This window comes from Somniosus microcephalus, chromosome 13 (genome assembly GCF_052327205.1).
Source record: "Somniosus microcephalus isolate GS21.2 chromosome 13, FLI_Smic_1.0, whole genome shotgun sequence".
Lineage (NCBI taxonomy): Eukaryota > Metazoa > Chordata > Chondrichthyes > Squaliformes > Somniosidae > Somniosus > Somniosus microcephalus.
In genome coordinates, this window is record NC_140999.1 from 60,568,468 (window position 1) to 60,640,556 (window position 72,089).

The 72,089-nt window shown below is 46.8% G+C and overlaps 1 protein-coding gene across 1 annotated transcript; it reads left to right on the top strand.

Annotated features, from left to right (window-relative positions):
* Positions 1-12,180: 12,180 nt before the first annotated feature.
* LOC147108355 (procathepsin L-like) lies at positions 12,181-44,367 on the top strand. The gene is made up of 8 exons (XM_086004952.1): positions 12,181-12,309; positions 21,332-21,473; positions 25,350-25,472; positions 27,158-27,316; positions 29,839-30,063; positions 38,686-38,851; positions 41,168-41,273; positions 42,321-44,367. The coding sequence occupies exons 2-8, from the start codon at positions 21,342-21,344 to the stop codon at positions 42,418-42,420; spliced, it is 1,011 nt and encodes a 336-aa protein (XP_085861078.1). The 5' UTR covers positions 12,181-12,309; positions 21,332-21,341; the 3' UTR covers positions 42,421-44,367.
* The last annotated feature ends 27,722 nt before the right edge of the window (positions 44,368-72,089 follow it).

Here is a 72,089-nt window from a genome sequence, read left to right on the forward strand (position 1 = left end):
ACGATAAACACTCACAAAGGCCTTTACCAGTACAATCGACTGGTATTCGGGGTAGCATCAGCCCCGGCTATTTGGCAGAGGGCGATGGAACAAGTCCTGCAAGAGATCCCGGGGACCCAGTGTTATTTGGACGACATCCTGGTTACGGGCGAAAATGACAGTGAACACCTTGCCAACCTGGAGCAGGTGCTCACGAGATTACAGGAATATGGGCTACGAGCCAACCGCCCCAAATGCGAGTTCTTCAGGAGACAAATCTCGTATTGTGGCCACATGATTGATGAGGAAGGGTTGCATAAGTCGCCGGACAAGATTGAGGCTGTAGTCAAGGCTCCAGCACCGGAAAATGTGTCGCAACTGAGGTCGTTCCTCGGGTTGGTGAACTACTACCATAAGTTCTTGCCGAATTTATCTACAATTCTGCACCCACTGAATGCCCTGCTGCCAACTGGAGTAACATGGAAATGGAGTGATGAGTGTAAGCGTGCCTTTCAGGAATGTAAATGCCTAATCACTTCAAAAGAAGTATTGGCCCACTACAACCCAACACTACCGATTCGGTTGGCATGTGATGCGTCACCCTACGGCATTGGAGCAGTGCTGTCACACAAATTCCTTGACGGTTCAGAGAGGCCAATAGCCTTTGTGTCGCGCTCGCTAACCTCAGCCGAGCGTAACTACGCCCAGATTGACAGGGAGGCCCTCAGCCTGGTGTGGGGGGTGAAGAAGTTCAATCACTATCTGCACGGGCAGAAATTCACCTTACTGACTGATCATCAGCCCCTGGTCTCCATTTTTAACCCAAAGAAGGGCGTTCCGGTGATGACGGCGCAACGGCTGCAAAGATGGTCACTTTTTCTAGGGGCACATCAGTACGACATAGAGTACAAGGGTACGAAACAGCATGGAAACACTGATGGGCTGTCGCGCCTACCATTGCCTATGGTAGAAGAAGCACCTGCAGTGGACCCTGTTGAGATATTCCATGCGACCATAGTCGAATGTTTGCCTGTTACAAACTCAAGTATAGAGAAGGAAACCCGAAAATACCCGACACTCTCTCGGGTCTATGATTTGACGGTGAAGGGATGGCCAGCATATGGCGACTCACTGTTGCCCGCATTCTCACCAAGGAGAGAACAGCTGTCAGTGTGCCGGGGGACCTTGATGTGTGGATCCCGAGTGGTAATTCCACCTAAGTTGAGAGATAGAGTGCTCAATGAGCTTCATGAGGGTCATCTGGGAGGGGTAAAAATGAAGAGCCTAGCCAGGACGTTTGTGTGGTGGCCGGGAATTGATAAAGAAATCGATGATATGACCAAGAGATGCACAGGATGCCAGAAAGTCCAAAATGCTCCACCACAGGCCCCGCTACATCCATGGGAGTGGCCCTCATCTCCATGGCAACGGGTACACATTGATTTTGCTGGTCCATTTATGGACTCAATGTTTCTAATCGCTGTGGATGCCCATTCGAAATGGCCAGAGGTCATTAAAATGTCCTCCACCACCACGGAGATAACTATTGCAGTCCTAAGGACCATCTTCGCCAGGAATGGGTTGCCAGAACAGATTTGCTCCGACAATGGGCCACAGTTTGTGTCTGAGGATTTCCGGAGGTTTCTGAGGAATAATGGGGTGAAACATTACACATCTGCCCCATATCATCCAGCCACAAATGGATTGGCTGAGAGGTTTGTTTAGACCTTTAAAAAGGCCATAAAGGCAATGTATAATGATGACATACCACTACAACACAAGGTGGATAATTTCTTGTTTGCTTACCGGAATGCGACACATGCAGTCACCAACCAAGCTCCAGCCGTACTGTTCTTCAACCGAAGGCTAAGATGTCGCCTGGATTTGCTCAAACCAAACATAAGACGAGATGTTGAGGATAAGCAATTCCAGCACATAAATGAGAAGCCAACCAGGAGCTTCAAGATAGGGCAACCAGTCTTGGCCCGCGACTACCGAACAGAAAAATGGCAGCCAGGAACGATATGCACACAGCAGGGACCACTAATGTACACAGTGGACGTTGGAGAGAGCATCATGAGGCGCCATGCTGACCAGATTCTAGAGTCACAGGAACAAGCCAAACCCATACCACGAGAAGGTGCACCTGGTAATCAACCCAAAGTACAGATTGCGTCTACCACAGAAGCTGTGGTATTGGAAGCTGACGAACCAACCAATGACAATGAACCAGAATCAACTCCACCGCAAGAACAGGATACTCGAGAAAGGCGATATCCAGTCAGGATCAGGAAGCCTCCTCAAAGACTGAACTTCTAAATGATTATTTCAGTTGATGTATATAGTATCCAGAAAATTGTAATTAGTTATTATTTAGTTGTTAAATGAATGTTATGTACTGTTTATCTAAAAGGGGAGGAATTGTTGTGTATGTACCTTTAAGGGAAGAACTGGTTTTAGACTGCAGTACCGGCAGTGACCACCCCTGTATAAAAGGCCCTAGCAGGCTTCTGTATTTCAGTCTGACGTTGCCCTCCTGTTCAGTAAAGTACCTGTTAAACTGTTCTCCTGAAGTCCGTGTATTATTGAGGCGCGGACTTTACAATTTGTGTCCTCCTTTGTGAAGACAGAACCAAAGTATATATTTAGTTGGTTTTCCATTTCCTTGTTTCCCATTATAAATTCCCCTGATTCTGACTGTAAGGGACCTACGCTTGACTTCACCAATCTTTTTCTCTTCACATATCTATAAAAGCTTTTACAGTCAGTTTTTATGTTCCCTGAAAGCTTACTCTCATATTCTATTTTCCCTTTCTTAATTAATCCCTTTGTCCTCCTTTGTTGACTCCGAAACTGCACCCAATCCTCAGGATTATTGCTTTTTCTAGCCAATTTATATGTCCTCTCCTTGGATCTTATGCTATCCCTAATTTCCCTTGTTAGCCACGATTGAGTCACCTTCTTTGTTTTATTTTTATGCCAAACTGGGATGAACAAATTCTGTAGCTCATCCATTCGGTCTTTGAATGTTTGCCATTGCCTATCCACCGTCAACCCTTTGAGTGACATTCCCCAATCAATCCTACCCAACTTGCTCCTCAGACCATCGTAGTTTCCTTTATTTAAATTGAGGACCCTTGTCTCTGAGTCAAATACTTCATTCTCCATCTTAATGAAGAATTCGATCATATTATGATCACGCCGACCCAAGGGGCCTCGTACAACAAGATTGCTAATTAATCCTTTCTCGTTATATAATACCCAGTCTAAGAAGGCCTGATCTCTGGTTGGTTCCTCGACATATTGGTCCAGGAAACCATCCCGTAAACACTCCAGGAATTCCTCCTCCACAGTATTGTTACTAATTTGGTTGGCCCAATCTATATGTAGATTAAAGTCACCCATGATGACTGCTGTGCCCTTATTGCACACTTCTTTAATTTCCCTTTTAATGCCATCCCCAACCTCCGCCTTACTGTTTGGAGGTCTATATACCACTCCCACTAATGTTTTTTTCCCCTTAGTATTTCTCAATTCTGTAAGGGGTTTTCCTTGAGAGATTTCCCTGAGGTTTCTCTCTCCAGAGGCCTCTCTCTCTTGCACAGTAAAACCTTGAGTGGTTCGACCCACTCGCCCCTTAGATTCTATACTCTGGACTTAGGTGCAGGAACTACAATGTAGAGAAAACTCTTGTAGACCAAGTTTGATGAAACAAAATGAAATTTTATTGCATAAGGAAAAAAAATATCAAATCAAATGCAAGCAGATAAGAGAGTACATGGGAGGGAAAAACACAAAATAAATCATAACGACACAGTACTAACTAAGGCAAATACAGGCATCTTATACTCTACAAAGATCATCATGAAATAAGGAAACACACGGAACATCGAGGGACAACAACTCATGTTAATTGTACCCTTAAATCCACCCCCCCTTATTAAACCTATCTAGATCTGATTGTGAAGGGCCAGAAACATGCTCACCAATCCCACTAAGAAGTGCAAGGTTTTGAAATCGAGTCTGTGTTTGGTCCTTTCAGGCGTTTCGTCTCCACGTGGATCATGGAGCCCCTGCGAGCTGCGCCACACCTCTCTCCTGAGGTGGGGGTCGGGGGCGGCTGGACACCGGCGGGCCTGGATGTCGGCGGGGTCGAGGATCGTCGGCTCGACCCTGGTTAGAGGAGCCTTGGGCTGGCTCCCATCGCTTCTTCAGTTTCCTTTTCTCTCTTCTCCCGAGCCGGGGTGGCTGGAAGGTTTCTTCTCTTGGAACCTTTATTTTTTGTCTCTTCTCCCAAGTTGGGTCGATGGCCTCTCATTCCGGCAACGGCCCGGGGATGGTCGATGACCTCCCGATGTGTTTCCTCGGGGCGGGATGCCGGCTTCGAGATGGCCTTCTCGATGTTGGCTTTCTTCTTCCTCCTGCGAGTGCCTCTTTCTTCTTCTGGCTGTCCGGATTCAAACTCGACACAAGCTGCAACTGTCTCCAAGCTTGCAACTGTGTTCCAGCTCGCAACTGTAACCCCCTCCAACTGTAACTCCAGTTATACCTTTTCTTCAGAGGCTTCACTTCCTGCCCAAAATCAGGTTAGTCTTTGTTTTATTTTTGGCTGGTTGGGAGCACAGCGGAGTAGTTATTATATTTTAAAATGTCTTAAACGGCTGGTAAAGGCCCATCTCTGGTCTGGAATTACCTTCATTGTTTTTAATGTCCTGCTGATCTCATTATCTAGTCCTGGGTGCTGTTCTCATGAATATGAAATTGTCCCCTTTTGTCTGGGTCAACATTTTGATGTCCTCTGTCTCCAGGCCGATCTCGACTAGATCTGCATCTAATCCATATGCATACCTGTGGGTCTGGTTTCATTCTCTCAGAAATGGCTTCCAGAGCTTGCTGTAGGTTGAATCCACAAAGCTGTCTGAGGTTGCGCAGGAACCATTTTAAAGTGTCCCAATAAGCTGGTCACATGGTATGGTGGCCATTTTGTATGCCCCTTTTTCTGGGCTTCTTTTAAAACAGTCTTTAAAATCATGACCTCTTCTGCCATTTGACCCTTATTAATACAAAGTCCAATTTTGCGAATCCTACAATTCTACCCATACAAATTCCACATCATCAGAGCTAATATCCTTCATTACAATTGTATTAATCCCTTCTTTAACCAGTAATGCTACCCCACCTCCCTTTCCTTTTTGCCTATCTTTCCTGAATATCGAATACCCCTGGAAGTTGAGTTCCCAGTCTTGGCCATCCTTGAGCCACGTTTCCGTAATCCCACCAAATCATATTCGTTTACCTCTATTTGCGCAGCCAATTCATCCACCTTATTACAAATGCTCCTCGCATTAAGACACAAAGCCTTCAGGCTTGTTTTTTTAACGCTCTTAGACCTATTAGAATTATTATTTATTGTGGCCACGTTTGATTTAAACCGTTGATTTCTCTGACTGCCACTTTTGTTTTTCTCCTTCCTATCTTTTGCTTTTATCCCTGTTTTCCTTTCCTCTGTCTCCCTGCTCAGGTTCCCAACCCCCTGCCATTTTAGTTTAAACCCCCCCGAACAGTGCTAGCAAACCTCCCCGCAAGGATATTTGTCCCGCTCTGGTTCAGGTGCAACCCGTCCGACTTGTACAAGTCCCACCTTCCCCAGAAGCAGGCCCAGTGATCCAGGAAACTAAAGCCCTCCCTCCTGCACCAACTCTTTAGCCACGCATTCATCTGCTCTATCCTCCTATTCCTATACTCACTAGCACGTGGCACCGGGAGTAATCCAGAGATTACAACCTTTGAGGTCCTACTCTTTAATCTGCTACCTAGCTCCCTAAATTCTTGCTGCAGGACCTCATCCCTCTTCCTACCTATGTCGTTGGTCCCAATGTGAACCACGACCTCTGCCTGTTCACCCTCCCCCTTCAGAATGCCCTGCAGCCGTTCAGTGACATCCTTGACCCTGACACCAGGGAGGCAACAAACCATCCTGGAGTCACATCTACGGCCACAGAAACGCCTATCTGTTCCCCTTACGATAGAATCCCCTACCACTATTGCTCTCCCACTCTTTTTCCTCCCTTCCTGAGCAGCAGAAGCACCCCTGGTGCCAGGAAGTTGGCTGCTGCTGCCTTCCCCTGGTGAGTCATCCCCCTCAACAGTATCCAAATTGGTATACCTGTTTGAAAGGGGGATGGCCACAGGGGTCCCCTGCACTACCTGCCTGCTTCTATTGCTCCACCTGGTGGTCACCCATTTCCCTTCTGCCTGTGCAGCCCTACCCTGCAGCGTGACCAACTCATCAAACGTGTAATCCACGACCCTCTCAGCATCATGAATGCTCCACAACCCATCCATCCGCAACTCCAGCGCCTCAATACGGCCCGTTAGTAGCTGCAGCTGGATGCATTTCTGGCACATGTGGTCGTCAGGGACACTGGCAGCGTCCCTGAATTCCCACATAGAGCAAGAGGAGCATAACACGGGGCTGGGCTCTCCTGGCATGACTTACCCCTTTAATTAATTTAAATTAATTCAATACCACCAGTTAAAGATATACTCTAGGGCGCTTATTTACCAACTGTCCCCACTACACCACAGAGACCCAAGAAAATATAAACTGCAGAATTTAAGCTTGTAATGAAAAGGAGAAAGAAATACTCACCAACCAATCACTTACCTGCTTCCTGGTGACGTCACACTTGGATTACTTTTTGCTTCCCTCTCCCGGAACCTGGATTGGTACGCCTCTGGTGCTCCCTCGCAGGTCCGCCGACTCTCCGCTTTCTTGGGGCTCTGGGCCTCGCTGCTCGCCGCCTCTGGTGCTCTTTATGTGCCACCTCTGGTGCTCCCTCGCAGGTCCGCTGACTCTCCGCTTTCTCGGGGCTCTGGGCCTCGCTGCTCGCCGCCTCTGGTGCTCTTTATGTGCCACCTCTGGTGCTCCCTCGCAGGTCCGCCGACTCTCCGCTTTCTCGGGGCTCTGGGCCTCGCTGCTCTCTACCTCTGGTGCTCTTTATGTGCCGCCTCTGGTGCTCCCTCGCAGGACCGCCGACTCTCCGCTCTCTTGGGGCTCTGGGCCTCGCTGCTCTCTACCTCTGGTGCTCTTTATGTGCCGCCTCTGGTGCTCCCTCGCAGGTCTGCCGACTCTCCGCTCTCTCGGTTCTCTGGGCCTCACTGCTCGCCGCCTCTGGTGCTCTTTATGTGCCGCCTCTGGTGCTCCCTCGCAGGTCCGCCGACTCTCCGCTCTCTCGGGGCTCTTCGCCTCGCTGCTCGCCGCCTCTGGTGCTCTTTATGTGCTGCCTCTGGTGCTCCCTCGCAGGTCCGCCGACTCTCCGCTCTCTCGGGGCTCTTCGCCTCGCTGCTCGCCGCCTCTGGTGCTCTTTATGTGCTGCCTCTGGTGCTCCCTCGCAGGTCCGCCGACTCTCCGCTCTCTCGGGGCTCTTCGCCTCGCTGCTCGCCGCCTCTGGTGCTCTTTATGTGCTGCCTCTGGTGCTCCCTCGCAGGTCCGCCGACTCTCTGCTCTCTCGGTTCTCTGGGCCTCGCTGCTCGCCGCCTCTGGTGCTCTTTATGTGCTGCCTCTGGTGCTCCCTCGCAGGTCCGCCGACTCTCCGCTCTCTCGGGGCTCTTCGCCTCGCTGCTCGCCGCCTCTGGTGCTCTTTATGTGCTGCCTCTGGTGCTCCCTCGCAGGTCCGCCGACTCTCTGCTCTCTTGGTTCTCTGGGCCTCGCTGCTCGCCGCCTCTGGTGCTCTTTATGTGCTGCCTCTGGTGCTCCCTTGCAGGTCCGCCGACTCACCGTTCTTCACTTTACCTGCCCCCCATAGGCAATGATTTCTCAAATCTACTAGGATCCCGTGGCCCACAATAAAGTTGGCCCCTAGGACCCCTCTTCCATCCTCCACTTCCCATTTCATCAGGACACAGGTCCACTTGGAGCGGAGTGGTCCTAACCGAATGGCGAGCGGGATGGAAAACGAGCCAGCCTGTTCTTTGCCTGTGAACCCTGACAGACTGTATGGGACCCCGTTAGATAGAGGCGAGGTGGTGGGGTTATCTGAGTAGACCACAGTGCATGATGCCCCCGTGTCCAACAGATAGGTCCCCGTCACCTTTTCTACCTCCATCTCCAAGTGGGGTCTTTTCCATTCATCATACCGGAGAGAACACAGGTAAACAGGCTACGCTGGCTCTAGTCAGGGCTGTTGGTTGGGTGGGGCTGACAGGGTCAGAGCGCCGGTAGCGGCTGCTACTCTCCCCTGGCCAGTCAGTAAGGACCTCATGGTGTCCGAAAGTGACTCGACCTCTGCGGGAGGGATTCCTGCCCCCACCTTTTGGGCTGGGGCTGTGGAATTCTTTCCCTTGTTGTCTTTCCAAGGGTTTTTGCACTCCTTCCGCCAGTGACCATACTTCCCACACCCGTAACAATTCGTCTTTGTGTTGGGGGGGTTATTCCCTTCCTGGTGCCACTCTTTCCTACCCGGTCCGGGTTTTACCTCATGCACCTTCCCCTTAGGTGGGTGTGCATCGGTTCCCCTACCGTTCTTATAGGCTAGAGTCAACTGTCTGATCACCGTAAGTTCGGTGGTCTGGGGGTTCTTGGGGTCGAACCTGTGGCAAGCTGTTCGCCACCAGGCAGCGGAGCCAATGGGCCAGGGGATTCCCATTCAGGAACACCCGGTTCGGCGTCCCCGGACAGGCCCTCCGGTACACCGGCCATAACCGGTCCGCGAAAGCCTGCGGGGTTTCCCCTGCTAGCTGGACCATCTTCTCCACATGGGAGAAAGGACTTCCCTCATTCATCCCCATGGTCTCCAGAACCGCATCTCTGAGCTCCTCATACCCGCTCTGCCACCTCTTACACTCATCAGAGAGGGATTGGAGGAGACTACACTCCAGGGAGAATAGCAGCATCTTGGCCTGCTCAGCGCCATCGCAGTCGTTGACGCTGGCTGCCTGCTCTATCTCCCTGAAGTGGATCGAGGGGTCTCCCTTTTCGGACAGCTTTGGGATATGGTTGACCATAGCCCTGAGCTGTTGGGTGCTATAGGGTAATACGAACTGGTTTTGGAGGGGTCCCTCATCGTTGCCATTGACAGGTGGGCCGAACCTCCGATGCCGTGCTGGGCACATCAGTCCCGGCTCCGACCTCCCTGGCGGGGGTTGCTCCACCTCCGCTCCCACCTCTGGTTCCACCCCCCCTTGCTGCCAGACCTCGCTAAAACCTGGCGCTACGGGTGGTGGTCGTGAGACCTCCTGTCCCTCAACCGGGTCGTCCCTGGGCACTACCGATGATGTTGGAACTGTCCTCCCCTCGTTCCCCATAATATCCGCCTGACCTGCCTTTGGGCTTATGAGGCATACCATGCCTTTTGCCTTCCTGAGGGCCAGGCTCAGACTTTCTATCCTCTCTTTACAGGGGCCATGGACTGCCTCCTCAAACCCCTGCTTGCTCGCTAGCTTGTAAGCTGCCTTTACCTCCTGCACTTTCTCTTCCTGTTCCCTAACCTGCCTTGCCAAGCGGGCGTTCTTTTCCCACAACCTTAACTCATTTCCCTTGGCTTCGGTGACTTGGCACCATAGGTATTCCAACTGGGCCTTGTGTTCTCCCATTAAATACGCTCTCTCCTGATTCAAAGCCTGCAATGCTACCAATAACTTCTCCCCTGCTAGAGCCTTATCCTGGATCTCCAGGGCTGACTCCTTTAACTCGGCTGCCTGTGCTGCAACGAGCCTGTCCAAAAGCTGGACCTGCTTTTTGAAACACATCAGCCAGACTGCCTTCTCTAAGGACTTCTTGTGTTCCTTTCCCTCTGTCCACTTAGCTGCTGCATCTACTGGACGCCGAGCCCTTAACAAACTGGTGATCCACTTCTTAGTGATATTCATCTTGCTAAACACATAATCAAAAATCTTTTCCTCCATCATGGTTTGCTCATCTGAACCATTGTCTACTGTATCGCAACCCTGTTGCCGGTGTCCTGCCACGGTCGCCATTTTCTGTAGGGGGTGGTGTGTGCCCAGTCAGTTATGCCCCTGACTGCCTGTGAGTGGTTCGAATCACTCCCACACCCCTGGGTTCTCGACACTGGACTTAGGTACAGGCGGCGATACAGAAAAACGAGTAGACAAGTGGTTTGGGTGTGAGAAAACCAAGATAGATTTTATTAAAAACAGAAGTAAGAATTACAAATACTGGAAAAAGTCACTAGGTAGTTACAAGCTTATCAAAAGAATATACTCAAATGGGAATGGGGAACACACGGCACATCGAGGGAACAACATACATTAACAAAATCCCTTAACCCTTATCCCACCTATAGTGCCTAACTAGATTAAGCTATGAGGGGGCCAGGAATTCATGCTCACCAAGTCAAAATCTGCTGAGTTATAACAGTTGTGGGGTTTTGGGGTTCACTCTTTGTGCTCTCTGGAGCTTGCCATCATCATGTGGTCTCAGGGCGCGGCAAGGGCGTTGTCCCGGTAAAGTACCCCGAGATTAAAGTCTTTGCTTGGGTACTTTACCTCACAGGGATGATGGTTCTTCTTCTTCGGGTGGCAGTTGAATATTGCATGAAGATAGTCGGATGTAAGCTGGATTGAAGGCCCGATTATTCGAAGCGTTCTTCAATCTTCTTCGAAATCATTTTGTCTGGTTTCATCTCATCTCATCTCGTCTCGTCTCATCGCCTGGCCCGGCCTGGCCTGGTCTGCCCGCGTTCGTCTGGTGCTGTGCCGGTATCCCTGATGGATTTGGGGAAAAGCCACGGGCAGTGGCTAGGTGGCAAGCGCAGGAGCGCTAGCAAGCCAGCAAGCAAGACGAAACGGCAGAAGAAGCGCCAAAAGCGAAGAGCAACGTGTCTACCAATGGGCCTATACTTATACTCCCATAGGAAAACCCTTATCTGCGTGCCAAATCAGGTCAGTCTGTTGTTTGACTTTTGGCGGGCTGTTTAAATGATTATACCAATCTAAACTAACTGGCTTTAGATGGCCGTTTATCGCACCTAATGGCCCCGATGGCTGTATTGTCATTAATGCATTTTAATCAGCCTGTGCAGCTTTGGTGGCTTCTTTAAGCTGTTTCCGATTATTTATGCGGACAAACTAATGACCTTATGCTTAGGCCTAACTGGGTTGATCTGTTTCGATCTGACAAAAATGCATATTCAATGTTTGTCTAGCTGTCTGGCTTTTCAAACACAAAGTCCTTTTCACAGAAATGCATTTTAAGTTTCGATTTCCCAAAACTGCCTGCTTGTGCTGCAGAGTCCAAGCTTATAAAATCTTACAGGCTTTTGGTCACGAGGTTTGGACGCCATCTTTTAGGTACCCTTTTTAAATTGTCCATACAGGGTCCCTTTTATTAATAACCTTCAGGGAATGTGGGAATTTTGAGAACCTTACACTGTCCACTGTCACTCATTCTATTTAATGCCTTCATCTGCCATCTGTTTGATCGCAAACAGCAACTAGACAGCTTTAGATTTCTCATTTGTTTGGCTTAGAAGACCTTGAAGATGTGGATGGGTTTCCATTAATGTCAGATACCCAGCTGAGCAAAAGTAAATTAATGGCTAGGTTATTTTTAAATTAAAGTTTTGACTTACGTGCAGAAATATAATCCTCTAATTTCTACAGGTTTAACGGTGTCATAGTTTTCTCAGTGCCTCGCCTATCTAACAATCCTTACACATTCTAAAGGGAAGCCTAAGTTACTGCAGTGTACCAGCCCAGGCTCCAGCTGCCCCCAGTGTACCAGCCCAGGCTCCAGCTGCCCCCAGTGTGCCAGCCCAGGCTCCAGTTGGCCCCAGTGTACCAGCCCAGGCTCCAGTTGGCCCCAGTGTACCAGCCCAGGCTCCAGTTGGCCCCAGTGTACCAGCCCAGGCTCCAGTTGGCCCCAGTGTACCAGCCCAGGCTCCAGTTGGCCCCAGTGTACCAGCCCAGGCTCCAGTTGGCCCCAGTGTACCAGCCCAGGCTCCTGTTGGCCCCAGTGTACCAGCCCAGGCTCCAGATGCCCCCAGTGCACCAGAGAAGGAAAAAAATCTTAACCGTTCCTCTAAGACTGTGTTCCAAGATTAAACAGTCCTTGGCCCTGAGGGAGCCAACTAGGTTGGGCAATGAGATTTCATCACAGTACAATAGGGAAACATTCAATCGCAAAGAGGAAGTTTAGCAACAAAACCCTTCACTGTGGAGACCGAACATTACGCAAAGAAAAGCGACAGCAGTCACATGAAGCTGTGTCACCCAGGGAGGAGTCTCAGAGCACTGATAAGAACCGAAAACAGTTCGATTTTATCAGTCTCTCCAGCAGCTTCGTGTTACAAGGAGGGGAATCGTTGAAAGGTAAGGGGTTGGGAGGGGGAACTGGTCCTTGAAATATATTTTTGGTGTGAATTGGAAGATTTGGGTTAGATCTAAGGGAGAGGTGAGTTAAACATCTCTGGATTTCCTGGGATCAGCAAGGCATTTTCACGATTCCGAAAACTCCCGCTGCAACTTGATGTTAAGTCAGAATTGGGACTTCAATGGAAAGTACAGGAGCGCTGAGTGGGATCGTTATCCCAAAGAACGCTCCCCCCGCCCCCCCCCCCCCAAGGGCTTGGCTTAAATCCCCATCTCTTACTGAACCTGTAGAAACGGAGAATTAAAACAAATATGTTTCTTGGTCGTTCTTCAAACAGAAAATTAGTTAAGAAACGATATTAAAGTAAGGGTTGGAGCCTCCGGTCGGGGTTTGTGGGACGTAAGAAACAGTTTCGGTTTGATGTGGACATGGGTTCAAGTGTAAATTCTTAATTCCCTTTAATTGTTTCTCATTTTTCTCCCCGAACCCTTATCGTGTCTCTGGGGTTTTATCTTATTTTTATCGGCGTTTTAAAAAAGTTATTTTAGTGACCGTCGTAATGGGAATAAACAGATCACCGGAAAAATCGCAAAGTGGCGCACGTTCTCTCCCTCCTCCACTGCCTCTTCCAGGGAGGGCGCAATAGGACTTCACTGGAGACATCTGGAGCCTGGGCTGGTACACTGGGGGCATCTGGAGCCTGGGCTGGTACACTGGGGGCATCTGGAGCCTGGGCTGGTACACGGGGAGCATCTGAAGCCTGGGCTGGTACACTGGGGGCATCTGGAGCCTGGGCTGGTACACTGGGGGCATCTGGGCCTGGGCTGGTACACTGGGGGCATCTGGAGCCTGGCCTGGTACACTGGGGGCATCTGGGCCTGGGCTGGTACACTGGGGGCATCTGGAGCCTGGGTTGGTACACTGGGGGCATCTGCAGCCTGGGCTGGTACACTGGGGGCATCTGGGCCTGGGCTGGTACACTGGGGGCATCTGGAGCCTGGGCTGGTACACTGGGGGCATCTGGGCCTGGGCTGGTACACTGGGGGCATCTGGAGCCTGGGCTGGTACACTGGGGGCATCTGGAGCCTGGGCTGGTACACCGGGGGCATCTGGAGCCTGTGCTGGTACACTGGGGGCATCTGGAGCCTGGGCTGGTACACTGGGGGCATCTGGGCCTGGACTGGTACACTGGGGGCATCTGGAGCCTGGGCTGGTACACTGGGGGCATCTGGAGCCTGGGCTGGTACACGGGGAGCATCTGAAGCCTGGGCTGGTACACTGGGGGCATCTGGAGCCTGGGCTGGTACACTGGGGGCATCTGGGCCTGGGCTGGTACACTGGGGGCATCTGGAGCCTGGGCTGGTACACTGGGGGCATCTGGGCCTGGGCTGGTACACTGGGGGCATCTGGAGCCTGGGTTGGTACACTGGGGGCATCTGCAGCCTGGGCTGGTACACTGGGGGCATCTAGGCCTGGGCTGGTACACTGGGGGCATCTGGAGCCTGGGCTGGTACACTGGGGGCATCTGGGCCTGGGCTGGTACACTGGGGGCATCTGGAGCCTGGGCTGGTACACTGGGGGCATCTGGAGCCTGGGCTGGTACACCGGGGGCATCTGGAGCCTGGGCTGGTACACTGGGGGCATCTGGAGCCTGGGCTGGTACACTGGGGGCATCTGGGCCTGGGCTGGTACACTGGGGGCAGCTGGAGCCTGGGCTGGTACACTGGGGGCATCTGGAGCCTGGGCTGGTACACTGGGGGCACCTGGAGCCTGGGCTGGTACACTGGGGACATCTGGAGCCTGGGCTGGTACACTGGGGGCATCTGGAGCCTGGGCTGGTACACCGGGGGCATCTGGAGCCTGGACTGGTACACTGGAGACATCTGGAGCCTGGGCTGGTACACTGGGGGCATCTGAAGCCTGGGCTGGTACACAGGGGGCATCTGGAGCCTGGGCTGGTACACTGGGGGAATCTGGAGCCTGGGCAGGTACGCTGGGGGCATCTGGAGCCTGGGCTGGTACACTGGGGGCATCTGGAGCCTGGGCTGGTACACTGGGGGCATCTGGAGCCTGGGCTGGTACACCGGGGGCATCCGTGCCTGGGCTGGTACACCGGAGGCATCTGGAGCCTGGGCTGGTACACTGGGGGCATCTGGAGCCTGGGCTGGTACACTGGGAGCATCTGGAGCCTGGGCTGGTACACCGGGGGCATCTGGAGCCTGGGCTGGTACACTGGGGGCATCTGGAGCCTGGGCTGGTACACTGGGGGCATCTGGAGCCTGGGCTGGTACACTGGGGGCATCTGGAGCCTGGGCTGGTACACTGGGCCATTGGATTTACTGTCAATGTTCTAAAGCCTGTGGGGCGATAGACTCATTGTCAGGGGTACGTTTGAGAGTTTTACCTTTCTAATTTGCTTCCCTATTCTAAAAGCATTAGTCTGATTCACGCTGGGGCACCATGGGCACTGGCAACCCTCTGGAAGTGACCATTCATCGGGTGTGAGTACCAATGGGTCATTTTGCCATCGTGTAGCCTGATCCTCTCCTCACCCACATACTTTCAGTCGGCGGGTGGTCACTGGGTGGCAATGAGATGCAGGAACCCTGAGCTCTGCTTATTCAGCACAGAGCAGTCAGGATCTAATTGAATGGCGGAACAGGCGAGGGGGGCTGAATGGTCTACTCCTGTTCCTATAGCAGGGATTGAACCCAGGACTTCCCTCAGGCTCAGTTATGGTGTAGTTTATCACTGAGCCCTCAGGGTAGAGTATCACATTGTATCACATCACAATGTATTAAAATATTTTTTTTAATTAACAAAGTACTGGTGAAAAAAAGTAGGCCAGTGATGTAATTGATTTCATCATCATTTGTACGTAGTCCATTGATTGTAATGCAACTGCTGAAACCTGGGAACTGGGGCTGCTCTGGATGATGAGGCCATTTGCCTAAAGGGACACATCTGGGGAGATACCTCTAGCAGCTTTCTAGCAGTCCTAGGCAATATATAGGAATAAGATTGTTACCTATGTAATTATGTTACCTAATAGACTGTATAGTCCTTTGCTCTATCAGTCGTTGCTACAGTCTCTGATAGAAGCTCGATAGTGAACATCCCTACTGACTGCAGCATCCTGCCAGGTCAACCATTTTGTAATGGATACAGATTTTATAGGAACATAGGCCATTTAGCCCCTCTAGCTTGTTCCGCCATTCAATATGATCATGGCTAATCTGTGACCTAACTCCACATACCTGCCTTTGTCCCATATCCCTTAATACCTTTGGTTAACAAAAATGTATCAATCTCAGATTTGTGGAAGAGAGTTCCAAACTTCTATCACCCTTTGTGTGTAGAAGTGTTTCTTAACTTCACTCCTGAAAGGTCTGCCTCTAACTTTCCTAGATTCCCCAACCAGCGGAAATAGTTTCTCTCAATTTACCCTATCAGTTCCCCTAAATATCTTGAAAACTTCAATCAAATCACCCCTTAATCTTCTAAATTCCAGGGAATACAACTCTAGTTTGTGTAATCTCTCCTCGTAATTTATTCCTTGGAGCCCAGGTATCCTTCTAGTAAATCTACGCTGCACTCCCTCCAAGGCCAATATATCCTTCCTAAGGTGTGGTGCCCAGAACTGAGCACAGTACTCCAGGTGTGGTCTAACCAGGGCTTTGTATAACTGCAGCATGACTTCTAACCCCTTGTATTCTAGTCCACTAGATATAAAGGCTGGCATTACATTAGCCTTTTTGATTATCTTGTTGCACTAACTTGACCTATTCCGTTATTCAGGAAGTTGCCATTTGCTTTTGTCCCAGCCTCTATTTTAACCGTTCTAAGTGAATCACTTGCCAGGTAAACAGGTATTGAAAATTGAACATTAGTAGAAATGCAACCAGCCATGAGGATCAAGTGATTGCACACTATAGCAGGTTGTGACTTCCATAAACTTGAGATCATCCAAAACGCTGCTGCCCATATCCTAATTCGCACCAAATCCTGTTCACCCATCATCCCTTTGCTTTCTGACCTACACTGGCTCCCGGTCCACCAATGCCTTATAGAATTATAGAATCATACAATGGTTACAGCACAGAAGGAGGCCATTCGGCCCATCAAGCCCATGCCGGCTCTCTACAAGAGCCTCAATTTAAAAATTCACATCCTTGTGTTCATATCCCCTCATGGCCTCGCCCCTCCCTATCTCTGTAACCTCCTTCAACCCTACAACCCTCTGAGAACTCTGTATTGTTCCAACTCAACTTGTGCATTCCCGACTTCACTCATTCCACCATTGGCAGCCGTGCCTTCAGCTCGCTAGGCCCTAAGCTCTGGAATTCCCTCCCCAAGCCTCTTTGGCTCTCCACCTCTCTCTCCTCCTTCTCCCTCTCTTTGAGACGCTGCTTACAATTTACCTGTTTGACCAACCTGTCTTAATGTCTCCTTATTTGACTCGGTGTCAATTTTTTTCTAATTACACTCCTCTGAAGCGCATTGGGATCATTTTTTATATTAAAGGCGCTATACAAATGCAAATTGTTATTGTTGCAAGAAATGCATTTTATTCAGCAATTGGAAAGACTTTAAACTCAGGAGAATAGTATTTAAGTCTATATTTCAATATCCAGAGGAACAAAGTGTCTGACTTATGCATATAAGTTCTCAATTTTTACTTGTTAGATCAAGCAGACACACTACAGCCCTGAACCTGCATACCAGAATCTGATCTATTAGTTGTAAAGCATTGGGAACGTCAACTATACCTGGTTTCCTGATGTAACAATACACAGACTAGCTTCTATGCACTGTTACACCACACAGTATAACTTGTAATCAGTGAGTTCTGAGATTTTCTGTACAGATAACAATGTGTGAGCAGCTTCTGACATTGGTTTGTTCTGTACCAAACCTTTATTGAGAAACAACAGATTTTGTTTGAGAGGTTTCCTTGATCGCTATCTGGTGCTAAACTCACCATCAGTTTATCCGCTCTCACATACTGTTGCTAATGGTCGTACGGTATGTTAAAAAATCAGCAGCAGTGGGTAACCAGGACTTAATTTTCTAAAGTCTTGGTTTTTGAATGACCACAGTGGTTAAATTGAAGCAACAACAGAAAATGCTGGAAAAACTCAGCAAGTCAGGCAACATCCGTGGAGAGAAATTTGAGTTGACGTTTCGGGTTTGACCCTTCTTCAAAACTGGAGAGAAAAGGAACTAGATCGAAGGCAGGGCTGCGATCGGACAAAAGAATAAAAGAACCAAAAGAAGTAAAAGAGATTAGAAGCTAGACGAGATGACAGGCGACCGGAAGCTCGGGGTCACCCTTACGGACTGAACGGAGGTGTTCCGCAAAGCGGTCACCCAATTGGGGAGACCAAACGCAGATTGGGTGACCGCTTTGCGGAACACCTCCGTTCAGTCCGTAAGGGTGACCCCGAGCTTCCGGTCGCCTGTCATTTCAATTCACCGCTCCATTCCCACTCGGACCTCACCGTCCTTGGCCTCTTGTACTGTTCCACGGAAGCTCAACGTAAACTCGAGGAACAGCACCTCATCTTCCGATTAGGCAGTCTGCAGCCTTCCGGTCTCAATATCGAGTTCAACAATTTCAGATCATAACCTTGGCCCCTATTTCATTTTCACTTATATTTTTCCACTCCTTTCCTTTCCCCCCCCCCCCCCCCTTTCCTTTTGTTTCTCTCTCACACCTGGCAGCTATCTTTTGCCCTGCCAGTACACTTTACACCTAATCACAGCCTATTACCATCTCATCTAGCTTCTAATCTCTTTTACTTCTTTTGGTTCTTTTATTCTTTTGTCCGATCGCAGCCCTGCCTTCGATCTAGTTCCTTTTCTCTCCAGTTTTGAAGAAGGGTCAAACCCGAAACGTCAACTCAAATTTCTCTCCACGGATGTTGCCTGACTTGCTGAGTTTTTCCAGCATTTTCTGTTGTTATTTCGGATTTCCAACATCTGCAGTATTTTGCTATCGTACTAGGGTTAAATTGAAGCTGTTGACTCAATTTTAAAGGTGGCTCAACTGCTTTGTACTAATTAACACCATTTTTGAAGGTGCCAAATTGTCTTTGGCAGTCTTAGATCTTGCACTCGGTAACTGCCAACAAATATCTGCACCTACAATTTCGCTGAAAAGAAGTTATGGCTTGATGCCAATCTGGAATGTGGCAAATATTGGAATCTGCCTTGGTAACTAGCTCTAAGGTGGATTCCACTCATTTTCTCAAACCTAAAATGGCTTTTCTGAAATGCTTTGCCTATTTTACAGCTGCTTAAGAAAGAAGGAGCTTCATAGAATCCTATAGCGCAGAAGGAGGCCATTTGGCCCATCGTTCCTATGCCTGCTCTTTGAAAACTATCCAATTAGTCCCACTCCCCTGCCGTTTCCCCAAAGCCCTGCAAATTGCAACTTTAAATGATATCCTGCCTTTCACATCAAATAAGCTTCACAGCGAATGACTTACTTTTTGAAGCATAGCCAGTGTTGTTGTTGTGTGGGCAAATGTGGCAGCCAACGTGCAAACAGCAAATATTTAGCTTGTTGCTCTGTGTGAATTGGATTCTGTATCGTTAGTTGCAGCCACTGAGGTGTTAAGCCAGCTGTGGTTCTACACAGCAGGGGTGAATTTCCTCAGGACTTTGCACCATCATACACTGGAACATCAGCGGGCATCCGCGGAAACCCCAGAGAAACGGCGTGTGCCATTTATACTTCTCCTCCGGAGTTTCCGCAGATCTGTTGCTGAAGTTACAGCAGACAATCAGGAGAACCCTCTTGGAAATTCACACCCAATGTGTAATTACATCCTCATTAGCATTCTTCGGGCTCTTCATGATAGTGTTGTCTGACCTTAGAGAAACATTTGGAGTATCTGTGCTATCTTCCACATGCTAAAATAGTACTCTTGGACCTTCAAAGGAATTTAGGGGTTATCTGAAACTTAGACCTGGATAAGCCAAACCTTTCTCCAGCTTAATGTAAAATCAAAGCACTCAGTTTGGGTCCCTCGAATACATATGTGGCTCCAGCCTTGATTCCATCTCCTGGTTGCCACAACAAGCCAAACCCAGAGGTGCAGAACCTTGGTGGACTGCTCAACCCTGAGCTCAGATTCTTCCCCAATTACAATCCACCACCAAGATTGCTTTCTTTCACCTCATTGATTGCCTCAACCCCTGTCTCTCCTCTTCTACTCCCAAAACCCTAATCCATACTTTTATCGACTTTCCCAAAATTGTCCTTCCTGTCCTTGCTGTTTTCACCATCCAGAAACTACAAGTCATCCAGAATGCCAATGTCCTCACCCCCACTGAAGATCATGTCCCCATCATCCCTTTCCTCATCAAGCTCTGCTGACTTTCCATATCCCAGAGAATAAACATCATGATTCTTGGCCTCATCTTCAAGTCTCTTCATGACACCTTCCTTCCTTTGTGATTTCCTCTAGCCCTACGTCCCTGTGTGGCCCTCCCAGTTCTCCCAGAACCTAGAGCACAGAAACAGGCCATTCTCCCAATCTGGTCTATGCTGATGTCAATCTGATGAGAGATTGTGTAGAATGGGCCTATACTCTCTGGAGTTTAGAAGAATGAGAGGTGATCTCATTGAAACATACAAGATTCTGAAGGGGGTTGACAGGGTAGATGCTGAGAGGTTGTTTCCCCTGGCTGGAGTGTCTAGAACCAGGGGTCATAGTCTCAGGATAAGGGCTCGGCCATTTAAGACAGAGATGAGGAGGAATTTCTTCACTCACGGAGGGTTGTAAATCTTTGGAATTCTCTGCCCCAGAGGGCTGTGAATGCTGAGTCTTTGAGTATATTCAAGGCTGAGGTAGATGGATTTTTGGATTCTAGGGGAATCAAGGGATATGGAGATCGGGCGGGAAGATGGAGTTGAGGTCGATGATCAGCCATGATCTTATTGAATGGTGGAGCAGGCTCGAGGGGCCGTATGGCCTACTCCTGCTCTTATTTCTTATGTCCTTGTGTTCTTATGTTTATACTCCATTTAAGCCTCCTCCCACACTAATTACCTCTTCCCACCCTGTCCCCATATCCCTATATTCCCTTCTCCCTGAAATCGCCCATGGCCAGAACTCCATGGTGCAAAGCGCCATCTAGCACTGACCGCCATCTAGCGCCCGTCTATGGTTGCCACCAGTGGTGCTGTGCCTTGGGTGGCACAAGGAGAAGCCACCTGTAGTGCCATCTCTTTGATATTGCACTGGAACCAGCTCTTTAATACAACCGCACCATAAAGGGCTGTGTCGGTGCTCTCTGCACCAACCACTCCACAATCTCACCACTCTCTGTGTAAAGAAGTTCCTCCTAAATTCTTTATTTGATCTGTTACAGGATATGCTATTTTTATGTCTGCTTGTTCTGGACTCACCCACAAGTGTAAGCAGTTTCTCCACATCCACCCTTGCGTTAAGGCTGCTGATGCTCTGAATTTACATTACAGAATGGAAATGAAGAACTGACTATGCACTAGATCGGCCTGACACTGTTGTTCAAAAGTCCCAAACACCACCTTAAAACAAATGGGACTTGTTTGATATGATGAGTTGTTTCCCAGTGTCACGTGTAACTATAAACTCTCCAGCCATAGATTTACCCAACATCAGTTGAAGGTGCACACAGCCAACACTGTGAAAGGGGCAGAGTTCAGCCCCCCCATGGCCAGAACTCCATGGTGGAATGCACCATCTCACGCCGGTGGCAGCTCCTGTCTATGGTTGTCACCAGTGGTGCTGTGCCTCGGGTGGCACAAGAAGAAGTCACCTCATTGATATTACACTGGAACCAGCTCTTTAAAACAAATGCACCATAAAGGGCTCAAGTTTCTTTACCTTGGGAGTTAGAAAGGCTCAGAATGAAATAGGTAGACATTGGACATAAGCTACAAACTATCACAAGCTTGTAATTCCAGTTGATTGTACATGAATGGTTGTTCATTGCCTGTCATTGACCGTAGAATGTTCATTTTATTAGGTAATCCATTATGAAGGCCTCCTTCCTTTCCATTTGCTTGGTGTTGTCCTTTCTAGCTGTTACCTTCACGCACACACTTGATCCTGCATTGAACGAAGCCTGGCTGAACTGGAAGTCATTTCACAATAAGCAGTATGCGGAGGTAAGTGGCTAAAACAAGTGAACTTCAGTCAAATCCAAATATCTGAATATCCACGGCAATGCCCATAACCACAAATTGTGCCCAACTCCCATGGTTTATTCTTGTACAGCCAATTATGATGAGATGAGTACAGATGTTATAATGAGAGGTCACATTGTTGGGTCTTTTCTGCTCTTATTCTATATATTCTGGCTTCTGTATTTTAGACTATTCTCTTAAGTAAATCCTAGCTTCCTATGGCCAGGAGAGTATCTTCACTGGCTCAAATATCCTGTTGGGCCAGATCAGCCCTCTACACTGCAGGTACAGGAGATCTTGCACAGCTCAACACCATTACTCCCATAATCAGAGAATCGGGGCTCCTGTACGTCCTCTTTCCAAGATCTTCTTTTGTTACTCACCTGGTGAGGTTCTGTACACTGGGCAGTCGAAGCCAGGAAAGGAGACATAGCTCCTATCACTTACTTCATGTATGATGGGAAAACCTGTCTCCTGATAGCATTTGTTGTCTTCACTCATGGGCAGCAAGGGAAGGAAAGCGAGGGAAGCAAATCCCAGGCAGCATTAGCCCACAACAATAAATGTTGGCCTAGAAACACATAAAGCAGTGTCTCTACTTAGAGCCACAGGGGAGGTGGAGCAAGTGAATGCCATGTCATAATAATGTATATGTCCTACTACTGTCTTGTTACCTGCAGCATTAATGTCTGGTCTTCATTATTTGTTAATTCTCAGGGTGTGGGTGTCACTGGCAAGGCTGGCATTTATTGCCCATCCCTAGTTGCCCTGAGTTTGACACAACTGAGTGGCTTATTAGGTCACTTCAGAGAGCAGTTCAGAGTCAACCTCATTGGACTGGAGCCATATGTAGGAAACTCTCGTTTAAACAGCACCTAAATATCCAGAATTCTCTATTAACCGGCAAAATTCATACTCCGAAACCAACACCTCAATAACTGGAAATGTTGCCAAGTCCGAGTCTCCTGCGGTGGCCGAGTTAGTCAGTGGGAGTAGTTCTCCAAACCGCCACTACTCGGCTTCTTGGCGCTGTCGGAAGTCCGAACACCTCAATAACAGGAGCCTGACTCTCCCGCGCTGCCGGTAGTCTCTTCCGATCCGCCATTTTTCTGTTTACTGTATAAGTTTTGTTTTACTGTTAAGTAATTAAAGAGTTATGGATTACCCTCAACTGGCAGTACTGTACTTAATCAAGCATCTTCCACCATCCATTTAACACAACATTTTGTAGATGAGTACCTAATTACTGTATACTGCACATTTCTTGATTTTTTTTATTTTTGTTTGTTAAAAATAGCCTCAGTAGATAACCCTCTCCGTCATCCGGAATTTTTAATCAACCGGCGCCATCGCGGTCCCGTATACCAAAGAGTTTCCTGTATAGGTCAGCAGGTTTCCTTCCTCAAAGGGCATTAGTGAACCAGTGGGGTTTTTATGACAATCTGACAGCTTCACGGTACCAAACTGATTTTGTAAACTGAATTCAAATTCTCAAACTGCCATGGTGGGATTTGAGCACACATTCTCTCGGTCATTACTCGAGGCCACTGGATTACTAGCCCAGTAACATAACCGCTACACTACCGTATCCATAGTGCATATCTAGAGAACTATAGGCCCCAGAAACTGGTAATGTTGGATCCATTCATATGGCCAAGTGTTCAACATACATTTGAGAATGTGGGGGGAGGGGGGATTTTCTTCTTCAAGTGTAGGGATTAGGAAAAGGGGGCGGAGACTCGTTACATGAGGTCGCTGCCCCATTACACGGCCCCGGGACTTCCTGGGTTGACACAGAGCGCTGTTACTGGGCCTGGACCTGAGTAGGTGCAGACCCAGCGTAATAATGTAAGTGAGGTGGGAGGGGCACCCGAAGAAATCTGGCGGAGGGACTTATGTCGGAACCATCTAAAGACGGCTGATCGCCCCAGGTTTTATGCTCCCCTTCCCCACTCTAGGACCCCTCAGGACCTTCTTGCTTCACTGGGCAAAAGCAGCCAATAGGTCACAGTCGCCAGGGGTGTAGTTGTGGGCCAGGCCAGGACAATTTTTAGGCACCTCTCACCTCACAGGCGCAGCACACCTCAGGTAGGCTGCACCTGTCAAGTGCCCAGCGGGGGCCCAGAGAGAACAATCGGTCTTAGTAACCAGACACCATCAAAGCTCCTACCCGCTGATCAGTCTTTTATCAAAATGCTCCTGTGTAACTTTAAGCATTTTCTTTCTTCTTTATCTAACAAACCACAAACCCCTCTCCAAAAATCCTTGCAATAGTGGCACTACTTTGATAAACAATTACTGACCCTCACTACCTACCATTGTTTGTCCTGTATGGTCCAAATGTACTAAATGAAAATGTTTTAGTAGATACTTCCTTCGGTGACAAACTACTTGTTCCCATTTGCAAGTGGCTGAAGACATCTGAACCGCAAAAACAAGATGGCTTCAGGGCAGTTTCACTTCCCTATTTCCAACTGCTTTTGCACTCATAGAACTTGTGTGAGATTTTCAGTCTCTACGTACTTAGGGCACACAAACAAACAAACATGCCTTCGTGTGTTCCAAATACAGGGAAGTGTTTTTTTTTTTAATTGTTTTTAACTCCTCTGCTGTTGAAAGCCCTGACTGGCTCATGCTAAGCTGCAAGTGCTGATAGCACTGGAATTCCTTAAGTGACCATTTTTCAAAGCGCGTGTCAATGAGCTAATCCACTGTGGGACACCTCAGTCGAGCCTAGTTCTGTCCTCAACCACGGTCCACACACATGCATTTTTCCAGCTGTAGTTGCTGTATATAAGCCAGGAACGGGCCCCTGGCCCAGCGCTGGCCCATGCCTGGGACCAGCCTATCAGCCCACTCTCTGAGCAGGGGGTGATGTATGTCAAGGGGGGTTGGCAGGGGGAGAAATGGGAAGAAGGAAATGGTAAGAAAGAAATATATAAAATAAACACAGTAAAAATAAATTAATTTGAGGGAGAGCTGAGCAAATGCAGGTTGTTGCTGTTCAGCAGTGACCTCAAACACCTTTGTTTTAGGTGTTTGAGGTCACTGCTGAACAGGGGTCGGTTATTTAAGACTGAGATGAGGAGACATTTCTTCACTCAAGAAGGTTGTGAATCTTTGGAATTCTCTACCCCAGAGGGCTGTGGATGCTCAGTAGTTGAGTATATTCAAGACAGAGATCGATAGATTTTTGGATATTAAGGGAATAAAGGGGCATGGGGATAGTGCAGGAAGATGGATTTGAGGTAGAAGATCAGCCATGATCTTATTGAATGGTGGAGCAGGCTCGAAAGGCTGAATGGTCTACTCCTGCTCCTATTTCTTATGTTTAGTCTGTCAAATCACAGGAGTAAACGGCCAGAGTGATAACAATTGTACCACCCAGTCCCTTCCTAACGCAAGAAAAACAATTGCAATCAAACAATATTGATCACTTTCTACAGTTTTGTAAGAGCGAGCCTTTTGTCTTACTGGTGGCATTCCTGCCTCTGAGTTGAAAGGTGCAGGGTTCAAACCCCGCTCCACAGATCGGAATTCTGGGTTGACATCCAGCTGGTTGCTCGGTCTGATTTGTATGGGCTGTGGGAGCCCATAAAACCCTGTCATCATACAGGACTAACCATCCTACCGGCTGGTGTAAAGACGGTTATGGCCATGGACGGAGCGTGAATGTTGCGGCCTATCAGACTGTTAATCAGCATGCGAATCCTTCCACTGTTTCACTCTATTCTCAGAGGGAGGAGTGCAAAGATACAACAGCAACTACACTTTGAATTGTAAAGGCGTGTTTATTTAAATATAAAGTTACCATTTACCTTGTCATGTGACCAATTCGTTTTCCTTTTTTTCTCCAAGAATGAAGGTAATTACAGGAGGATGGTGTGGGAGAAAAACTTACAATTAATCCAGCTTCATAATCTGGAGCACTCGATGGGGAAACACTCGTTCCAGCTGGGAATGAACCACTTTGGAGACTTTGTGAGTGGGAATACAACTGTTGTGTCACAATAAGGGACTTGGCTTCTAAGATACAGACCAGAGTATGTGGAATTGAGTTATACAGACCAAGAAGGCACAAGGCCCTAATCTATACTGTGTTAGCCGATCTCAGCCAGGGGCGTAATAGAGGTAGTACAATTAGCCTCAGTGCCCCTGGGACCAGGAAGCTCGATCACTACTCAGTGATCTCTGTTAGGAGGTCCATTCGGTGAATGTTCATCCCTGGTGCCTATCCGGTGGGGAGATTGCTCTGCCCACCTGATGGTGTTGGCAGGAGAACCGATCGATTTTAGTGGTCGGGCCTCATTTAAATACAACAGGCCAGCTGCCAGTACGAATCGTGCTGCTGATGCGGAGCTCAGCGTTTGGGAGGGCGGGAAATCCAGCCGGGCAGGCGTCCATCATGGGCCTGCAGCAGCCCTTTAAAGATGGAAGCGTCGGGAGTGAAACGGAGCAGCAGATTGCAGCGGCAGGGAAATTTTAGCAGCACCCGCAGCAGCAAGGAGATTAACTTATAGAAGCCTTTAAGGCTCAAAATACTCAAGGGACTGAAGGAAGACTGAGCGCCGGACCTGCCTCCAGCATTCCCTGACTGCAGCTAAGAATCCCTTTAAATACATCTGGAAATTTGCGGCTTCCTGATCTCTACCACCCATGGGCAGGTTAAGTAGTTAACGGTGGCACTGGGAATACTGATCGCTCCAGTTGACCCCTATTTGCTTCTTTCCAGTGGGAGCATGGACTCCTGTCAAGATCTGCCCAAAAATTAAAACAGCTAGATCTCCAACGGTAAATTGGCAGATTTTTTTCTTCCAGGCTTCCCTTCCACTACTGCCCCGTTTATGCCTAAAAACAGACAGTAGAGAGACGAAAATCGCCCCCCATGTGTGCGGATATCAAGTGAGGAAAGGATCGAGCTTGGCTATAGTGCTCGATTCGTCTGCTGACATTAACTGCCTAGGGTTCTCAAAAGACCCACCCTCCAATCACACTCTCTACTCCAACCTCCCTTTCCTCTCTAATGTCCATGAACATGTTGTCACTTCCCAGCTCCATGCCCATCAATGTATGGAGATGTGTGATAATGTCAAGTTTACCAAGCCTGGCCAGGGGTATCTCCAACCAGGGTTCTTGCTCCTGATCTCCATTGAGTAATCCTGAGTGGAAAGTGTGCCTGTGTGGACATTAGTTAAGAATAGGAATGGCCCCAGCTGTGATGCCAACATGGTAAAATAACCTTCTGACATTCACTGTTTAAGCTTACATCTAAAGAATGGTACTGAAGGACTAAAACTAGCAATGCTAATAGGCTTCAACACCAGTCATGATCTTTGGAAGAGAAGAAAAGTGGGGAAAACCCCAGGGCCGGGAAGAATTCCCGCCTCATTACTCATTCCAACCAGCCTTAATTGTGTATATAGGAAAGAATCTGCATACTTAATAGTGGAATGCAGGTTAACTGGTCTTGGGCTTTATTCAGCCTGAAGTTCCTGTTCCATACTGGAATAGCTGTGGTTGCCAGCAGTAGATTGGACCAATCACAAGCTTTTCATGGCTGAAAAGTCACAGTGAGAGCTGACGCTTCTGATCTGCTTATTTGCTTTGTGGTTTTAAGGATTTTTTTGGCGCCGGTCCTAACTGTACCAATCTGTTGATTATTACAGACAGTTGAGGAGTTCCATCAATTTATGAATCGACTCCATCTACTTGAAGTCAAGAACTCAACCAGGAAAGAGCCTGCTCCAACTGGGCCCAAACCTTTCAGACTTCCTCAGAGCGTTGACTGGAGGACCAAAGGTTACGTGACTCCAGTGAAAAACCAGGTAAAAATGACAAGAAGAATGATGGCTAAGGTATCTGAAAAAAATGTAACTGTCTAGAAAAGGAGGGATCAAACTATTTTTGTGACTTTTGGTGATTTGTTTTTCCTCATCAATGTGAGGGATGTTAGTGCTGGAGAATTCTGAAATTGTTGAACTGTCCCTCAGGTTTGAGTCTGTGCCTTCTGGAGGGGAGGGGAGGGGAGAAAATAGGAGGTGACAATTATTAAAAAATCTATACACTAAGTTAAACGCATTTTGTCCTTTAATTTCCACCTGGTCTGTACCCTCAATATTGTACTGGCCTTATATATAGATTCCTATAGCCTCGGATTTTTCCGCATACAATGCTACACAGCGTTAATTTCACAGCTACTATAGGCTCAGAATTTGCATGGCAATTGATGCTAGATCAATTGTTAATTTTAAATCTGAGACTGATAGCTTTTTCTTAAGTAAAGGTATTAAGGGATATGGGCCAAAGGCAGGCATATGGGGTTAGATCGCAGATCAGCCATGATCTCATCGAATGGCAGAACAGGCTTGAGGGGCTGAATGGCCTCCTCCTATTCCTATGTTCCCAGCCATTCCGCTGACTTGGTGCCCGCTGATGGCCTCCAGTGCTGACTTTGCCAAAGTATGTGGTGCCAGGGAGAGGGTGTGTAATTTGCATAGACCCATTGTTTGTTCCCCAACTCTATGGAAACATCTCGAGTGCCCACACAGGTTGGCAACTCTGGCGTTCTGCTGCCGTCTTGAGTGGGGGTGGTGGGCTTCTCAGTTCCCCCTCCTCTGAGAAAAACAATTCCCCAATTTCTTCAACCTCCTTACAAAGTATGTTATCGCCAGAGTCCAGGCTGCTTTCCTAACCTAGATCCCCCGCACTCTGGTGGGTCCACTTGTGCCCTTCAGGAGGCTGGTACACCTCATTTAACTGGGCACACTATGCTGGGTCCCACAGGCTGGGGAAGGGAGCGCTCCTAGTGTTGGGAAACCCCGCTCAGCCCCCTCTGACCCAGGGGAACATGTTTGGGATGGACAAAGGTTCCGCCCCAGACAGGGTCCCCCTGGAAACTCCCAGAGAAGGCTGGAGTTATGACATCAGTTTGCCATTCTGCCCCCGAATCTTGGCTGCCCTGCTGCCTCACCCAGGGGAATTAGTCCTGTCCTGTGTTTAGACTTTTTATGCACTGGTTAGTTTGAACTTTTGTGCCTCAGATGCCGTTGGGTAAATGGCACCTCCTGGGCCGTAATCTGGCGGAATGGATCACACACCTCTTGTAGGACCCGCCCAATTTTCACCCCATTGTTTAAAACTATATATCCATGGTCATCCCTTGTACCATAGTGTCATCTTACAACTTCACCCCAGAGCGCCACAAAGTATCCTGGAATTAATCTAGATATGAAAGTAGGGATTTTAACTCCCAGTGGGAGTAAGTGCGGGCGGGGGCCAAGACAGACGGGAAATCGTCTGGCCCTCTGCAGTGTCAGGCTCTGGGGATTTTAATTACCGGGCTTCATCTGGACTGTGCCCGTCAGTCTCCCACCCAAATCTGGTGGGAAGCACTAGCTGGTTGGCTGGGGACTGCAAGATTTCAGGCAACAGGAGGCTGCTACCAGGAACATGAAGGAACTGTCCACAGCAGTCAGGTAAGTGCTTAGCAAGGGTTTTCAGGAGGGCATCGCGGTCAAGGGGACGAGGTCAGGGAAGGCCCAAGGTTTCCTTCTTGGGGCCCAGAGGAGCAGATGGGCAGGTTTCAATTCAGGGCTTAAGTCCTCAGAAACCTACAATGGTGCAGTGACACCCATCTTTCTGCTGGCTGGTCATTTTATCCATGGTAATGTCTTGTAAAGGGAGATTTGCCTTAGGCCTTGCATCATTCTCAGATTGACGTGCTGGAAGGGGACCACAAGCCTCTGACTGGGAGATTCATGAGCCAAAAGTTGTATAAGCAAGGCCTAAGGTGACTCCTCATTCCTCCCTCTGGATATCTGCCTGATATCTGCCCAGTGCCTCCCTTGTTAAAGCACAGTTTAGATATTGAGAACATGCCAAATGGAGAATCAGAAACATAGTGCTGGAGATATTTGTTTTATTTTTCGCTCCAAATTGGATCTCCCTAGAATATGCAACATCCTAGGCCTTGAAGCTATTCGATTGACTTGCACTAAGGCTTCCATCAATGCTGCATTGAGACTGATTACTTGGTGGAGGCACCGGGATATCATTATCTCTAATCTTCCCTCAATCACAGAGGAGAAGCACCTGACTGACTAGATGCTTCTCTGCACCAATTTAACCAAGATTGGAGGATCGTGGGTACGAATGGATGTCTGACCAATTCTTGCTGACACTTGCTGGACCTCTGATATGCTACCACCTTGGAGCTCTTTCTATTGCATACAGTTTTAAACTATGGTTGTTGTGTGTCATCTTCAAGCCATAATATATCTAAAAGTTGCACTTGAGATATCACAATTATTACTGTATTAATATCAATTATTGTTATCATTGCTTCCAGGGTCACTGTGGCTCATGCTGGGCTTTTAGTGCAGTTGGTGCTCTTGAGGGACAGGCGTACAAGAAAACAGGAAAACTCATCTCATTGAGCGAGCAGAACCTGGTTGATTGCTCCAATTCAGAGGGCAACCATGGGTGCAATGGTGGGCTGATGAATCATGCCTTCAGCTACGTAAAATCGAATGGTGGGATTGACACAGAGAAATATTATCCATACACTGCATCTGTAAGTTTTTTTTTCTCCAAATTTTCTCCCATTGCTCACCTCCTTTTCTGAATGTACTGCTTCACGCTGGAGTACAATTCCACAGTTGTCTGTTGATCACTCGTATGTCACACAAGTAACTCTTCTTCATCTCTGAGCCTTGACATTGGGTCCACTCAACCATGGTGGCGTCAGAGTCATGTTCGGTCCTGTTCTCGCTCAACTTTCATATGTATACTTTACAACATGGATTGTTGGATAGGAATTAGGAGCAGGACATCCAGCTGATTTACTTTCCTTATCCAAGACATTGAGGCCAACTGTAGCACCCCCCCATCACTTTGCCAGTTGGGATCAGTCAACTCTGCATAGATAAGAGATCATACCTGGGTCCTTCCTATTCTATGTGGATCAGTAACACACCATATGACGCATTTACTAACTCAGTCATCAAGGGGTGTGAATTATGTTTTTCATAAATTTTTTTTGCATTTGATGTATGTAATTTATAAGTTTAAAGCCCTGAAATACAAATACTTAACGAGTTTGAAATGATGGTATCCCATCTCCACTAAAATAGCAGAGAAAGGAATTGCAACTGAACTCCATGTTAAGAGTTCATACACTAGGATCCCATGGCATGATTTTGGGGGCCTTAGTGTGGTTCCATCTCAAATGGAGAATTTTGTCAAGAAAAAGAAGAGCATAATAAAACATTCTTGTCAGAAATATTTCCCAGAAATCAACAGCAAATGATTTCTTGATAACTTGTGTTGTTGAAGGCCTCAAATCACTAATCCTTCTGTGAGGGTGAGGATACGTTAATGACATGGAGTAGACTGGCACTGGGGATCTCTACTAAACAGCACAAAAATGGACCCAACACCAAATAAAACCACTTTGTTGGATTAAAGGGCATATAACAAAGAAGGAAGAAAGTACTTGTATTTCTATAGCACCTTTCACGATCTCAGGACATCCCAAAGCGCTTTACAGCTTTTTTGAAGTGCTGCGTCATTAGGAGCGATTTTGTGACGGGGGCGCTGACATAATAAAACTCACTACGCACTTGGTTTGAGCATTAAGCAAGGCTTTAATCAACTTGTTTCAGAACATGGAAGTCTAGTTGTATTTCACTAGCTCCTTGTCTTACAAAATGTCCCTGGCAAGCTTGGGCCCACGCCCGAGTATTTATACTCCTTGGACGGCGCCACCAGCTGGCCGTCCAGTGTTATTTCATAACTAGTTTCTTGATGATGAGATTTATAACAGGCGCGTTGGAGGCGGGACTGCTGCTTGTCAGGTCAATGTCCCGCCTCCATCGATTTGTGGCCAACCCACGCTATTTTCCCTTGATTGACCTTGTTAAGCCCGCCCAGCGGGCTTAGCAGGCCAATTAAGGGAAAGCTGGTTGCAGAGCACGTCAACGTATGAGGTTTCATCTGTCAAAAATTTTTGACAGGTGAATTGTCATCATTTGACAGCTCTGTGAAGCTGTCAAACAGTGACAATCTCTGCAGTTTGATGAGGTCTTGCATACAAGACCTCACCAACCTTCTTTTGTCTGGATGAGTGCAGCTCCAACAACACTCAAGAAGTTCGACACTGTTGTGTATGTACCTTTAAGAGAGAACTGCTTTTATACTGTAGTACCAGCAGTGACCACACCTGTATATAAAGCCGTAGCAGGCTTCTGTACTTTCAGTTCCAGCATACCCTCTGTTCAGTAAACACCTGTTATTACCGTTCTCCTGCAGTCCGTGTGTTATTGGTACGCGGACACTACAGTGGCGACGAGCAGGTTCAAACTCACCTGCAGTACTGCATCACCTCACGGGGATCCATCCCTGAAAAGAAGCTTCTTGGAGGTCGAAGCCAGAGCAACGGGCATCGACCATGGGCAACCGCCCAGTGATCCATCGGAGTTCAGAAAATCGGAGGGGAAGCTGTGGAGAGCTGGGCTTGGCTCTCCAGTCAAGGTGTTACAGCAAATCGTGCTGGTAGCAGGTAGTGCACTGACCCTTCCGGACTGTGGCGGGCTAGAGCTCGATCGAGCGGCTCTGCAAGGGGGCCGTGCAGCGTCGTCGGGAAGGAAAAGAGAGAGAGAGGGTGGAGTGCACAGGGCGCGGTCGGTGCTCAAGAGCCGGGCAGCGTTAAAGAAAATAAAAAGGGGGAAGGAAAAGAGACGCGCAGTGGACAGCGTCGAAGAAGAATAAAACTAAGAAAATTAATAAACAAAAGAGAGACGCGCAGAAGCCGCGGGGCGCCGCCATTACTATTTAGAATGCTAGGAGCAGCATTGGCAGCAGGGGGAAGAAGGAAAAGCGTGGGAGGCGCCATTTTAATCCATTGGGGAAGAAGGAAAAGCGCGGCAGGCGCCATTTTAAACCACCCAAGATGCCGAAGAGTGGCAGCATCACTGCTTTCGACAACGAAATAGAAGACTAGACCACATATGTGGAAAGAATTGAAGTGTACTGCAAGGCAAATGAGGTGGCCGATGAAAAGAAGGCGCCGGTATTATTGAATTTGATGGGCGCGAGAACGTATGGCCTATTGCGGAATTTAATTACCCCAGCTAAACCAATGGAGAAAAGCTTTGAAGAGATTGTCAATATTTTACAGCAACATCTAAACCCTACACCGCTGCTGATAGCAGAAAGATTCAAGTTCCATAAAAGAAACCAGCACAAAGATGAGAGTAATGCTGACTATCTTACGGAACTACGCAAGTTATCGAAACACTGCTAGTTCGGAGCAGGACTGGCAGATACCTTAAGGGATAAGTTTGTCTGCGGGCTCCAGAGTGAAGGAACCCAGAAACGACTACTTTCGGAAAAGGACCTTACGCTAGAAAAGGCTTTCAGCGTGGCAGTATCCTACGAAGCAGCAGCACGGGGAGCTGCGGAAATACAACAGAAACTGCAAGAATATAGCACCAATGAAATGGCATATGGAGCAGAAAAGTGCTATCGCTGCGGCAGAACAACCCATGACCAGAAGGATTGCTAGTTTAAGGACAAAGTATGCAGGTAATGTGGAAAAGTGGGACACATAGCACGAGTCTGCAGGTCGGGAAAGAAAACCAACACTAAAAGAACTACTAAGGAAAAGTACAAGAAAGTACAAAAGATGACGGACAGTAGTTCAGAAGATCAGAAGAGTGATAATGACTCCGGGAGCAGGAGACTAAGTTGTCTAAAGTTACACAACATGATCGCAAAGGAGGATCACCGAACCATTTGGGTCACCCTCATGATAGCAGGGTCCCAAGTAAAGATGGAATTGGACACAGGATCAGCCCTAACAGTCATGAATCGACGAGGCTACGAGCCGCTATTCTCACACATACCTTTGAAGGACACGTCCATTGTCTTGAAGACATATACGGGGCAAAAAGTCTACCCCAGAGGAAAAATAAGGGTGCCCGTTAAATACAACGGCAAGGAAACACAGAAACTGTATCTATATATACTACAAGATGGAGGACCACCATTATTGGGACATGAATGGATCCGAAAAATACAATTGGATTGGCATTCCATGCAGGCGCTAACTGTGGCTGACAAAAAGGATGACGACGTCACACCTGGACGACTGTCAAAAATTCTAACTGATGCGAAAGAGGTGTTCCCGCAAGGACTTGGGACTCTAAAAGGCGTAACAGCAATGATAAAAATTGAAGATAACGCAAACCCAAAATTTTTTAAGGCCAGACCGGTACCGTATGCCATCCGCCCAGCCGTCGAAGCAGAGCTGGAGAGTCTGGAGCATTCAGGTGTGCTGTCCAAGGTGGACTGGAGCGAGTGGGCCACACCCATCATTCCTGCAATGAAGAAATCATTGAGCAGCACGCCTGGGGAGCCGAAGAAGGTTCGCATCTGTGGGGACTTTAAGGTAACTGTGAACCCAGTCCTGCACACAGTACAATATCCACTTCCGCGGATAGAAGATATTTTCGCCTCACTATCTGGAGGGAAACGCTTTATGAAGATTGATCTGGCCCAAGCGTATCTACAAATGGAGGTAGAAGAAGCATCTAGAAAATACCTCACGATAAACACTCACAAAGGTCTTTACCAGTACAACCGACTGGTATTCGGGGTAGCATCAGCTCCGGCTATTTGGCAGAGGGCGATGGAACAAGTCCTGCAAGGGATCCCGGGGACCCAGTGTTATTTGGACGACATCCTGGTTACGGGCGAAAATGACAGTGAACACCTTGCCAACCTGGAGCAGGTGCTCACTAGATTACAAGAATATGGGCTACAAGCCAACCGCCCCAAATGCAAGTTTTTCAGGAAACAAATCTCATATTGTGGCCACGTGATTGATGAAGAGGGGTTACATAAGTCCCCAGACAAGATTGAGGCAGTAGTCAAGGCTCCAGCACCGGAAAATGTGTCGCAACTGAGGTCGTTCCTCGGGTTGGTGAACTACTACCATAAGTTCTTGCCAAATTTGTCTACAATTCTGCACCCACTGAACGCCCTGCTGCAAACTGGAATAGCATGGAAATGGAGTGATGAGTGTAAGCGTGCCTTTCAGAAATGTAAATGACTAATCACTTCAAAAGAAGTATTGGCCCACTACAATCCAACACTACCGATTCGGTTGGCATGTGATGCGTCTCCCTACGGCATTGGAGCGGTGCTTTCGCACAAATTCCTTGATGGTTCAGAGAGGCCAATAGCCTTTGCGTCGCGCTCGTTAACCTCAGCCAAGCGTAACTACGCCCAGATTGACAGGGAGGCCCTCAGCCTGTTGTGGGGGGTGAAGAGGTTCAATCACTATCTGCACGGGCAGAAATTCACCTTACTGACTGATCACCAGCCTCTTGTCTCCATTTTTAACCCAAAGAAGGGCGTTCCGGTGACGACGGCGCAACGGCTGCAAAGATGGTCCCTTTTTCTAGGGGCACATCAATACGACAGAGTATAAGGGTACGAAACAGCATGGAAACGCTGATGGGCTGTCGCGCCTGCCGCTGCCTACGGTGGAGGAAGCACCTGCAGTGGACCCTATTGAGATATTCCATTCGACCATAGTCGAATGTCTACCTGTTACAAACTCAAGTATAGAGAAGGAAACCCGAAATGACCCGACACTCTCTCGGGTCTATGATTTGACGGTGAAGGGATGGCCAGCACATGGCGACTCACTGTTGCCAGCATTCTCGCCAAGGAGAGAACAGCTGTCAGTGTGCCGGGGGACCTTGATGTGTGGATCCCGAGTGGTAATTCCACCCAAGTTGAGAGATAGAGTGCTCAATGAGCTTCATGAGCGTCATCTGAGAGGGGTAAAAATGAAAAGCCTAGCCAGGGCGTTTGTGTGATGGCCGGGAATCGATAAAGAAATCGAGGAAATGACCAAAAGATGCACAGGATGCCAGAAAGTCCAAAACGCTCCACCACAGGCCCCGCTACACCCATGGGAGTGGCCCTCATCTCCATGGCAACGGGTACACATTGATTTTGCTGGTCCATTTATGGACTCAATGTTTTTAATCGCCGTGGATGCACATTCAAAATGGCCAGAGGTCATCAAAATGTCCTCCACCACCACGGAGAAAACTATTGCAGTCCTATGGACCATCTTCGCCAGGAATGGCTTGCCAGAACAGATTTGCTCCGACAATGGACCACAGTTTGTGTCCGAGGATTTCCGGAGGTTTTTGAGGAATAATGGGGTAAAGCATTACACATCTGCCCCATATCATCCAGCCACAAATGGATTGGCTGAGAGGTTTGTTCAGACCTTTAAAAAAGCAATAAAGGCAATGTATAATGACAACATACCACTGCAACACAAGGTGGATAATTTCTAGTTTGCTTACCAGAATGCGACACATGCAGTCACCAACCAAGCTCCAGCCATGATGTTCTTTAACCAAAGGTTAAGATGTCGCCTGGATTTGCTCAAACCAAACATAAGACGAGATGTTGAGGATAAGCAATTCCAGCACAGCAATGAGAAGCCAACCAGGAGCTTCAAGATAGGGCAACCAGTCTTGGCCCGCGACTACCGAACAGAAAAATGGCAGCCAGGAACGATATGCACACAGCAAGGACCACTAATGTACACAGTGGATGTTGGAGAGAGCATCGTGAGACGCCATGCTGACCAGATTCTAGAGTCACAGGAACAAGTCAAACCCATACCACGAGCGTGCGCACCTGGTGATGAACCCGAAGTACAGATTGCGATTACCTCAGAATCAGTGGTATTGGAAGCTGACGAACCAACCAATGACAATGAGCCAGAATCGACTCCACCGCAAGAACAGGATACTCGAGAAAGGCGCTATCCAGACAGGATCAGGAAGCCCCCTCAAAGACTGAATTTATAAATGATTACTTTCAGCTGATGTATATAATACAGAGAAAATTGTAATTGTAATTAGTTATTATTTAATTGTTAAATGAATGTTATGTACTGTTTATCCAAAGGGGGAGGAATTGTTGTGTATGTACCTTTAAGAGAGAACTGCTTTTATACTGTAGTACCGGCAGTGACCACACCTGTATATAAAGCCGTAGCAGGCTTCTGTACTTTCAGTTCCAGCATACCCTCTGTTCAGTAAACACCTGTTATTACCGTTCTCCTGCAGTCCGTGTGTTATTGGTACGCGGACACTACAGACACCATCCAGGACAAAGCAGCCCGCTTGATTGGCACCCCACCCACCACCTTAAACATTCACCATCTCCACCACCAGCGTACTATGGCTGCAGTGTGTACCATCTACAAGATCCACTGCAGCAACTCGCCAAGGCTTCTTCAGCAGCATCTCCCAAACCCGCGGCCTCTTCCACCTAGAAGGACAATGGCAGCAGGCGCATGGGAACACCACCACCTCCAAGTTCCCCTCCAAGTCACACACCATCCTGACTTAGAAGTATATCGCCGACCCTTCATCGTCGCTGGGTCAAAATCCTGGAGCTCCCTACCTAACAGCACTGTGGGAGTACCATCACCACACGGACTGCAGCGGTTCAAGAAGGTGGCTCACCACCACCTTCTCAAGGGCAACTAGGGATGGGCAATAAATGCTGGCTTTGCCAGCGACGCCCAGATCCCATAGACGAAAAAAAAAGATGTTTATTGCATCTGAGAATGCAACGATTATCTCTCATCTGCAATGCGGAGGTGCGAGATTCTTCGCATACACACCAACTGAAGCCTGCAGGAAGAAACAAAGGTAAGTACACTTTTAAAAACACTTAGGACTTACCTCAGATACTCACCTCTACACTCTTGCACCCATTACTTACCTTCACACCACACTTTTGCACCCCCGCACTCCCCCGTCCCCCGCAGACCCAGTACCTGCCTCGCTGAGCTGGCGGGTTTTGGAGCCTTCAGGAAGCCCACACTTGTGAAGGCAAAAAGGGGATAATCCTATTTTCTGCCTGTTAACTACCTGTTGACAGGCAGTTAATAGGCTTTAATCCCTTCCCACCTCCATACCCGCCTCCCCAGGGCTGGCAAGATCGCCCCCTTTATCTTCAAATATGCTGCCCCACAATTTTTTTCTCCTCCCTGCACCCTTAACATGTTGAAATGTAGAGTTATACCCTACTGCATTTCATGATTCATCATGAAGCGGAACCCTATTGTGGTTCTGGGAGGGAGGGGAAGGGGTGAGGGCAGAAGTGTGGGAGATAGAACGAACAAGGTCGAGGGCTGTGTCAACCACGGTGGAGGGGAATCCTCAGTTGAGGAAAAAGCTATAATAGACCGACACAGACACGATGGGCCGAATGACCTCCTTCTGTGCCGTAAACTTCTGTGATTCTATGATCAGAACTGATTTCCTCCTATTGCACTTGGGAGTAAAGGCTCACCTCAGGACAGCACATGGAGGACAATCAGGCGGGGAGGATCACGTGCACAACAGGACCCCCCTCTTTTTCCATCCATTGATTTAATTGGGAGGAAGATTGGGCTATCTGTGCTACAGCGTGTGATTATCTGCATTCTGCAGTGTGCTGAGCCCAGGCAATCCTTTAGGCCCAAGAGCAATCTTTAGTCTCTATCGCTTCTTTCCACTTTGATGGTGTCCTTCACTCTCACTTTTGACCCTTCAACATGTTAATCAATTTAAAAACACCAACTGCTGTCAGAACTGATTGACTGTCCATGACACTCAGAATTAAACATGAAACTTGATTGACTGCCATTTCTAATTGTATTGATTTTTTTTAATAGCGAATTTATGGATAATAAATTTAGTAGCTGTCTGAAGCCTTTATCAATTCGGTTCTTAACTGTGCTTCAAGTCTAGGCCTCAAAGGTTTAATAATCATGACTGATAGCTGGAATGATCTTACTGCCTTCTGTTGCCGAGGCCCTAAGCTCGGGAATTCCCTGCCTAAACCTCTCCGCCTCGCGACCTCTCTTTCCTCCTTTAAGACGATCCTTAAAACCTACCTCTTTGACCAAGCTTTTGGTCACCTGCCCTAATTTCTCCTTATGTGGCTCGTGTCAATTTTTTTTTGTCTTATAACACTCCTGTGCAGCACCTTGGGACGTCTTACTACGTTAATGGCGCTATATAAATACAAGTTGTTGTTGTTGTACTGTGAGAATTTGTTTCTTGTACACAATTAAATGTTTTTCTTATGATTTCCTTTCTTACAGGAAGGCACCTGTAAGTATAATCCCAAATACAGCCCAACCTCTTGTCATGGTTACACATTTTCAGCCAGGGGTGATGAAGCTGCGCTAGCTGAAGTTGTGGCCACCGTTGGACCGATATCCGTCGCCATTGATGCAAAACAACCATCATTCCAGTTTTACAAATCAGGTGAAAAGGTTGACTAGGTGTCTGATACTTTACGTCTGTCTAATTCATACAGGTCCAGGATCAAAACAATGGATTGGTGCCTGGTAACGTACACAGGTCAATTCGTGTAAGGGCCTAGATCACATCCTGGAGCTTGAGTGGGATTTACCATCATTCAAACTCCGATGGTGTGTTAGACCATTAAGAAATCCCACCTATCTTTTAATCCGTGCAGCACTTTACCCATTTAATAGGAACATAGGGGCAGCACGGTGGCATAGTGGTTAGCACTGTTGCCTCACAGCGCCAGAGACCCGGGTTCAAATCTGACCTCGGGCGACTGTCTGTGTGGAGTTTGCACATTCTCCCTGTGTTTGCGTGGGTTTTCTCCGGGTGCTCCGGTTTCCTCCCACAGTCCAAAGATGTGCGGGTTAGGTTGATTGGCTATGATAAATTGACCCTTAGTGTTAGGGGGATTAAAATACATGGGGTTACAGGGATAGGGTGGGATATGTGGGGGTTATGGGGATTGGGTGGGATATGTGTCGGTGCAGGCTCGATGGGCCGAAATGGCCTCTATCTGCAATGTGGGGTTTCTGTGATTTCTGTGATAGGAGCAGGAGTAGGCCATTCACAGTGTGTGCTAGTACTTCCCTTCCTGGCTCCCTTGTTAGCTGATATTATTAACAGTTCTTTCTCCTCAGTTACTGTCGCCCTCCCCTTCAAATCTGCCATCATCACCCCCTCCTCAAAAAACCCAACCTTGACCCCTCTGTCCTTGCAAACTACCACCCTACTCCAACCTCCGCTTCCTCTCCAAAGACCTTGAGTGTGTTGTCACCTCCAAAATCCATTCCCATCTTTCCTGCAACTCCATGTTTGAACCCCTCCAATCAGGTTGCTACCACTGCCACAGCACTGAAACAGTCCTTATCCAAGTCATAAATGACTGTGACCATGGTAAGCTATTCCACCTCATCCTTCTCGACCCGTCTGCACCCTTTGACACAGTTGACCACACCATCCTCCTCCAACGCCTCTCCTCTATTGTCCAGCTGGGTGACACTGCACTTGCCAGGTTCCACTACTATCTATCCAGTTGTATCCAGAGAATTACCTACAATGGCTTCTCTTCCTGTTGCTGCACTGTTACCTCTGGAGTCCTCCAGGATCTATCCTTGGTTCCCTTCTATTTCTCATCTCGATGCTGCCCCTCGGCGACATCATCTGAAAACACGACGTCAGGTTCCACATGTATGCTGACGAAACCCAGCTCTACCCCTAGATTAAATTTAACGCGGAGAAGAATGAACTGATTCATTTTGATAGGAAGAATGAGGAAAGACTACATAAACAAAATGGTACAATTTTAAAAGGGGTGCAGGAACAGGGAGACCTTGAAGATAGCAGGACAAGTTGAGAAAGCTGTTAAAAAGGCATATGGGATTCTTGGCTTTATTAATAGCGGCATAGGGTATAAAAGTAAGGAGGTTACGCTAAACCTTTATAAGACACTGGTTAGGCCCCAGCTGGAGTATTGTGTCAAATTCTGGACACCATATTTTAGGAAGGACGTCAAGGCATTAGAGAGGAGATTTACTAGAATGGTACCAGGGATGAAAGACTTCAGTTATGTGGAGAGACGAAAGAAACTGGGGCTATTCTCCTTAGATCAGAGAAGGTTAAAGGGAGACTTGATAGAGGTGTTCAAAATTATGAACTGCATTGATAGAGTAGATTGGGAGAAACGGTTTCCACTGGCAGGTGGGTCAGTAACCAGAGGACACAGATCTAAGGTAATTGGCAAAAGAACCAGAGGCGACATGAGGAAAATATTTTTTATACAATGATATGATCTGGAATGCACTGCCTGAAGGGGTGGTGGGAGCAGATTCAATAATAACATCCAAAAGGGAATTGGATAAATACTTGAAGGGGGAAAGTTGGCTGGGCTATGTGGAAAGTGCAGGGGAGAGGGACTAATTGGAGAGCTCTTTCAAAGAGCTGGTGCCAGCACGATGGGCCAAATGGCCTCCTCTGTGCTGTATCATTCTATGATTCTACCTGCCGCTGTGGGATATATGAGAATGATCGGAGGGAAATTCTGAATAAAAGTCCTGAATTTAAGCATGTTTATTTAAGCACAGCCTAGGTATAGATAATTGATAAAGAAGCAAAGATGTGGGTTTTCCTTGAGGAGATGCATTTGACCTTTGACCCACATATTTTCTCCCCTTAAAACAGGGTACAGATTGAGAACTGACTGTGTGTCCTAATATTTGCTGAGGTTGTGGCTTCTAATGGTTACATTGTGATTTAAACTGTTTATCATTGTAGGTGTTTACTATGAGCCAAATTGCAATGACATTGAGTATAACCATGGAGTACTAACAGTGGGCTATGGAAGTGAAAATGGAGAGAACTATTGGATCGTTAAAAACAGGTATACCAGAATCAAGCATCTAAACCTAAAACTGAAGTTCACAGTCATCCAAAAAATTACAGCTTGCAACATATAGACAAAAATAAACTTATTAATACATTTATTATTCTAATATACTAATGTTTAATGCTATTAAGAAATGTTTTCATTGATGAGACTTATATCTCCTACCTATACATTAGAATACAAAATAAAATTGTAGAACCTCACAGTCATGAAATTAAGGCCTTTTTAGAAAACAATGGGAGTAATTTTCAACATTTGGCAGGTGGAAAGCTGGCAGCAGCGGATCAGCTGCCTATTATACACACCGCCCGACTTCCATTGACTTCAGTGGAAAGGAGAATCTGGCGCGGTCTGTAACGGGTGGCTGATTCGCGACTGCCAGCTTTCTGTTCCCGCTGAAGTTGAAAATTACCCTGATGTATTTTCTCCTTTGTACACCACTCATTCCATGTGACCTGCACTGAGGCTTCTGCTGCAGCTATTCTTGTACTGGTTGCTCAAAGAACCTCTGGGATTTGCTGTCCTGATATTTATGGGCATGTGCCTACATCTATATCCCATCTCTTCCAACACTAATAGTTTCCCCCTCGTGTCATGGTCAAGATTGAAAACTCAATCCCAATTGGGATTGTGAAGTTTAATGTCCATTCTATGGCGCAACATGTTGGAACATCAACATAGTGTATAACCTAACACAAGCTGGATACCTACAGAAAGTGGAGACTTTGAGAGTCTTTGAGAGTATGATTGGCCAAGAGACACTCTCAGCTCAGCAACCTTGTGGAGTCCCAGCTGCTCTCTGTGTCCTTCCTTCCTCAGCCAGTCCATGACAACATTATGGGGAAGGGCTGCATGTGTCCTGAAGCAGACCCTTTCACCACAATGGGAACCAGCCTCTCACACTGATTCAAAGTGACCTGAATAGCTTCCTTTCTCCATTAATTATACCCCAGCTCTGGATATTGTATTAATTTAATGTTTTGCAGCAAACAGGTGCAAACTGACCAGATTTTAATCAAACTTTAATATTTTTGCCCTCAGCTTTGGAATATGGTGGGGTGACCGTGGCTACATCAAGATGTCCAAAGACAGGAACAACAACTGTGGAATTGCTAACTATGCAATCTACCCTCTTGTTTAGGAAACTGAAGCTAATGCTGTCTTTATAAAACAAAATTTACTGTACTTGTTGCAATGTTAAATATTTCTACTTACTGTTTTATGACTGTTCACTTATTACGGGCCCTGAATTATGAGGAAATTCTGGCTTCCATAAAAGAATCTCCAGTTTATGCAGTGTCATTATGGTTGAGTTAATCATCTCAATTATGGTGTTACTCATATTGCGTCCGCCATTGATTTTGACATAAAAGATGGACAGTCCCAAGAATGAAGTTATCATTAAACATGCATTTAGCTAAAGAGTGGATTGGACAATATTAAATCTAAGTATTGTGGGATACCAGGTCTGTCTGCTGCCATTTTGAATATCCCTAACCATTACTTTTGCCTGTATTCAGCCCTCTAAAGAGATATTTATTTCTTAGAAGCTAGCATTCCTCACAACTTAGGTGCTTTGATAGAGATTCAGTGATGTGTACATATGCAGAATAAAACAGATAGATTATTTTTTGTCAAACGCATTATATCTGATGAGCTTTGCTGTGTATGAGGTACTGTATTTAAATCTATAATATGCACTGTGTGTGGGATTTCCTGAAACCCCTTACGAATGTAATTTATTTTTAAACCTGCAGTAACATCACTGAGCTCCGCACTGTCTTGATGGAAAATGTTAGAGGAGGCTGGCAGTAATTTAGCAGAACTCTCCCCAAAAAAGTGTTTAAAAACCGCAACAAGGCTCCTCTGATGGTTTAATTGCTTAGTGGACAGTCTAGTGTTGAAATGAAATATACAGACCAGGCAAGTCCCACACTTGATCCTTGGTGTGTGTTGAGTTAGCTGACTCTGGCTAGGTTGGCTGATTTGGGTGGGTAGGGGAAGGGCTTTCATTGGCCTAAACACCTCCTGGGCAGGAGTGGAAAATCTGTCCTGACTCTTGTTCCTGAACTCCATCAGTGGACTCTACTGGAATGTGAAAATCAGTTAGGACAGCATCAGGTTCAGCTGTGAGGCCCCATTCTCACCATTTCGGCGTACAATGAAAGAATAGCCCCTGGGTGAGGGACTGGAGGGAGCCCAGAGGTCAGAGTGTTTATTGGGGTTGAAGGTAGTAACTAATCTCCAGGTTCAGTTTCATTCAGAATCTGCTTGATCTTGGCTTTCATGGCAGGACAAGACACACTGGCATGTGTCATGGGCCAGTTTGCTGAGTCCATTAAAACAATCAAAAAGAAAGTAAACACTTCTTAGGTTCAGTAAAGAATCGAAGGACATTAATGTGGAGTCGGAGAGAGATTCAAAATGATTAGATCAAGAAGTGAAAGAGGATCTAGATAGCAAATCAAACCAAATGGGCTGAATACCCTCATTCCTACATTTTTACAAGAATATAAGAAAGCGTGAGAACATGAAAGGGTGCCCAACCCATTAAGCCCACTCTCCTTTCACATATAGTGCATGATCTACCCTTTAAAAAGGCTCCACTCCAGGAATTAAGCACATATTCAAGACTAATAGTACAGCACAGTAGTGAGCGAGTGATGCGTGGCCGGAGGTACCATCCTTTAGGTGAAATGTTTAAACCGAGATCTCAAATGCCTGTTCTAGTGATTCAGGTAGATGCTAATGATCCCATGTCACCATTCGAAAAGAACAGGGTATTCCCCTGGTGCCCTGGCCAGCATTCTACCCTCATCCAACATCACCAAAAAAAAAAATTGAATCATTAGTCATTCATTTCATCGCAGTTTGTGGAATCTTGTGTGTGAAATAGTTGCAGCAGAAAAATAGTGTCGGTACTTCAAAGTAATTGATAGTGTGTGACGTGCTTCTGAGGCACATTTCTGAGAGAAGACATCATATAAATTTAAGTCTTTTTTACCCCATTTATTTTATATTTCTTACTCTGAACCCCTTCTTTGGATTATGTCTTTTTAAGTCAATCATTAAACCATTACTTTGTGTGGCTCGGTGTTAAATTTTTTGTCTTATAATGCCTTCTGTCGCCTAGGCCCTAAGCTCTGGAATTCCCTCCCTAAACCTCTCCGCCTCGCTACCTCTCTTTCCTTCTTTAAGACGCTCCTTAGAACCAAGCTTTCAGTCACCTGCCCTAATTTCTCCTTATGTGGCTTGGTGTCAAATTTTTCTTTTTTTTTGTCTTATAATACTCCTGTGAAGTGCCTTAGGACGTTTTACTACGTTAAAGGTGCTATATAAATACATGTTGTTTTTGTTGGAATCAGATGATGCAAGAGTCCCTTGCCTTTTACAGAATACCTGCAGAAATTATATTCATTTTAGTTATAGATTTCTAATGATCAATGTTATAAAATAGCATGGTGAAATTCATAGTAATTGGGGAATATAAAGCAACGGATTGTAATAATTTGGGGTTTGGGAGTACTGCTGAGCTCCTTAAATAGCCAGTGGATTTATGTTTTTCACAAAGGTAGTTCCAAACTAACTTGATACTCTAGATCGACTTTTTACTCAACATTCCTCTTTATAAATGACTAGCTGGGGGAGCCCGGCTTTGCCAGGGCTGTTTTGGGCCGGGCGGTTTAAATCGAGTCCCAGACTTTGGGGCCTGTCTGTCTGTCCCTGTGTGAATCTGCTGCCAGGCAACGTTTTAACCTTTTAATAGCTTCAAAGATTAAAGTGAAAGTACTTATAAAACGTTTTTGGTAAATGTGATGTTATTTTTAAAAGAGATACTAACTTTTTAGAAGCTGGATTAGCAGATTTTGAGCTGGAAGTAGTGAAGCAATGGCTGCCCGATGCCTGAGTTGAAAAGCATTAGTCCCACCCACAGATGCAGTGATTGGCCAACCATCAGGTGACTGAACTGTAGGATTGGTCAACCATGACGGCACAGGATTGGTCGACCTTGACGTCAGTCAATCAATGCTATTAGCAGATAATGAGTTTAATTTTGAAGGTTTTTTGCATAACGCGCGAACAATTTTAGTCCGACCGAAAAGTAAATATGCTTATGACGGTTCTGGAATCGTCAGCTTTCTTTCGACGTAACGCACGTGTAGGTACGCTCTATAACTTTTGAGTTTATTCAAGACAGACAGACAGACGGAATGACAGACAGAAGTATTCTTTTATATATATAGACTAGCTGGGGGAGCCCGGCTCTGCCAGGGCTGTTTTGGGCCGGGCGGTTTAAATCAAGTCCCAGGCTTTGGGGCCTCTCTGTGTCCCTCTGTGAATCTGCTGCCGGGCAACATTTTAAATCGAGTCCCAGGCTTTTGGGCCCTGTCTCTGTGTCCCTCTCTCAATCTGCTGCCGGGCAACATTTCTACCTTTTAATACCTTGAAAGATGAAAGTGAAAGTACTTATAAAACGTTTTTGGTAAATCTTATGTTATTTTTAAAAGAGATACTAACTTTTTCGAAGCTCGATTAGCAGAGTAGTTTGAGCTGGAAGTAGTGAAGCAATGGCTGAGTTGAAAAGCATTAGTCCCGCCCACAGACACAGTGATTGGCCAACCATCAGGCGACTGAACTGTAGGATTGGTCAATCGTGCCGGCACAGGATTGGTCGGCCTTGACGTCAGTCAATCAATGCTACTTAGCAGATAATGAGTTTAATTTTGAAGGTTTTTTGCATAACGCGCGAACAATTTTTGTCCGGCCGAAACGTAAATATGCTTAGGACGGTTCTGGAATCGTCAGCTTTCTTTCGACGTAACGCACGTGTAGGTATGCTCTATAACTTTCGAGTTAATTCAAGACAGACAGACAGACAGACGGAATGACAGACAGAAGTATCCTTTTATATATATATAGATGTGCGTTTCTTCATATTTTCTGTGTATCAATGTAACAGAAAATAAAAGCATTCAGAAAAAATAATTGTCCTTATTTTAAATGGTAAAAATATCCTCAACCAAAGCGCTTCAAGAAAAAAAATCCTCACTATCTTTTTCTCCTTCTCTCCTGAAGGTGGCGCCACTTTTGCTGGGTTGCAGTTCAAAGGGCACTGAGTGCTCTCCAGTGCCTCACTCATGTGACGATTTTAATGCATGTGACAGTGAATGGCATCGGACTCTTCATCCTGTCCTTGCTTTACACCCTGTGTTTCTGACAGTGTCACTGGATAATGGTCAGAAATTCAGACCCTGGCTGATTTTCTCCCTATTCCCAGCCTGGACATTGAGAACAATGGCACTGCCCCAACTGCTGCCCAGCTGAGTTCAGCTGACTCAGCACAGGCCAAAGATCTTGGGCCTTCCTGGTCTTGTATGACTCAATACTTTGCCATGTGGTAAATTATCAGCTTATTGATTTTCACATCTCTACTGTAGGGGGTGGCGTGTGCCCAGTCAGCTCTGCCCCTGACTGTCTGAGTGGTTCGAATCGCTCCCACACCCCTGGGTTCTAGACACCAGACTTAGGTACAGGCGGTGATACAAAAATAGAGTAGACAACTGGTTTGGTACAAGAAGACTGTAATTTTTATTAAAGGCACAATAAAATCACAACACTGAGAATTACTAGGATCATTACAGGCATAGAAAATTACACTTATTTGGGAATGGGGAACACACGGCACATCGAGGGAACAAACACATTAAAAATCCCCCTACCCTTGTTCCACCCCCAATACCTAACTAGATTAAGCTATGAGGGGCCAGGGATTTATGCTCACCAATGGGGTTTCCTTGACAATTCAAAACCTGTTGATTGAACCGGTTGTGGTCTTGGGGTTCGCTCTTGTTGTCCTTTGGGGCCTGCCATCGTCACGTGGTCACAGGGCATGGCGATGGAGTCGTCTGTGCAAAATACCCTCCTTTTCCTCCGTTAGGGAATAGGGAGTAAAGTCTTTCGTTGGGTACTTCACCTTGTAGGAATGGTTGTTCTTCTGGTGGTGGTTTGGTCGCCGATGGTTTTGTTGCAGTTGGGGCTCGGTTGGCGGTTTATATTGTCACTTTGATTTTTCTACCTATGCTTCAAACGCCAGCTTATAACTAGGCCGGGGTGTGTACCCGCTCATCCCCAATGCTTCTTTTTCGCTGCCCTTCTCTGCTTTATTGGTTTTACCATTCGTCTCGTCTCGTCTGCCCTTCTCTGCTTTACCAGTTTTGCTGTTCGTCTCATCTCGTCTCGTCTGCCCGTTTGTGGCCCCGGGTGTCCTGTGTGCATTCGATTTGGGTCCCGTTCTCCTCCCGCGTTTGGCCCCCGGTGTAGTAATGGGCGTCCTCGGTGTTGAGCAGCGCGGGGAGGGAGAAGCGAGCCCGCGATGAGGTACGAGGCAAGAGCGAGAGGCAAGAGAGAAAGCTTGGCTACCGGTGGGCCTACATTTATACCCGGTTCGTCACCCCTTATCTGCGCGCCAAATCAGGTCAGTTCTTTGTCTAAATTTTGGCGGGCTCGTCTAAAGTGATTACAGTCATCCACTTTAACGGCTTTTGGGGCGGTTGTCTCCTGGTTTAATGGCTTCAATATCCTGGCTGTTTGTTATTTATGAAATTTAATCGTCCTTTCCTGGTTTGGTGGCCGCGTTGAGCTGTTACCGATTATTTATGCAAAAAGTTAATGGCCTCAAGATTAGGTCCATCCTGACTTGATCTGTTCCAAGATGAAGAATGCATATTCTGTGTTTACCTAGCTGTCTGGCTTCACAAAGTCTTTCACAGATCCATGTATGTTAGGTTTCATTTCAGGTTTTGAAAGGGCCTGCCTTTTGCAGAGCCTTGCTTTTTAAAATCCTGTACGTTTTGGTCACGAGGTTTGAGAAGCCATTTTAGGTACCCTTTTTAATAACTTGTCCATACAGGGTCCCTTTATCCATAACTTTCAGGGAATGTGGGAATTTTGAGAACCCTACACTACTCAGCTGCAACCAAAAATAGTAGAGCGTTCTGGAAACAAAGTCGTTTAACTAGAACTTAGATAAATGTAACATGGGCACTTCAGCTTTATGTAGTTCGGGCTCACTGGTCTGACATGGAACCCTTGTTCAGCTAATAGAATCCTAGTGCTTTATTAACATGATTTACAAATACCTCACACTTTTGTGAGATCTCCAACACATTTTGGAGGGGGAATAAAATAGTAGGGGGTAGACTTTGATCTTCGCTGGGTGGCAATCAGGTGGAGTGGATTGTCCGCAGTATTTTGCTTTTTTAGGAGTGGATTGTCTTCCCATTTTATAACCCAGCTTATTTACATTTCATTGCAATCAATGGAATGAACATCAGGCGGGTTGTGTAAAGGGTGGGTGCTCCCGTTCCGCCAGATTACTGCCCAGGCAGTGAAGACATAAGTCTACTCCCCTACTGCAGTTGGGGCAGTGCCATTGTTCTCAATGTCCAGGCTGGGAGTAGGGAGAAAATCAGCCAGGGTCTGAATTTCTGACCATTATCTGCGACTGACAAATCTGCTTTTCATCTTGAGACATCAGATGCAACCTAGGTCAGGTGTAATTTCTGCATCTATTCGCAATCAGATAACATTGGATCAAAGAGGTAGGGTGAATTAAAGATCCAGTTGAAGGTGAGGTGAGTGAATTTAAATACTAAAGGAATAGGGTCAATGACCTTTTCTCGGCTTTGACTTATGCAGAGCTGTGAGGAAAGAGCGGGGGAGTGGGACTAATTGGTTAGCTCTTTCAAAGAGCCAGCACAGGCACGATGGACCAAATGGCTTCCTTCTGTGCTGTACGATTGTATAAGATAAAACCAATTGTGTCGGTGGCCCCCTGCAGAACAAACTTACACAAATGCCCTCCTACAGGATGGTCAGCACTGTGTGAGTTACACAGTTGGCATGATCTGGCTCTATTGGGAAAGTAAAGTAGTAAGTTAGGTCTAAACATATTAATTTTAAATACAATGAGCTAGATTGATGCATCTATTCAGACGCACTTCCAACGATGGCACTGTGAAATGTGTTTTGATGCAGTGCTGTTTTCCATTATGGTATAAACTCAGTGCTGGACTTCCCTAGTGGACAGTTGGTGCCATTTGAGTTTGCAACAGTCGTTTCTTTTTAATCTTTTGTGCAAAAAGCTTTCTCCTCCAATTTATCCCTCTGACTTCATCCATCTCCTTCCCTGAAGATGGTGACTCTTCCCTGTAGGCAGCTCCATGCCTCAGTCGAGTGGCCATTCTTTGTGTGCACGGCACGCCCAGACAGTGAGTGTTGGCAGGATAGTCGTTGTGAAGGCAGGGAGCACAACCGAGCCCAATGCCGCTCTCACCCATTGCCCCCTGCACGTCCCATTCCAGCAGCAGTCAATGGATGTAGACCTAGAGCAGGGGTGGATTTAGGAGCGTGGAACCTATCCAATTGCACAGGGCCCCAAGCGGACCCAGTGAAAGGACACCTACACCATGGGAATCACTGATCCCTGATCATTCTATTAGCTGGCCAATATTTAACACTCAATCAACATCACTAAAACAGATTATCTGGTCATTATTACATTGCAGTTTTTGGGAGCTTGCTGTGCACAAATTGGCTGCCGCGTTTCCTACATTACAACAGTGACTACACTTCAAAAAGTACTTCATTGGCTGTAAAGCATTTTGGGAAGTCCGGTGGTCAGAAAAGGTGCCATAGAAATGCAAGTCTTTCTTTCTCATCTGTTTATATACATTACCTATTGCAAACACACCTTTTCACGACCGTACTTGTGTAGATTTGACACCAGATTAAGTCGGTAGTATTTAGTATCATTTGTTTAGTAAAATTTAAGAATAGAATTATGGAATCATCGGATGGTTACAGTACAGAAGGAGGTCATTCAGCCCGTCGAACCTGTGCCAGCTCTCTGCAAGAGCACCTCAGCTAGTCCCACTCCCCTGCTCTTTCCCCATATTCCTGCAAATTTTTCCTTCAGGTATTTATCCAATTCCCTTTTGAAAGCCGTGATCGAGTCTGCCTCCACCACCCTTTCAGGCAGTGCATTCCAGATCATAACCACTCACTGCGTAAAAAAGTTTTCCCTAATGTCGCCTTTGGTTCTTCTGCCAATCACCTTAAATCTGAGTCCTCTGATTTTTGACCCTTCCGCCAATTGGAACAGTTTCTCTTTATCTACTCTGTCTAGACCCCTCATGATTTTGAACACCTCTATAAAATCTCCTCTCAATCTTCTCTGCTCCAAGGAGAACAATCCCAGCTTCTCCAGCCTATCCACGTAACTGAAGTCCCTCATCCCTGGAACCATTCTTGTATATCTTTTCTGCACCTTCTCTAAGGCCTTCACATCCTTCCTAAAGTGCGGTGCCCAAAATTGGACACAATACTCCAGTTGAGGCCAAACAAGTGTTTTATAAAGGTTCATCAAAACTTCCTTGCTTTTGTACTAGGGCTGGATTTTCATTCAGGTGCGGGTTGGTGTCGTGTAATCCACATTTAGTGTTATCCACACGAATCTAATTCGATGTGGGAGATTGATGCAATTTTAACTTAATTGCCCAGTTGAGTTCCAGCGTGTGGGAACCCTTGGCAAATGAGTATTTCCAGTCAGAAAGTCGCATAATATGACGTCATTATTGCTGCTGCATTTAAGGTCTGCAACAAGGTCTTCTTCTGCAGGCTGCCAACCTTTTGGCATTTACTGTTAGAGGAACCTGGAGTCACAATGGCCAGCGACAGACCTAGGGCTGCTCCCAGGTTCGACAACGTTGCCCTGCAGGCTTTAGTGGAGGGAGCAAGAGCTCACAAAGAGGTGCTCTTCCCTTCATCAGGGAGGAAGAAGCCTCCCCAACAGACAAAGGCTGTGTGGCAGCAAGTGGCAAAGGAGGTCAACTCCTTATTGTCTACCCACAGAACCTGGATACAGTGCAGGAAGAGATTTCATGACCTTCAGCGCACTGGAAAAGTGAGTATGAATTTCCCATCACTCTCAATCTGATCCCCATTGCCTTTCCTCACCAGCACTCAGCTTTAGCAATCTCTTCCTCCACATCCCACTTGACACTGACATCCATGCACCCTTACCCATTCCCTTTATCTCTATGGTCACATTCACCTAACTATACAGCTATCACACTCACTATCACTCTGATGCTATGAAAACAACTGACAACACACAGGGAGGGCCCTTGGTCTTGCCACCTCACCCCGTCTTTGTCTCCTTCTAAGCATCTATGCTATGGTATCTCTACACTCACTCCTTCATTCTCACTCAACCTCCACTTGTCTCCCACATTGCAGGAAAAGAGAGCTCATAATAAAAGAGAATGAGCGAGGACAGGAGGAGCGCCACCATCAGTAGCCCACCTCCCCCCCTGGGAGAAGGCGGTCCTGGAGATCGTAGGACTGAAGGAAGACGCGCATGTGGGGGACGGACAGACGGGTGCATCACAGCAAGCTGGTGACAGAATAGTTTTCTATCTCTCTCACTGACATTGCATGAGTCGCTGATAATGTTTCAGAAGCTCTAACAGATGGACTAATGATCATCTGCAATATGCAATGTGCATGTAACCTTGGCATCACATCTGACTCTTTCCTTTACTCCCCCAAAGGACGATCACAAGCATCTGACCCCACTAGCCAGGAGGAATAGGCTGAGCCTCCAGAATCCTCAGAGGAAGCTGCAACCTCTGAGGGCACAGCGTCAGCAGAATTCAGCACACCCAGAACCAGCACAGACACTCACACCTTGGTGGTACCTTCGGGACATAGAGTAGTGTTGTCACCTGGTGTATCACAGCTCACAAGTGAGCATCAGCAGATTGTGGAGACAGGGACAGCAGTGGAGAGCCCTAGTCAGAGAGCGCAGGACTCTGCCAGCTCGGCTCAGCTACATGTCGCCCCTTTGCCTCTGGGTCCATCCACAGTATCAGCGGTGATGGCACTCCAGGAAAAGATGCAGGAGTCTCTGGCAGGTTTTGTCTCCAGGGTCGCTGCGAGTGTGCAGCGAATGGAGGAGTCCATAGCGACCATGAGCAGTGTCTTTTTGGAGTCATTGGCGCATGAACGCATCACCACGGAAAGGATGGCAACCTCCTTGGAAAGGATGGCTACAGTAGAGGAGAGGATGGCTACGGCCATGGAGGAGCTAAGTTGCCAGAGTGTTGAAAACATGGTGAGTGTTCAGAATAGACTGACATCTCTGGAGGAGCGATGGTCATCTATTGAACAGAGAAACCAGACCTTCATGGAAGCCCTTCTGAGTAGGACTGCCAGTGCAGATACGGGTCCCCATGGCCCCCCTGATGTGCAGCAAGGTGCTCTCAAGCCACTTGCAAGCGCTGAGGGGGACCTGACCCATGAGAGGGAAGTTGGTGGCAGACATCAAGGAAGTGAGAGCTCCTCTCCAAGCGCTCACACTTCCGTGCCACTGCAGAGCCCTTGGTCAGAGCCCCACCAGAGTCCACACCCAACTGAGATTGGTGTCTCAACCCCTGCACAGCCACAGAAGCAGCAGACTGTTGCCGAGCCCTCACAGGTTCGCAACCCCAGAGGACGCCTGCCAAAGGTGTCGAGACAGGAGCAGCAGGAAAGTGAGCAAGGGGCCTCCACATCTGCTGAAGCCACAGGGGAAGCACCACATAGGAGCACGCGTAAGAGAAAGATACTGCACAAATAGTCACTTGGGTGAAATTTGATGTTTTCTGTGAAAATGCCAGCAGATGAATAATGTAAATAAAAAATCTGATGGCTACTGCTGTAGATGTGGCATGTGTCATTTCACGAATGGGACTTTCACATTGAGGGCTTAGGATTACTTGCAGTTGTCAGTATGGTGGTCAAACTGCTAGGAATCCGCTGGTCCTTGGCTATTTTCGATGCTCAGGTAAGAAGCTGCGAAGCAAAAGTGCTTGATTGGCTAGGCTACGCAAATCTGGCCAAGATGAGTGCGTTCCTTGCATTCCGGGCAGCAATGTTCTCACGTACTGCTGCCGCTGGTTGATGGGCCTCTGCAAGATGTTCGTTTTCGCTCTCCTCCTCCTCCTCCTCATCTGAGGAGGATATGTGACGAGCCACTTAGTCCTCAGGAATCTGCAAGCCACGACGCTGTGCCATGTTGTGAAGTGCACAGCAAACCACGATGATTCTGGAGACCCTGGCTGCTGAGTACTGCAGGGCTCCACCTGATCTATCCAGGCATCTGAAGCGCATCTTCAGCAAACAGATGGTTTAAGAACATAAGAAATAGGAGCAGGAGTAGGCCAATCGGCCCCTCGAGCCTGCTCCGCCATTCAATAATATCATGGCTGATCTGATCCTAACCGCCAATCTACTATCACAGAACCATCTCCTGAATCTAACAGAATTAGACACATGAAATAGGGGCAGGATCAGGCTACACGGCCCCTGGGCCCGCTCCACTACCCACAGGGCCATGACCGATCCGAACCTAGACTCATGTCCAAATTCCTGCCCGCTCCCCGTAACCCTTAATTCCCTTTACTTCTAGGAAACTGTCCATTTCTGTTTTAAATTTATGTAATGATGTAGCTTCTACAGCTTTTTGGGGCAGCATATTCCATGGACCTACCACCCTCTGAGTGAAGTAGTTCCTCCTCATCTCAGTTTTGAAAGAGCAGCACCTTATTCTAAGACTATGCCCCCTAGTTCTAGTTTCACCCATCATCGGGAACATCCTCCCCGCATCCACCCGATCCAACCCCTTCACAATCTTATATGTTTCAATAAGATCACCTCTCATTCTTCTGAACTCCAATGAGTAGAGTCCCAATCTACTCAACCTCTCCTCATATGTCCATCCCCTCATCCCCGGGATTAACCAAGTGAACCTTCTTTGTATTGACTCGAGAGCAAGTATGTCTTTTCTTAAGTATGGACACCAAAACTGTATGCAGTATCCCAGGTGCGGTCTCACCAATACCTTGTACAACTGAAGCAATACCTCCCTATTTTAATATTCTATCCTCCTAGCAATGAAAGCCAACATTCCATTGGCCTTCTTAATCACTTGCTGCACCTGCATACTAACCTTTTGAGTTTCGTGCACCAGGACCCCCAGATCCCTTTGTACTTCAGTACTTTCCAGTTTCTTGCCATTAAGATAATAACTTGCTCTACGATTTTTCCTGCCAAAGTGCATAACCTCACACTTTCCAGTATTGTATTCTATCTGCCAAATCTCTGCCCACTTACTTAGCCTGTCTATGTCCCCTTGCAGGTTTTTTATGTCCTCCTCACTCACTACTTTCCCTCCCATCTTAGTATCATCTGCAAACTTTGATATGTTACACTCGGTCCCCTCCTCCAAATCGTTAATATAGATTGTAAAGAGTTGGGGACCCAGCACTGACCCCTGCGGAACACCACTAGTTAATGATTGCCAGTCTGAGAATGAACCATTTATCCCAACTCTCTGCCTTCTGTTAGATAGCCAATCCTCTATCCATGCCAGAATATTACCCCCAATCCCGTGATTTTTTATCTTAAGCAATAATCTTTTGTGTGGCACCTTGTCAAATGCCTTTTGGAAGTCTAAATACACTACGTCCACTGATTCACCTTTATCCACCCTATATGTTACTTCCTCAAAGAACTCCAGCAAATTTGTCAAACATGACTTCCCCTTCATAAAACCATGCTGACTTTGTCCTATTAACTTATGTTTATCCAAATGTCCTGTTACTGTCTCCTTAATAATGGACTCCAAAATTTTTCCTACCACAGATGTTAGGCTAACTGGTCTATAGTTTCCAGCCTTCTGTCTTCTGCCCTTTTTAAATAAGGGTGTTACATTAGCAGTTTTCCAGTCTGCCGGGACCTTTGCTGAGTCCAGGGAGTTTTGGAAAATTATTACCAATGCATCCACAATCCCTACCGCCACTTCCCTCAAGACCCTAGGATGTAAGCCATCAGGTCCAGGTGATTTATCCGCCTTGAGTCCCATTATTTTACCGAGTACGACTTCCTTAGTGATTTTGATCGTGTTTAGCTCCTCCCCCCTGTTTGTCCAGTGTTGGGATATTCTTAGTGTCCTCTACTGTAAAGACTGATACAAAATATTCATTCAGTGTTTTTCCCATCTCCATATTTCCCACCATTAATTTCCCGGTCTCATCCTCTAAGGGACCAACATTTACTTTAGCCACCCTTTTTCTCTTTATATAACTATAAAAACTCTTGCTATCTGTTTTTATATTTTTTGCTAATTTACTTTCATAATCTATCTTCCCTTTCTTAATCAATCTTTGTTATTTTTTGCTGTCTTTTAAAGTTTTCCCAATCCTCTATCCTCCCACTAGATTTGGCTACCTTATATGCCCTTGTTATTAGCCGAATACTATCCTTAATTTCTTTACTTAGCCACGGATGGCTGTCTTTTCTTTTACACCCTTTTCTTCTCAGTGGAATATATATTTTTTGGAAGTTGTAAAATAACTCCTTAAATGTACACCACTGATCATGTATCGCCTTACCCTTTAATCTATTTTCCCGTTCCACTCTACTCAATTCCGCTCTCATACCTTCATAGTCTCCTTTATTCAAGCTTAGCATGCTTGTTTGAGATCCAACCTTCTCACCCTCTAATTAAATATGGAATTCAACCATGTAATGGTCACTCATTCCAAGGGGATCCTTTACTAGGACATTTTTAATTAATCCTGTCTCGTTACACAGGACGAGATCTAAGGTTGCTTGCCCCCTGGTCGGTTCAGTTACATACTGCTCAAGAAACCCATCCCTAATACACTCAATGAACTCATCCTCAAGGCAGCCCTGCCCAATTTGATTTGTCCAATTAATATGATAGTTAAAATCCCCCATAATTATAGATGTTCCTTTATTACAAGCCTCAACTATTTCCTGATTGATACTCCGTCCAACAGAGTTGCAACTGTTCAGAGGCCTATAGACTATGCCCACTAGTGTTTTTTCCCCTTATTATTCCTTATCTCCACCCAAACTGTTTCATTATCCTGATCTTTTGACCCAATATCATTTCTCTGTATTACAGTGATTCCTTCCTTTATTAACATAGCCACCCCACCTCCCTGCCTGTCCTTCCTGATCGTTAAATAACCTGGTATGTTTAATTCCCAGACATTGTCACCCTGCAGCCATGTTTCTGTAATGGCCACAAGATCATACCCATACGTAGTTATTTGTGCCATTAACTCGTCTATTTTGTTACGAATGCTACGTGCATTCAGATGGAGAACTTTCAAATATGTTTTGTGACACTTAGTTCCTGCTTTTGCCCTTTTTATTACTTTACCTTTTACTCCATACCTTCTGCCCCTTCCTGACACTCTCTGGTTTTTAATTTCCCCACTGCTACCTAAGTCTATGACCTTCTTGTGGTGTATGTAACCTGTTCCACCTTAAGAGAACTACCTTAAGAGATGTACTACTTTCTCTTGGCTGCTGTATACTATAATACCGGTGGTGACCACACCGGTATATAAACGTTGTGTAGGGATTTGCTGGGCAGTTCAGCCCTGACCTCCGAATAGTAAAGACCTGTTAAAAGTTATTCTTGTGGCCTGTGTCCAGTGATTTATAATAAGCATAACTGGGACACACAGACTTAACAGTGGCGATGAGTCCGATCTTACCCTGCGGCAGTTTTACATCGAAGGCAGCTTCGTCCTCAGAATGGGCGTCGAGAAGAGGCATCCGCCTTCATCATCCTGCTGAGCACCATCGCACGGGAGGCATCGAGAACCCGGGTTAAAAAGAAAAATTCTGACCACGAAGCCCTCCATCAGCGACAGGCAGTGATCATCCCTTCTACCACGGTGGTGGGTAAGCCGATCAGCGACACGAGCAGAAAGTCGGCCGCGTTGACTGTAGAGTGGGGAGGGAAAACGGAGGAAAAAGGGCGGAGAACTCGACCACGGCCGGTGAAAAGGGCCGGGCGGCAATCGAGGCCAAGAGGCGCAGCGACTGGGGCAGCTTAAGGCACGAGAGCCGCGGAGAACTCAAACGCAGCCGGTGTAAAGGACCGGGCTGCATGCGGGGCTGAGAGGCGCAACAGCAGGGGAAGCGTGAATGCTCACGGGAACCGCGGGGGAGTAAAAGCAGCATCAGGGAATTGAGAACCGCTGGGGAGGCGAGAACGGCAGCAGCACGGCAATCGCCATTGCAGCCAGCGGGGGAAGAAGGCAAACGCGGGAATCCGCCATTGTAGTCGGCGGGGGAAGAAGACGAGCGCGGGAAAGACCGCCAAGCGCGGGAAGCCGCCATTTTAGTAGGCGGGGGAAGAAGACAAGCGCGGGAAGCCGCCATTTTGAGAAAAAGAAAAATGTAAAAACTTGCAAGGATGCCTAAACATGGGAACATTAATACCTTTGATAGCGATATCGAAGATTGGACCACGTATGTAGAACGCATGGAAGTTTATTGTAAAGCAAATAAGGTACCAGGTGATGAGAAAGCACTAACCTTATTAAGCTCAATGGGTGCGAAGACATACGGGCTATTGAAGCACCTTCTATCACCAGATAAACCGGCGGATCAGACTTTCGCGAATATTGTTACTGTCCTGAAAAATCATTTAAACCCCACGCCGCTGATGGTAGCGGAACGATTTAAATTTTACAGAAGAACGCAGCTGAAAGACGAAAGCAACGCTGAATTTTTAATTGAACTGCGTAAGCTATCAAAGTACTGTCAGTTTGGAACAGGACTAGCAGATGCGCTGAGAGATAAATTTGTGTGTGGATTGTTAAAAGAAGGAACACAAAAGTGACTGCTTGAGGAGAATGATCTTACGCTTGATAAAGCTGTCACTATTGCAGCATCGCACGAAGCCACAGCGAGAGGCACTGCAGAAATGCAGCTACGGTCACTGGAACTCAGCACCAATCAAATGGTCTTGGGTACAGTAAAATGTTATCGTTGTGGAAAGACAACGCACGATCAGAACCAGTGCTGGTTCAAAAATCAGGAATGCAGAAAATGTGGCAGGCTTGGTCACATAGCTAAAGTATGCCGGTCAGGAAAGAAGACCAGCAACAAAAAGTCACCACAGGAAAAGTACAGAAAGGTACACAAGGTGACAGAGAACAGTTCGAACGAACAGAAGTCAAATTCAGACTCCAGCAGTAATGAACTGGGTAGTCTAAGAGTACACAATGTTGGTAATGAAGCAGACCTCCAAACAATCTGGGTCACACTTCAGATAGCAGGAGTCCAAGTGAAGATGGAATTGGACACTGGATCGGCATTGACGGTCATGAATAAGCAAGATTACAAAAGGTTATTCCCACATATTCCCCTACGGGATACGGAGATTGTATTGAAAACATACACGGGGCAAAGAGAATACCCCATCGGGAAGATAGAGGTAAAGGTGGTCCACAAGGGCAAAGAAAGCCGAGGAATGGACTTATATGTGCTACCTGAGGGAGGTCCACCACTACTGGGATGGGAGTGGATTAGGAAAATAAATATGGACTGGCATTCCTTAAAAGCACTAACGGTAGATTCCGGTAAAAAAGATGTCAAACCTAAACGATTGTCCAGAATATTGGACGATGCTAAAGAGGTGTTCCAACAGGGACTGGGAACACTGAGAGGAATTACGGCAAACATCAAGGTTGAAGAACATGCAAACCCAAAATTTTTCAAAGCCAGACCAGTACCTTATGCGATACGACCTGCTGTGGAAGCTGAGCTGGAAGGGCTAGAACGTTCAGGAGTACTGTCTAAGGTAGACTGGAGTGAGTGGGCCACGCCCATTGTTCCCGTCATGAAGCGTTCATCAAGCAACAAGCCGGGGAACCGGGGAAGGTTCGCATCTGTGGAGATTTCAAGATCACTGTTAATCCGATGCTTCACACGGTGCAGTATCCGCTTCCGCGGATTGAGGATATCTTCGCTTCGTTGTCTGGCGGGAAACATTTCACCAAGATAGACCTGGCGCAGGCGTACTTACAGATGGAAGTTGAGGAAGAGCCATGCCAGTATCTCACGATCAACACGCATAGAGGCTTGTACCGGTATAATAGACTGGTTTTTGGAGTGGCATCGGCTCCAGCAATTTGGCAGAGGGCCATGGAGCAGGTATTACAGGGAATTCCAGGCACACAATGTTACCTGGACGATATTCTGATTACAGGAGATGATGACGAGGAACACCTTGCAAATTTGGAACTGGTGCTCACCAGATTGAAAGAATATGGACTTCGAGTTAATCGCCAGAAGTGTGAGTTCTTTCAGAAGCGGGTCTCGTACTGTGGTCATGTCATTGACCAGGAGGGGCTTCATAAGTCTCCTGACAAGATCGAAGCTGTTGTGAAGGCTCCCGCTCCGGATAATGTATCCCAGTTGAGGTCGTTCCTATGGTTGATTAACTATTACCATAAGTTTCTGCCAAATTTATCCACGGTGCTGCACCCGCTGAACGCTCTTTTGCAGAAGGGAGTACCATGGAAGTGGAGCGAGGACTGTAAGAGGGCCTTTCGCAAAAGCAAGGCATTGATCACCTCAGAGGAAGTGTTGGCTCACTTCAACCCAACGCTGCCTATTCGTTTGGCTTGTGATGCTTCTCCATATGGTATTGGGGCAGTACTCTCACACAAGTTGCCAAATGGCCTGGAGAGGCCAGTTGCGTTCGCATCCAGATCATTGACCTCCGCTGAGCGCAACTATGCTCAGATAGATAGGGAGGCTCTCAGCCTTGTGTGGGGAGTAAAGAAGTTTAATCATTACCTGCAGGGCCAAAAGTTTACGCTTCTGACAGACCACCAGCCGTTGGTATCCATTTTTAACCCTAAGAAGGGTGTTTCGGTGATGACAGCACAGAGACTCCAGAGATGGTCCCTTTTCCTAGGGGCACATCAATATCAGATCGAATTCAAAGGTACAAAGCAGCATGGTAATGCTGATGGGCTGTCGCGCCTGCCGCTACCTACAGAGGAGGAGGCACCGACGGTTGACCCTGTTGAGTTATTTCACTCGACCATCATCGAATGTTTACCAGTCACCAATGCAAGTATTGAAAGAGAAACCAGGAATGACCCGACACTGTCCCGGGTCTACGAAGTGACAGTGAAGGGATGGCCAGCACATGGTGATCCACTGTTACCGGTATTCTCAGCAAGACGAGAACAGCTGTCCGTCTGTCAAGGAACATTGACGTATGGAACAAGGGTGATTATTCCTCCTAAGTTAAGAGAGAGAGTTCTAAAGGAACTGCATGAAGGTCATCTGGGGGGAGTCAAGATGAAAAGCCTTGCTAGGGCTTATGTGTGGTGGCCGGGTATCGACCAACAGATAGAGGATCTGACGAAAATCTGCTCAGGGTGCCAAAAAGTGCAAAATGCACCTCCGATTGCACCGCTGCATCCATGGGAATGGCCTTCAACCCCATGGCAATGTGTACATATTGACTTTGCTGGTCCTTTCATGGACTCCATGTTTTTAATTGCAGTGGACGCACATTCTAAATGGCCAGAAGTGATTAAGATGACTACCACTACCTCGGAAAAGACGATCGCGGTGCTAAGAACGATATTTGCAAGAAATGGATTGCCAGAACAAATATGTTCAGACAACGGACCGCAGTTCGTGTCAGAAGAATTCCAGAAATTCATGAAGAAGAATGGGGTGAAACATTATACCTCTGCCCCATATCATCCGGCTACAAACGGGTTGGCTGAGAGATTTGTACAAACGTTCAAAAAAGCAATAAAGGCCATGAGCGAAGATCAGATTCTACTACAACACAAGGTGGACAAATTCCTACTGGCATATCGAAACGCCACTCATGCAGTGACAAACCAAAGTCCTGCCATGATGTTCTGTAACAGGAGGTTGCGGTCCAGGTTGGACTTGTAAAAACCAAATGTGCGGAGGGAAGTTGAAAACAAACAGTTACAGCATATAAATAACAAGACCACTCGGAGATTCAAAATAGGACAACCAGTGTTAGCCCGGGACTATAAAAACGAGAAATGGCAATCTGGAACAATTCGGGCCAGACAAGGACCCCTGGATGTACACGGTAGATATTGGTGAAAATGTAATATGGCGTCATGCTGACCAACTGGTAGAATCAAGAACAAGGGTCGAACCCAGGGTTACGGCAGAGACAACCGTGGAAGAAGTTAGTGAACCTGAAGCATCTACCTCAGAAGTGAATGTACCTGATGATGATGTCCAATCCATAAGAGATCAACTAGATGAGTCACCCCAGCAACGAGAATCAGAGACCCCTGAAAGGCGTTATCCAACTCGAATCAGGAGGCCTCCTCAGAGACTGAATCTTTGAACAGTTTTGCATGAAGTTGTATATATATCTATATATATAAAGCGGCTCTTCTGTCTGTCTGTCCGCCTGGTCTCTATACGTTTGGAAGTTACAGAGCGTACCGACGCGCGCGTCGCCTCAAAAGAAAGCTTGCGATTCCGGACTGGTCATCGGCGTATTTACGTTTCGGCCGGACAAAAATCCCGCCCGCGGTATCCCAAAAACGTTCAGCGTTCCGCTCATTAGCATCTCATTAGCGACCGTGTGACGTCGAGGTCTTCCTACAGTTGAGTGTCGAGTGACTCGACGATTGACCAATCCGACGCTTCGGTGACCTGACCGGTCGACCAATCGGTGCGTGTGTGGGCGGGCCTTATCCTTCTGAACCGAGGTGAGTGGCCGCCATCTTGATTTTCCACGATTTTTTCCCCCACACTTTCTGTGTGTTAGGGAACTAAGGTAAATATTTCAATTATGTGTTAGGCAATTAATTAACAATTTATTTGAGTTTTATATTGTGTTTAGCAACGCCCCCCCCCTCCTCCTCACCCTCGCGCAGGGGGACTCGGGGCCTGAAGCTGAAAAAATTTCTCTCTCTCTCTCTCTCTCTCTTTCTTCCCTCTCTCTCTCTCTCTCCTTCTCCTCTCCCCTCTCTCTCCTTCTCCTCTTCCCTCTCTCCTCTTCCCTCTCTCTCCTTCTCCTCTTCCCTCTCTGTCTCTCTCTACTTCCCCCTCTCAGGTGTCGCGGACGGAGCGCGGGCGCGCCGCCCGAAGTTTCCCGCTCGCTAACGGCCTTGCCGGCTCCCGCGGGCCGCTCGCACTCACCGCGCATGCGCCGCCCACACTCACCGCGCATGCGCTGCCCGCCCGCCCGCAGCGGCCGTCCATCAGCCGCGCGATACGCGGGGGACCTCAGCAACGGCACCGGACCTCAGGCGCTAGGCAGGGGGAGGGGCCGGAGAGAGGGACAGAGGGGAGTGGGGGAGGAGGGGAGTGGGGGAGCGGGGGAGGGGAGGAGGGGAGGAGGGGAGCGGGGGAGGAGGGGAGCGGGGGAGGGGAGGGGAGGGAAGGGAGGGGAGGAGGGAGGGATAGGACAGGGAGAGGACATGACAGGGAGAGGGGGGACACACAGGGGCAGGGAGACCAAATGCCCCAAAATTGCCCTCGCGCCCCAAAATTGCCCTCGCAACGCGGGGCTCCCCAGCTAGTATCTATATATGTTATTATGTTATGTTAAATGAGGATATAACTGTTAAGCTAAAAAGGGAGGATTGTGGTGTATGTAACCTGTTCCACCTTAAGAGAACTACCTTAAGAGATGTACTACTTTCTCTTGGCTGCTGTATACTGTAATACCGGTGGTGACCACACCGGTATATAAACGTTGTGTAGGGATTTGCTGGGCAGTTCAGCCCTGACCTCCGAATAGTAAAGACCTGTTAAAAGTTATTCTTGTGGCCTGTGTCCAGTGATTTATAATAAGCATAACTGGGACACACAGACTTAACACTTCTCTGTTGTCATTTTTATTATTTGCTCTCTAGGAACCTCCCCCCCTCCCACTAGTTAGTTTAAAGCCCTCTCTACAGCCCTAGTTATATGATTCACCAGGACTCTAGTCCCAGCACTGGCCAAGTGAAGCCCGTCCCAACGGAACAGCTCCCTCCTGCCCCAGTACTGGTGCCAGTGTCCCAGGAAGCAAAACCCATTTCTCCCACACCAGTATTTGAGCCACGCATTTAACTCTCCAATTTTATTTGTCCTAGCCAAATTCGCTCGTGGCTCAGGTAATAATCCTGAGACTATTACCCTTGAGGTTCTGTTTTTTATTTTGACCCCTAGCTGCTCATACTCCTTTAACAGAACCGGCTTCCTAGTCCTATCTACGTCGTTTGTACCAACATGGACCATGACAATTGGATCCACCCCCTCCCACTGCAAGTTTCTTTCCAGCCCAGAGGAGATGTCCTTAACCCTGGCACCGGGTAGGCAACACAGCCTTCGGGACTCTCGCTCTCGGCTGCAGAGAACTCTATCTATCCCCCTAATAATGCTATCCCCTACCACTACAACATTTCTATTTACTCCCCCCTCTTGAATTGCCCCCCGTTCCACGGTGCTGTGGCCAGGTTGCTCATCCTCCCTGCAGTCCCTGCTCCCGTCCCCACAGGGAGTAACAACCTCAAACCTGTTGGACAAGAGCAAGGGCCTCCAACACTACCTCCTGGATCCCCGTACCTGCCTCACTCATAGTCACACCGTCCTGTCCCTAACCATGGGCTACATCTGAATTAATTAACTTCATAGTTGTGACCACCTTCTGATACACAGAGTCCAGGTACTTCTCCCCCTCCCTGATGTGTCGCAGTGTCTGAAGCTCAGACTCCAGCTCATCAACATGGAGCTGGAGTTCCTGTAGCAGCAGACACTTGTCACAGATGTAATCACCGTGAGCCTCAATGGGGTCCACTGGCTCCCACATCTCGCAACAATAACACATCACCTGCTCCATTCTATGTAATTAATTAAATTTTTTATTGTTAGTTATGGACACCCTCTGCCCGATTATAGATGCTAGTATCCCTTTTAATTAATTGGATTTAAATTAAATCAATCCCTCTAATTACACCAGTTAAATGGTTTACCAACAGTCACTCTGCACCAGAAAGGCCTTATTAACTACAACCCACAGAGTTAAAGTTTGAAAAGAGCACCTAATACCCCACTTACCCTAACTCACACTTACCCAAACTCACAGCACTCTCTGCTGACTCACACTCAGTGCTTGCTCGCACTAGCACTGGTCTTTTTATACTGTTTGTTTGTTTACAGTCAAATGAGTCATCCCTGCTGATTGGTTAGAGAACTGGTTTCCACTGCCTGCTGTGCCAATTTACTCCTACTGCAGTGTTACCTTGTTTTACTCTTCTTAAACCAACAGAATCCCAAATATTTAACTTTTCCCCTTTACTTAAACTGCTTAAGTAATCTTATCAACAATGATTTAAAGAGAAATAACAATTAAAGAACTCTCATACTTACCCAAACTCACAGCACTCTCTGCTGACTCGATTATGGCTCTGGTGGACATGTGGCTGGAGTTGTAGCTCTCCTCAGCTTCATTGGATGGTCTCCTCAACGGCGTCATTAGCCACGTCTTCAGGGGATAGCCCTTGTCTCCAAGTAGCCATCCGAAAAGTTGGTCTGGTGGACTGAAGAGTGGGGGCACACTAGACTGGCACAGGATGAAGGAGTCATGGCAACTGCCAGGGTACTTGGCACAAACATGCAAAATTTCCTTCTTGTGGTCACACACCAGCTGAACGTTAAGGGAGTGGAAGCCCTTGCGGTTGACAAAAATACCTGGACTGCGATGGGGTGCCTTAAGGGCCACATGTGTGCAGTCAACAATGCCCTGCACCCTTGGAGAGCCTGCCAGATTAGCTAATCCAACTGCACGCATCGTGACACTTGCTTGATCCTTGGTGAAATGGATGTGATTGTGCGCGACGGCAAAGAGGGCATCGGTTACCTGCGTGATGCAAGTGTGTGCGGCCACCTGGGAGATGCCGCTGATGTCTGCTGCTGAACCCTGGAATGAGCCTGAGGCAAAAAACTTGAGTGCGGTGGTGACTTTGATGGCCACTGGTAAGGGTTGTCTACCTGGACCTCTGGGCTCCACGTCTTGCTGCAGCATTGCGCAGATGTCACCCACTACCTCTTGCGAAAGTGCACTGCTGCTCAGACATGTTGAGGTAGCTGACCCTGTGTCTGTAGACCCTGTTTGGGGGGTATCTCCTGCGCCGACGGGCTTCCATGCGCTGGCCCCTTCTGGCCTGTGCAGCTTCAGGTGGGTGAGCAGCAGTTTGGCGCTCCTGTTGTTGCTGCTGCTGTTCCTGGTTCTGCTGGTGCCATGGCTGGTTTTCATCCTCATCTAATGTCCAGAAGGGAAGGAAATAAATGGCTCCCATGCTTCTGGTATATGCCTCAGTTGAGGAAGCGCTCAGTGAGGGTGGTGAGAGGGGTTTCCCAGGAGGTCACACTGGAGATGGGTGTCAGGCTCCAAACTTTCACAGCTGTGGTTATGCCTTCTAAAATTTCCCCCAGACCTGAGACTACAACGTCCTGCCACCTGCAAATGATGGCTGATCAAATCTCCTCTTTAATGGTCAAGCTGCAGCTGATAGTCAGCAATCCAATTGTGCTCCCGCCAGGTTTCACCGTCGTGTTTCAGAACAGGTGTGTTTCACGTGGGAAAAGGGTTAAAATTGCAAAGGCCTTTCAAAATGGCATTATAGAGGCAATTTAGTGCTGGTTAAGGGCCTTAATGGCCTATCCCGCCTCTTGGAGGTGGGATGGAGACGGGACCATTAGACACGAATTAATGAAAATTGCTTGGAGGTGGGATGGAGGCGGGGTTGGGCCCGCACACCAGTTTTTGCAATTTTAACCCCCCACACGCCTCCAATCCCACCTCCACGGCCCAATGAAAATCCTGCCCATAATTATGCATGCAGCAGTTGAATTGACAGTAAGAATAGAAAGCATTCAACAGAGAGAATGAATAAGACAATTAGCTTACATCATTAACAATTCAAAATACAAATAGCTTACATTTTTAATTTCTCAGAGATCCTTATTCTCAAATCTTTACTTCGTTACATTTCTATTTTTCTTACTTATCTCTAAATCCAGAACATCCACCAAAATCAAATTATAGTACCGTTTGATCCCCGAGACTCAAAGTTAAAAGCTTACAGATGGTGCCTGTAAAGTTGAGAAATGCTTGGCCCATTCAGCGACTTCTGACTTTCTGTTTGAAAAGATCTATCTTTTATACCCTTTTTGCAGTGGCTTATTCTTTGAAGTTCTCTGCTGATGTAAGCTAATTGTCTTATTCATTCTCTCTGTTGAATGCTTTCTATTCTTACTGTCAATTCAACTGCTGCATGCATAATTATGTCTCTGCCTTTAGGTGTTTCAAAGCCATCATAAAATCAATATGACAGCAATGGTTTCTGTTTGATGCCATTCTTATCGAAGATTTTCCATTCAATTCTTAATATCACTTTTAGCTGGTTTAACAGACTTCGGGCTGGATTTTGATTCTGGAGGCGTGTAGGAGGCGGGACTACAACTTTCGGGGTTGTAGTCCCGCCTCCATCGAGTTGTGGTCAACCCATGCGATTTTCACTTGATTGACCTTGTTGAGCTGCCCAGCGGGCTCAGCAGGCCAATTAAGGGCCACCCAGCAACAGGTGACGCACAGATTGACATTTCATCTGTCAAGAGCTTTTGACAGATGAAATACCAGCATTTGACAGCTCTTTGAAGCTGTCAAACACTGACAATCTGTACTCCAAGTTAATTCCTTCCCCTCAGGCAGATCTCTCCAGAACAGAAAGCTGAATGCTGCAACTTTTGACAACTCACGGCCATTCTGCTTTCTGTGCCGGTGAGATGAGGGGCTCCCGAGACCTGAAGGAAGGAAGGCTGTAAACGTAAGTAAAACTTCTTTAAACACTTTACACACACCAAACACACTTACCTCTTCACTCATGCACCCATCACTCACCTGAACACTGGACATCTCGAACCCTCCAAGTCCTTCAGCCCGACGGCCCACCTCGCTAACTTGGCATGGTTTGGAGCCGTCGGGAAGCCCACACTTCAGGAATAAAAATAGGGATTAGGCTAAAAACTGCCTGTTAACTACCTGTTAACAGGCAGTTAATTGGCACTAATCCCCTTCCCACCTCCGGGAGGCGGGTCCCAGAACAGGTCGGGTATCCGCCTCCTTTGAAACTGGCATGGAGGTGGGTTGGGGGCGGGATGGGTTCGTGCCCCCCGATTTCAAGATTTTAACCCCCCATATGCCTCCAATCCCGCCTCCACAGCCCAATGAAAATCCTGCCCTTCGAGTCTCCTAACTGCTCCAAGTTCAATACAAACACAATGTAATTGCTTGGTGCATCTATTGAAGTCATATCTTCAACGTGTTCTTGTTGGTATCATATTTACTATGTATAAATTAAAGACACTTTGACTGAGTGTTTACTTGTTTTCTAGCTATCTCAATTGGTTGCATATTTAATCTTATGTTTCCTGTCTTCCAAGTTTAACATAAAAACTATTTGACCAGCAGGTGTTTCTTTTACTTGATGTCATCTTTTCAAAGGCACATACCTCTTTTAATGTTTGTGTTTCTGTTCAACATGTTGGTTTCCAACACTTCACTTGGGTCTTTTCTTGGTCTTTTTCCCAAACTCCAGACCCTCTAGTATCGCCAAACTGTCATTTCAATAGGGTCATTGTTTTAGTATATTTAACTAATTCCAATTTCAAAGTTGTATGTTTACAACTTTGTTAAACAACTGATCTTTATCTCAGAAGCCTGTATTTCTCTTTACAGCTTGTGTCTCTGAGGTTTTTTAGATCTTTAAACCCAGTTTCTCATGTATTGTCAGAAATCATAGGATGGTGTATTTTTCCGAAATATGGCTTATCCCTTCACAGTATTTCCTTTAAGGTTTTCTGCTGATGCAAGCTAATTATCTCTAGTGATTTTTCAGCCGACCTCTGCAACTCTTACTGCCACCTCAGCCAGAATCATGATTCATCTCTAGGTGTTCTAAGTTTACCATATAAAATCGGAGTGACGGCAGGTGTTCCTTAATTTATGTCATCTTTACGAGGGTTATAGGGCTTATTCCTTCACAGCCTCACTCCTCTTTTAGGTTTAGAGAGTCTCTTATTGACCCTTACATGGATCTTAGAGCTCGAGCATACTAGCCAAATAAAATCCAAGATTTGACCATCTACTCCCATAGCTTTCAGTTTCCTTATGAAGGCCACGAGGTGCCAGGTCAAAAGGCCTAAAAAATCGATGAAAGCAACGTAAGTGGCATTCCCCGGAGTCCTACAGCAATCTGCAAAGACGCAATCTGTTCTCCAAGATGATCACCAATACACCTCTTCCCCACCTATAGAGGAACTTTTAGGAAATCTGAATGAATATTGTCCATGCTTGCTGTCCTACTGTTAGCTGTGTGATGCAGGACGGAGTCCGCTTCCATCAAACTGGTTCATTAAGTCCTTCAAACTACGCACCATATTCCACTGGCTTTTCCAACCTTTATGCAGATTGACCTTACTACCTGTTGGCTCAGACAGTGGCTGAATGTAAAGGTCTTTGGAGACCCCAGGGATGCCCCAGCAGGTTTGTTGTAGAGCAGTAAAGCTGCTATTCATTGGCCCTGGCCCAGAGCAAACCTTCTGACCATGATTGGTGACAAACTTGAGCCAACGGAAATAGTGATTTTGGATCACTTCGTGTAATTGTGCAGCCTTGCAGATGAACACAACCCACAGATCCCAATAAATAAATGAATTCGAGTTACTCCACTCAAACCGGCCGCCCTAACGACATGGTAGCGCTTTGCAATTGCTTTCCTATCATTTGAGTCTTGTATAAATTCTCCGACAGAAGTTTCAAACCAAAAAATGTACTGTTTTACTGAAAAAGAGGGATTCCGGGATTAGTACAATCCACGAGCTTCATACCCTTAATTCGGTTGCTGCCTTACCTGGTTTGTGATCCTACTAACTGCTGATTCAAAATACCACATCTCGTGCTCCTAATTCAGTTGTGTGACAGAAGTGAAACTGTTGTCGCTAGTTTTTTGATCATGTGATGCGTCATCAGATAAATTTTTTGCTTTTACTGCAAAATAATGCTATCAAGTTCATTCAAATTCATGGAATTAATTAATTTTAAAGAGGAAGTATAACTGGTATCATAGTTAGCTCTCTCTCATAGTGGATCTGGCATCTTCACCAATGTAATGCTGAGTGTCTGGCCTCTTTCGCACCCTGACTTCCTTCAACCCACCATTGGTGGCCGTGTCTTCTGCTGTCGCAGCCCTATGCTCTGGAATTCCATCCCTAAATATCTCCGCCTCTCCACTTCTCTTTCCTCCTTAATGACGCTCCTTAAAACCTACATTGTTGACCAAGTTTTTGATATAGGAAAGAATAAAGTAAGGGAGGACATTGATGCCAAGGGAATAAATAGAGTTTTTGAACAGGAGTCTAAAAAGATGGTTGAACATAAAGTGAGTGGTAATCCTATTAAGAATGAGTTAAACTGTCTGTTACACAGTGTCCATAATAAAACAGGGGAGCTGGAGGCAATCATGCATTGTGAGCAACCAAACATAGCAGGGATTACTGAGACATGGCTACAGAAAAATCGGGACTGGGAATTGAACATTGCAGGGTATAACATATTCAGAAAAGATAGAGAGGGGAAAAGGGGAACGATAACATAATGGCAGTAGAAAAAAGTAATGCAGCTACAGGTTGACTATCCCTTATCCGAAAACCTTGGGACCAGCTGTGTTTCGGTTTTCGGAAATTTTCGGATTTCAGAAGGTATTATTTCAGACTGGGAAACTCTGAACATTAAATTAATTTGGTAATTAGTATTTGCATTTAATATAAATTTTAAAAATTCAGGCTACCTCTTGTGACTGTTGCATGTCTCATTCCCCTTCCTGCTTCTCTGCGCTGCCGCTCACAGTCTGTTTACAGCTCCCCCTGCTCCGTATCTGAATTCCTTGACTTAGCGGGGGTCTGGGGCTCGACTGCCGCCGCCAGTTGTGGGAAAGCCGGATATCGGCTGACTCCTACGCTAAGCTGGCCCGCAAATCAGGTCAGAAAAGCATCGGCCGCATCGGGTCATGTTTGGCGCCACTCGGGTTATGTCGTGCGCACGACTTACGCTCCACAAAAAAACTTTCGGTTTTCAGAGGTTTTCGGTTTTCAGAAGTGCGGATAAAGGATAGTCTACCTGTACCCAGATATTAATTGGACAGAAGGGATAGGTAAAGGGGATAAGGGAATGGAGTTCCTACAATGTGTACAGGACTGCTTTCTAACCCAATATGTAAAAAGCTCAACAAGGGAGGATTCGTTATTGGATCTAGTAATGGGGAATGACCCAGAACAGATAAGAGAAGTAAAAGGGCAACATGTAGGCAATAGTGGCCATAATATAAAATGCTTTAAGATGACAAGTGAGAAGGACATAAGTATGAGGAAAACCAGGGTAATAGATTGGAGAAAAGTTGATTTTGAGGGGCTGAGAATAGAACTTGGGAAATTGAAGGAGCAATAATATTGGCAAACAGTGATGTAGAACAGCAGTGGGAAACATTTAAAACGGCGTTCAGAGTGCAGGAACAATATATTCCGCTAAAAGGAAAAAACAAACTAAACACTAATGAGACTCCATGGATGAATAAAGCCATAAGGGAACAATTCAGGGTAAGGAAAGAGGCATACATTAAGTACATAGACAGCAGGGGAGTGCATGATAAGAGAGAATACAAAAAGATTAGGAGAGAAGTCAAAAAAAGTTAGGAAGGCAAAGAGGAACTATGGAATTAAATTACCAAGGAACATAAAACAAAATAGTAAAATATTTTATAGGCACATCAATAAAAGAAGAAAGGTTGTGATGGGAATAGGGTCATTAAGGGATAGACAGGATAATGTCACAGGTAACGATAGAAAGATGGCAGAAATATTAAATAATTATTTTGCTTCAGTATTTACCAGGGAGATAGAACAGGTGGACATGACATTGGATGATGAGATTAGTGATGAGATAAGTACATTTAAAATAAAAAGAGGGGATATATTAAATAAACTAATCAAACTCAGAGGATAAAACCCCTGGTCTGGATGGATTGCATCCACGCATTTTAAAAGAATCTATGGAGGAGATAACAGAGGCATAGAACTTAAGAACATAAGACGTAAGAGCAGGAGTAGGTCATTTGGCCCCTCGAGCCTGCTCCGGCATTCAATAACATCATGGCTGATCTGATCTTGGCCTCAACTCCACTTCCCTGCCCGTTCCCTATAACCCTTGACTCCCTAACCTTTCAAAAATCTGTCTATCTCTACCTTAAATATATGCAATAACCCAGCCTCCACAGCTCTCTGGGGAAGGGAATTCCAAAGATTCATGACCCTCTGAGAGAAGAAATTCCTCCTCATTTCTGATTTAAAAAGGTGCCCCCTTATTCTGAAATTGTGCCCCCAGTTCTAGATTCCCCCACGAGGGGAAACCTCCTCTCTGCCTCTACCTTGTCAAGCCCCTTCAGAATCTTACATGTCTCAATAAGATCCCCTCTCGTTCTTCTAAACTCCAATGAGCATAGGTCCAACCTGTTCAACCTTTCTTCAAAACACAATCCCGTCATCTCTGGAATCAACCTCGCGAACCTTCTCTGAACTGCCTCCAATGCAAGTATATCCTTCCTTAAATAAGGAGACCAAAACTGTATGCAGTACTCCAGGTGTGGTCTCACCAACGCCCTGCACAGTTGTAACATGACTTCCCTGCTTTTATACTCCATTCCCTTTGCAATAAAGGCCAACATTCCATTTGCCTTCCTAATTACTTGCTGTACCTGCATGCTAACTTTTTGTGATTCATGCACAAGGACCCCCAGATCCCTCTGTAAC

Excerpts from the sequence above, each read along its gene's own strand:
- LOC147108355 (XM_086004952.1), top strand. The coding sequence starts at position 21,342 with ATGAAGGCCTCCTTCCTTTCCATTTGCTTGGTGTTGTCCTTTCTAGCT. Across the intron at positions 21,474-25,349 it reads ACAATAAGCAGTATGCGGAG|AATGAAGGTAATTACAGGAG; the intron begins GTAAGTGGCTAA and ends TTTTTCTCCAAG. Across the intron at positions 25,473-27,157 it reads TGAACCACTTTGGAGACTTT|ACAGTTGAGGAGTTCCATCA; the intron begins GTGAGTGGGAAT and ends TGATTATTACAG.